At 36.3% G+C, this 71,238-nt stretch overlaps 6 protein-coding genes, 2 non-coding genes and 1 pseudogene across 8 annotated transcripts; 5 read left to right on the top strand and 4 right to left on the bottom strand.

Moving 5' to 3' along the window:
• Positions 1-895: 895 nt before the first annotated feature.
• LOC147786417 (subtilisin-like protease SBT5.4) lies at positions 896-3,394 on the top strand (annotated as a pseudogene).
• A 3,084-nt stretch (positions 3,395-6,478) lies between these two features.
• Positions 6,479-13,206, top strand: LOC111783060 (C2 and GRAM domain-containing protein At1g03370). Its single transcript, XM_023663936.2, has 9 exons — positions 6,479-7,295; positions 7,506-8,747; positions 8,824-9,006; positions 9,140-9,429; positions 9,527-9,643; positions 9,739-10,001; positions 11,701-11,872; positions 11,983-12,255; positions 12,340-13,206. The coding sequence occupies exons 1-9, from the start codon at positions 6,926-6,928 to the stop codon at positions 12,529-12,531; spliced, it is 3,102 nt and encodes a 1,033-aa protein (XP_023519704.2). The 5' UTR covers positions 6,479-6,925; the 3' UTR covers positions 12,532-13,206.
• A 4,044-nt stretch (positions 13,207-17,250) lies between these two features.
• On the top strand, positions 17,251-23,170 carry LOC111783125 (protein phosphatase 1 regulatory inhibitor subunit PPP1R8 homolog). The gene is made up of 3 exons (XM_023664012.2): positions 17,251-17,465; positions 17,986-18,587; positions 22,088-23,170. Exons 2-3 carry the CDS (start codon positions 18,112-18,114, stop codon positions 22,902-22,904), a joined length of 1,293 nt encoding a protein of 430 aa, XP_023519780.2. The 5' UTR covers positions 17,251-17,465; positions 17,986-18,111; the 3' UTR covers positions 22,905-23,170.
• Positions 23,171-25,391: 2,221 nt separating this feature from the next.
• TRNAA-AGC (transfer RNA alanine (anticodon AGC)) lies at positions 25,392-25,464 on the bottom strand. Its single transcript has one exon. It is a non-coding gene; the product is annotated as a tRNA-Ala (tRNA).
• A 1,639-nt stretch (positions 25,465-27,103) lies between these two features.
• Positions 27,104-27,176, bottom strand: TRNAA-AGC (transfer RNA alanine (anticodon AGC)). Its single transcript has one exon. It is a non-coding gene; the product is annotated as a tRNA-Ala (tRNA).
• Positions 27,177-28,285: 1,109 nt separating this feature from the next.
• On the top strand, positions 28,286-29,755 carry LOC111783639 (transcription termination factor MTERF15, mitochondrial-like). Its single transcript, XM_087120424.1, has one exon. It carries the CDS (start codon positions 28,430-28,432, stop codon positions 29,519-29,521), a length of 1,092 nt encoding a protein of 363 aa, XP_086976550.1. The 5' UTR covers positions 28,286-28,429; the 3' UTR covers positions 29,522-29,755.
• A 5,217-nt stretch (positions 29,756-34,972) lies between these two features.
• CLV3 (CLAVATA3) lies at positions 34,973-35,955 on the top strand. Its single transcript, XM_087120398.1, has 2 exons — positions 34,973-35,105; positions 35,562-35,955. Exons 1-2 carry the CDS (start codon positions 34,989-34,991, stop codon positions 35,709-35,711), a joined length of 267 nt encoding a protein of 88 aa, XP_086976524.1. The 5' UTR covers positions 34,973-34,988; the 3' UTR covers positions 35,712-35,955.
• Positions 35,956-43,131: 7,176 nt separating this feature from the next.
• Positions 43,132-46,460, bottom strand: LOC111783565 (subtilisin-like protease SBT5.4). Its single transcript, XM_087120761.1, has 9 exons — positions 46,407-46,460; positions 46,161-46,270; positions 45,976-46,073; positions 45,731-45,895; positions 45,348-45,459; positions 44,711-45,263; positions 44,220-44,560; positions 44,028-44,142; positions 43,132-43,955 (listed from the first exon to the last, which is right to left on the bottom strand). Exons 1-9 carry the CDS (start codon positions 46,458-46,460, stop codon positions 43,197-43,199), a joined length of 2,307 nt encoding a protein of 768 aa, XP_086976887.1. The 3' UTR covers positions 43,132-43,196.
• An 18,535-nt stretch (positions 46,461-64,995) lies between these two features.
• LOC111784121 (subtilisin-like protease SBT5.4) lies at positions 64,996-67,898 on the bottom strand. Its single transcript, XM_087120728.1, has 7 exons — positions 67,810-67,898; positions 67,563-67,727; positions 67,181-67,292; positions 66,544-67,096; positions 66,053-66,393; positions 65,861-65,975; positions 64,996-65,788 (listed from the first exon to the last, which is right to left on the bottom strand). Exons 2-7 carry the CDS (start codon positions 67,654-67,656, stop codon positions 65,030-65,032), a joined length of 1,974 nt encoding a protein of 657 aa, XP_086976854.1. The 5' UTR covers positions 67,657-67,727; positions 67,810-67,898; the 3' UTR covers positions 64,996-65,029.
• Between the last annotated feature and the right edge of the window lie 3,340 nt (positions 67,899-71,238).

Below are 71,238 nucleotides of genomic sequence, written 5' to 3'. Positions count from 1 at the left end.
ATTGGAAGAATTATAAAAAAAACTTGCAAATACTCCTAAAATGTTAAAATTTAGTAAATAAAGCAAAAATAATAATAGAAAACAAATCGTTAAATAAAACCTACAAAAACAATCCAATCAAAACTAAATCACAAATATTTGAGAGAGATTTGAAAATTCAGTCCTTTTTTTTTTTTCTATTTTTGAAAAAAATGAGTACTAGAATTTTCTTATAAATAGGAGTGGCAATTTTTTTTATAAATAGGAGCTGTGACAAATTTTTTTATAAATAGGAGCTGTGACAATTTTTTTTATAAATAGGAGCAGTGACAACTAAGTTTGTAAAAAAAGGTACTATCATTGTTCGGCTTAGGTTTCCAAGTATTATTCTTCAGTTCTGAGAAGGCAAAAGATGCAATTTTTCACTCATATAAGAACTCCAAGTATTATTCTTCAGTTCTGAGAAGGCAAAAGATGCAATTTTTCACTCATATAAGAACTCCAAGTATTATTCTTCAGTTCTGAGAAGGCAAAAGATGCAATTTTTCACTCATATAAGAACTCCAAGTATTATTCTTCAGTTCTGAGAAGGCAAAAGATGCAATTTTTCACTCATATAAGAACTCCAAGTATTATTCTTCAGTTCTGAGAAGGCAAAAGATGCAATTTTTCACTCATATAAGAACCATATAAATGAGTATTTTTCACTCATATAAGAACCATATAAATGAGTTTGCAGCAATTCTAGACGAGGAGGAGGCCACCAGGCCACCAAGCTTGCAAGTAAATACCAAACTATTTTTATTTTAATATATATATATTTAAATAATAATTAATAATAATTTATGGGACAGAGCACCCAGCTTTGTTGCCAAACAAAGCCAAAGAGTTACACACAACTCATTCATGGGAGTTCATGCATTTGGAGAAGAATGGTGTTATTCTCCCTTTTCCACTTTGGAGGAAGGCTAGATTTGGAAGAGATCGTAAAGGTTAGTTCGTTGGGATACTGACAATGTACCTAATTTAGATCATAAATAGATTTTATTCTGGTTGTTCGGCCATTTACCTAAGTTAGATCATAAAGATTAGTTAAGATTGTGAAATTTATTTGGATTATTTGGGTAAATTAAAAAGTTAGGTAAATTATTTTTTTTTTTTTTATTTTTTTTTTTTTTTTTTGTAAAAACAAAGGTGTATGGCCGGAGTCCAAGAGTTTTGGAGAACAGGGCATAGTTGGAGGTGTTCCATCGAGGTGGAAAGGAGGGTGCATGGATAAAACCCCAGATGGAGTCCCTTGTAGCCGGTACAATTGTTAATCATAATTTGATATTTTATTATTATTTTTAATTCAAATTAAAGGGTGATTAACTTCATTAATTTTGATTACGATTAATATAGGAAATTAATAGGAGCAAAATATTTGAATAAGGGGGTAATCGCTTACTTGAAATCCCAAAATTTAACGGATGAACTCCCATTGATCGTCAACTCCACACGCGACTACGTAGGTCATGGAACCCACACGCTATCGACGGCCGGCGGCAGCTATGTCTCTGGCGTCAGCGTATTTGGGTCCCAAGGCCCGCGTCGCTGCCTATAAGGTCTGCTGGCCGTTCAACAACAGTGGCAGCTGCTACGACATCGACGTTGTTGACGGATTTGATCAAGCCATCCACGACGGCGTCGATGTCCTTTCGCTTTCCATCGGCAGTCCACCAGCCGAATACTATGATGATACCATCGCCATTGCTTCCTTTCTTGCAATAAAGAAAGGAATCCCCGTGGTGTGCTCTGCTAGCAACTCCGATCCGAGCATGGCGAGTGCGACGGTCGGGGCTAGCACTTTGGACCGTGAATTTCAAGCCCCCATTGAGCTTGGAAACGGGCAACGGTTCTGGGTTTGTTTAAGAATATTTAGTAATGAATTATAATTTTACATATATATTATATTTGATTTTTATAAGCAAATATCCCTTCCATTATTGCTTAACCTTTGTATCATATTTGTCCTCGTTTGGTTGAACATAAAAATTGTTCCCGGTGATTAGGAGTTGAGCCTTTCGAGACCATTAGCAAGAAGAAAGCTATACCCATTGATAACTGGAGCTCAGGCGAAAGCAACGACCGCCTCTGCCGACGATGCCATGCTCTGCAAGCCGAAAACTTTGGATCATTCTAAAGTGAATGGGAAGATCTTGGTTTGCTTGACAGGGGGCTCTTCGAGAATTGACAAAGGAATGCAAGCCGTCCTCGCCGGTGCTGTCGGAATGATTCTCTGCAACGATAGGTTTAGTGGATTTAAAATCATCGCTGATCTCCATGTTCTTCCAGCTTCCCATATCAGTTACAACGACGGGCAAGATGTTTTCTCATACATCAATTCCAAGAAGTAAACAAATTACAATTTCTTTACTTCTTTATGAATCTTCGTTGGAATCTTTCTCTCATTGTTGTTGTTTTTGACAGAAATCCGATAGGATATTTGTTCCCACCGTCGTCCAAAGTTAATACCAAACCTTCTCCGACCATGGCGGCTTTCTCATCCAGAGGACCCAACATAGTTTCTCCGGAAATTATCAAGGTTTGGTTATGAATTACGACACCCATTTGAGATTATCAAGAACAGAGCTCATGAGTTTCTAATTTTTTGCAGCCGGACGTGACAGCGTCGGGAGTGGACATAATCACGGCATTCTCCGGCGCCGTGAGCCCAACAGGGGAGCCATTCGACAACAGAACAGTTCCATACATAACAATGTCTGGGACCTCCATGTCCTGTCCCCACGTCTCCGGCATTGTCGGCCTCCTCAAAACTCTCCACCCCGAATGGAGCCCCGCCGCCATCAAATCCGCCATAATGACCTCTGCCATAATTAGCGACAACACAATGAACCTCATCCTCGACGGCGGCTCCCCTATCTTCGCTCCAGCCACCCCCTTCATATATGGGTCAGGGCACATCCACCCCACTGGCGCCATCGACCCCGGCCTCGTCTACGACCTCTCCCCCAACGATTACTTAGAATTCCTCTGCGCCAGCGGCTACAAGGAGAAGAACATTCGAGTATTCGCCGATGAAAATTTCAAGTGCCCTGTTTCTTGTTCTATTTTAAACTTTAATTACCCTTCCATTGGGGTTCAGAACTTGACTGGATGTGTCACCCTTACTAGAAGGCTGAAGAATGTTATGAGGCCGGGGGTTTATAGAGTTAGAGTTCAACAGCCGGAAGGAGTTAAGGTTTCAGTGAAGCCAAGAGTTCTGAAGTTTTGGAAGATTGGAGAGGAGAAGAGGTTTGAATTGACAATGACCGGAGCTATGGCGGAGGGTCAAATTGGTTATGGTACGCTAATTTGGACCGATGGCAAGCACTTTGTTAGGAGTCCAATTGTGGTTTCTTCTGGCCTTTTTTGAACCCATTTTGTTAGGAGGGTTACTAGATATGAACTTAGTTCTTAGGAATTCTTTCTTTTTATTTGAAACATTTCCCGGTTTTCGTTTTTAGTTTAATGAATTATTTTAGTTTAACCAATTATTGAAACAAACAATTTCTTTTCATCTCTCTATTTCATCGAGACTCTGTTCGAGACAGTGCCCAGATTGTTACGCCTTTCGTGCAGGTCGAAACTTATCTTACAAGGAATTTTGCTACCTCGGATCGTTATAGTTTCACCAGGGTTTTGATCGCTGGCTCACTTGTTATCAGGTCACCAACTTCCTGGACCTTCCGACACTAGGTAGGTGTCAGTTTTCATAATGGTCTGCGGGTGATATTGTTTTAATTGAAGAGAGAGGTTCGAGAGGTTCACAACCATTTTTTTAAAAGAATGAGAGTGGCATGACAAGTAACACACTTGACAAGAGATAGATACGGGTGAGAGGGGCCGAGCTTGGACCAAGTTTCCATTTCCAAGTATGATTCTCCGCCTCAAGGTATCTTCTTCTTTCATCTCGAGAGCACAATTTTCAATCAAATGAAAAGGTTATTTATCCTAAAACTTGTAATAAGTTTGATAATAAACTCAATTTTAGGTTAGGTTGGATTGAGTTTCATTTATTCAATTTATTATTTTTTAATAGAAGGAAAATGTTAGTTTGTAAAACGTCAATTTATTTATTTTCAAATATTTATTACAATTTAAATATATATTTTGAAAAAGTTACTTCTAAATAATTTAAAATTATTTTAAAGAGAATAAATCATAATAAAATAATTATGAAATTAAATAAATCGTCTTAAGAAATATTGTCGGTATGACAGTTGGGAATTAGTTGGAAATTGGTCAAATTTTTCTCTTAGGAATACCATGGCTCTTTCAAATTAGTATCACCTTCTTTCCGTAATTGTAACAAATACCTTAAAATTTATTTCTTTGAGAACTCTTGTTGTTGTTCGAGCTCTCCAAGGTTGTGCAGTTACTTAGTGACTTCTTTCTTTGTCAACATTTTTGGCATGCGGTTTATTGTTGCTCCGACTTTTACTTGTGTAGAACACTTCTTTTTCACTCTTCGCGTGATACCTCTCATTTGCTTAGCTATGGCTTCTTGGCTGGTTGGCTGACAACTTCTTTTTCACTCTTCGGCGTGATACCTCTCATTTGCTTAGTTATAGCTTCTTGGCTGGCTAGCTGGGAAGTATTGAGTCATCGTGATGTCATGTTGTAAAATTGATAACAGCTCGTTCTCCAAAAGTTGTAGTTTCGTATGGTTCTTATTTGAGAACAACTTCATGAACATGTCTCATGCTTCTTTCGGTGTCTTGTCATCCCAAATGTGCTTTTTCTTCGGTTGTGGTTTTCAAGGCAAACATTGCTTCTGATGTGGAAAACCAAAAAAAGCTAAAATCACAAAGCATACTAAGAATTCGAAGAGTCAGACAACCTACACCAACCTTGCTCTGATACCATGCTAGGAATCACAAAGCTCTACAATCGTATGATATTATCCCATTTGAGCATAAATTCTCATTGCTTTGTTTTTTGTTTCCCCAGAGGCCTCATACCAATGAAGATAGTGTTTCTTACTTATAAACCCATGATCAACCCCTTAATTAGCCGATGTGAGACTCCTCTCCCAACAATCCTCAACATATTTGGCTCGAATATTCACCATTGTAAATAAGATGAAAATTCATGGTAAAAACATGAAACAAGTGGTGATTATTGAAAAAATCTTGAGATCAATGACCTCAAGATTTGACTGTTATATGTTCGATTGAAGAGTCTAGATGAATTGCAAAGCATCTTGCTGGTACATGAGCAAAGACGGAATGAACATGTAGATGATGAACAAGCATTAAAGGTGACATACGATAATAGAATCGGTGAAAGAGAATGTGATCAAGCTCATAAATTTTTTCAAGGAAGATGTAGAGGAAGAGGTAGACATCCATTCAACAAAGCTATAGTTGAGTGTTACAAGTATCATCAATTATGACATTTAAGATATGAGTATTCTCAATGGGAAAGGAAGTGCATTATGCTAAGCTTGAGGAGATAGAAGAAATGTTGTTGATGTCGTATGTGGAGCTCAATCAATCAATGTGTCCAACAAGGAATAGTTCTCCGATCTTGAATTTCGATCTTGCTTGTAGAGTGATTCGAACCTCAAACAAGTATTCTTGCCTTGAGATATTCGATCAATAAGGTAATCCGAATCTTACTCCCCTTGTAGTGATTTTCATATCATTTGATATCAGAGCTTTCCCTTGAGCTGATTTCCTTATCATTTTGGTATCTAACACTTTCCCTTGGGTTGGTTCCACATTGTTTGAATGATATGAAATCACTACAAGGGGAGTAAGATTCAGATTACCTTGTTGATCGAATATCTCAAGGCAAGAACACTTGTTTGAGATTCAAATCACCCCACAAGCAAGATCGATCATGTCTAGCTTGAATGATTCTTGTTGATCAAATATCTCAAGGCAAGAACATTTGTTTGAGATTCGAATCACTCCACAAGCAAGATTGATCATGTCGAGCTTGAATGATTCTACATGCAACCTAAACTACATAGAATTGTAAATAAACTTAGCCATTGACTAAAGAAAAGCACAAATGCTCATTTTACTATATTTTCCAAGTCTACTTACAAATAGAACATACATGTCTTTACATAGCTTCAAAATAGAACTCTCGACTTTACACGAGACATTTCAAGAGTTTGTAACATTCATACGCCACTAGCATTTTCTTTATATCTTCATTGAAGTATATTGTATGATTGATGTCTCTTGGTTCATATCAGGAGAGCTTATGCTTTAGGTGGACAATATCATACGATTGTGGAGGGTTAACTCTTTATTCGAGTTGGTACGATTGAACCCAATTTATAATTTTTTTTGGATGATCGAACTTTTTCGAAAACCGTAGAAAAGAACCCTAATTCACTCCAAATTGGGGTTGGATGGAAAAAGGTTGTTTGTATAAATGGTTGGTGGCGCAATCATAGAAAACTGAATCGGACAAGGAAAGTCAATGTTGGAGCCTAATCTACATGCTCCGTGAAAGGAAGAAAGAGAAAGGGGAACGGAAAGGAAGAAGGCGCAGCCGTATACGCGCAATTGGGATTGCAATTTGCAATTTGCAATTTGTAATTATATGATCACGATGGCTAAAAGTCTCGCTCACTTTAAACTTCATCCAACTTCCAAATCATTTCCCCTCTTTTTCTCTATCTTTTCCTCAACAATTTCTTGCTCCTCCGGATTTTCTGCTCTTCCAATCTTGTTTCAGTTTACGAATGCGTTTCTTCTAATTTCTTGCAGCGCTCGGATGAATACCAATTAGTTTATATTCTCATTGTTTTAACTGGGTCATCGCGGGTGTTGACGCCCCATTTCGATTTCATTTTCGTCTACCTTTTCGAACATTCACTTTCTTTCATTAATTGCCACGCTGATTCTCTGTTCCGTTTCCAATTTATCTCTAAGAGTAGAATTCTATGTGTTCTGGGTATAAGAATATGAAGCTTACTGTTCGTGTAATAGAGGCGCGGAATTTACCAGCGACGGATCTAAATGGATTTAGTGACCCCTACGTTCGGTTGCAGCTTGGTAGGCAGAAGTTTAGGACCAAGGTGGTTAAGAAGACGCTGAATCCAAGTTGGGGGGAAGAGTTTAGCTTCCGGGTGGATGATCTTGACGAGGAGCTATTGATTTCTGTCTTGGATGAAGATAGGTATTTCAATGATGATTTTGTTGGACAGGTTAAGATACCCATTTCGCGGGCTTTTAATTCTGATAATGGGTCGCTTGGTACTACTTGGCATTCTATTCAACCTAAAAATAAAAAGTTCAAGCAGAAGGATTGTGGTATGTTCTGTTCTCCATAGTTTTTCATGTATCTTCGTTACAAATTTATTTTTGAGAAGTTGATGATTATTTCATGATGTGTGATCCAATTTTTGGTTGTGTTGCTGAAATTGTGATGAAATTTTCCTTGAGCAATGTTCATTTTCTTGTTATGAAATATGGTTCCTGAAAAGGAGTTGAGGAAGTAAGTTTTTGTTGTAATCTTGGCAGGTGAAATCCTTCTTGCTATATGTTTTTCTCAAACCAAAGCATTTGTAGACTTCAATTCTAATGGTCATGTATCTTATCCAAAGACTTCCACTGATGAAATAATGGGTTCACCGTCGAGGTCTCATAGTGGCAAATCTAGCTCACCATCTCCAGTGAGGCAAAGAGAAAGTTCGTTGAAGGAACATAGATCTTTTCAACAGAAGACCTTTGCTGGTCGTCTTGCTCAAATATTTCATAAAAATTTAGATTCTGCTTCACTCATTTCGTCTCGAGCTACTGACCTATCAGAGATATCTGAAATCCCTGCTTCTGAAGTTTTGGAAGTCAATTCAGAAGAGCAATCCTCTATGGCCACATTTGAAGAAGCAATAAAAGTATTGGAGTCAAAAGATCAAGAAACTGAAACCCCATTGAATTTTCCAGGAATAATGGTTGATCAATTGTATGCCATTGCACCATCTGACCTCAATTCTCTACTCTTTTCATCAGATTCAAGCTTTCTATCTTCTTTGGCTGACCTTCAGGGAACTACAGAACTGCAACTTGGAAATTGGAAGTTTGAGAATGGTGGTGAAAGCTTAAAGAGAACAGTATCATATCTTAAGGCTCCAACAAAACTAATCAAATCTGTCAAAGCATTTGAGGAACAAACGTACTTAAAAGCTGATGGAAATGTTTATGCAGTTCTAGCTATTGTAAGCACTCCAGATGTAATGTATGGGAACACGTTCAAAGTAGAGATACTTTACTGCATAACGCCTGGTCCTGAGCTTCCATCAGAAGAAAAATCTTCACGACTGGTAGTTTCATGGCGAATGAATTTTCTGCAGAGCACTATGATGAAAGGAATGATTGAGAATGGAGCCAGGCAAGGTATAAAGGACAACTTTGATCAGTATGCTAGCTTGTTATCTCAGACTGTTCCTCCAGTTGATCAAAAGACTATTGGATCAAACAAGGAACAGGTTTTGGCGTCTTTACAGGCACCGCCACCACAGTCAACCTTTAAACTTGCTGTCCAATATTTTGCTAATTGTACTGTTGTGTTCACTACTTTTATGGCTTTGTACGTGCTTGTACATATTTGGCTGGCTGCACCTAGCACAATTCAGGGTCTTGAATTTGTAGGGCTCGACCTACCTGATTCAATAGGCGAATTTATTGTGTGTGGTGTCCTAGTTCTGCAGGGTGAACGTGTTTGGGGGATGATTTCACGCTTCATGCGAGCCAGACTTCGAAAAGGTAATTTCAGTATAACGCATGCAGCCGGTTTGTTACTACAAGCTCTATCTGATTGCGGTGCCTTTCTTTATAACAGGGAGTGATCATGGAGTCAAAGCACAGGGAGATGGATGGTTGCTTACTGTTGCTCTAATTGAAGGGTGTAGCTTAGCCGCAGTTGATTCAAGTGGATTATCTGACCCATATGTGGTTTTTACATGTAATGGAAAAACAAAAAACAGCTCAATCAAGTTCCAAAAATCTGATCCTCAATGGAATGGTATTTTTGTAATATGTTTGATACCTGTTAGTTATTAATCATGAAAATCTATTTTTGTTGTAGAAACTATTGTCTTAAATTTATACTTGATACAAACTAATGTTCTTACACAGACCTTGTTTTTTTCTTTCAGAAATTTTTGAATTTGATGCAATGGATGAACCTCCCTCCGTGTTGGGTGTTGAAGTTTATGATTTCGATGGGCCTTTTGATGAGGCTACATCTTTGGGATATGCTGAGATTAATTTCCTCAAGACTAGTATATCAGATTTGGCTGACATTTGGGTACCCCTTCAGGGGAAGTTGGCTCAAACATGCCAATCCAAATTGCACTTGAGAGTTTTCTTGGATAATACCAGAGGCAGCAATGTTAATATTGCTAAAGAGTATTTAAGTAAAATGGAAAAAGAGGTTGGGAAAAAGGTACATAGCCTAGCATTCTACCTTAGAATTTACGTTCTTGACTGGATATCTCTCTCTCCATTCAAATACTTACAACTTTAGTTGCATTGAATTGTAGCTCAATTTGCGTTCTCCTCAGTCGAATTCAGCCTTTCAGAAACTATTTGGGCTTCCAGCTGAAGAATTTCTTATTAATGACTTTACGTGTCATTTGAAACGTAAAATGCCAATTCAGGTGCTTTAGTTATTTCGTAGTTAATTGTTTATTTTCATCCAGCAATTAAAATTATATTTCATGAGTTTCATCTAATAATTAGTTGCTGTGTCCAGGGGCGCATCTTTCTGTCAGCTAGAGTCATAGGTTTCCATGCAAATATATTTGGGCACAAGACCAAATTCTTTTTCCTGTGGGAGGACATTGAGGATATTCAAGTTGTTGCTCCTACTCTTTCATCAATGGGCAGTCCAATTATTGTTATCACTCTCCGAGCGGGTAGAGGTATGGATGCAAGGAGCGGTGCAAAGACACTAGATGAGGAAGGCAGACTGAAGTTTCATTTCCATTCCTTTGTATCCTTTGGTGTAGCACAGAGGTAATTTCGTACACGCTTGCTAGTTCAGTACATTTGATTTTTTACTCATGTCGTGACCTTTTTGTCGACTCTTTTCTTTTGGTACGTGCACTTACTCATTTTCTTGTCTCAAATGGAATTCTTTGCTCTTTTCTTCTAGAAATATGTACTTGTATTCTTATCCAGAAAAAGATTTATTCCCTTACATTATGGATCTTGGATGTGTAGGACTGTGTGGGATGTTGTAGTAAGATTCTAAATACAAGAGAATGTTAGGATCACTTAATAGGTTGTTTAGTAGTGGTTCATTTGGTTGTTTAGTAGTTTAAGGATTGGTTGTTTTGCTTAGTTAGTAATAGGTAAGGAGTAGGGGCTTTGTAAATACACGAATGTTCTCTTGTAATTTGAACACTTTGATAATTGGATATTTACAAAGCCTTGAGTCCACCTAATGTTTATTTCTTTTCTCTCGTTGTGCTGCTAGAAAATGGTCCTTTGTTCTCCTGAAAATCGTTTCCATTGGAATACATGACTATTAGCATATGGAACATCACTTATTTATTTGATATCAATTGTTAGGCGTCACTCATTGTCTTCTCTTATGAGAGGTAGGCATCATACAGATTTAATATATCTCCAATCTGTAGTGGTGGTAAAACTGAATCCGATCAAATCGATATCCTCGAACTTCTTCATTCATTAATTCTTGAAGAGAGAGAGACAGTGGAACCATTTTTCTAGTTTTCTAGGGTTTCCTCCAATCAGCATTCCCAGATAGGTTAGGAGCCACTATCCATCAGTTTACTGGAGTTTGATCGTCTGATTTTCTATCTGCTTCTAGCTAATGTGGATCCAGTGATCACAGTTTTCTGCTAGTTAGTTTTCACCCTGAAGCCAGCTCAAGCATCTGAAGGAGGTTTCGAACTCGTGTGTGCATTAGAACATAAAATAGTCATCTACCAGATGTCACTGTTTCTTCCAATATGAAAACCTTGCAAACATTTAGCATCCGCCCACGCTCCAAATAGGCTCAAGAAATGAGCTAAACTAAAATGAAAATAGTGAGAGGTTATCACGTGCCTCAGCACCTGGATGTCTTTGGTCTAACTTCAGTTTGTCTTTTCAATTATTTTAAAGGCTAAACCTTGGTGTTACATATGCAGCTCTCCATCGGAGAACACTTCCCTAGATGGGAAATCCCATTACGTTAAGCTTTCACCTAATCACTTTTGACAACCACTGCTTCATTTTTCTCAGGTTTTAATCGACTATCTGGTAAACCATTAGAAATGAGCCTAGAATTTGTCTATCCTTTATGAGACAAACTGATTATAGCAAATGATGATTGAAATTAGCCTCTTTGATTTGCTCTAAAGTATTTCGCACCCTTGACAAGACTGATAGGGTCTTCCCAAAAGTGAACGGTGAGATCCCACATCGGTTGGGGAGGAGAACGAAACATTCTTTATAAGGGTGTGGAAACTTCTTCCTAGCAGATGCGTTTTAAAAACCTTGAGAGGTAGCCCGAAAGGAAAAACCTAGGATAATATCTGCTAGCGGTGTGCTTGGGCTGTTACATGAACATTCATATTGTTTACCACCCCAAATTGTAGGGAAGCAATCTTTGTGTTCATGCATTTAGAAACAATGTTCCAATAACTTGCATCTGATTTCTTTGATAAAAATTTTTAAAAAAAAGTAACTTCGAATTGATTTATAGGACAATCATGGCTCTGTGGAAGGCCAAATCTTTGAGTCCAGAGCAGAAAGTTCGAATAGTTGAAGAAGAATCTGAAGCTAAAGGCTGCTTACAATCTGAAGAGAGTGGATCATTTTTGGGTCTCACTGAAGTCAGTATGTCTGAGGTTCTCTCTTCCACACTTTCTGTTCCTGTAAGCCCTCTTTCACTCTCTCTTAATTTTGTGCACATGAACTTGATTTGCACATTCTATACTACCATGTTTATTTTATGTTGTAACAATATTTCTGCTGGTGCTTCCAGACCAGCGTTGCTATGGAGCTATTTAATGGGGCTGAGTTGGAGCGCAAAGTTATGGAAAAAGCTGGTTGCCTTAATTATTCATTTACTCCATGGGAATCAGAGAAGGAGAATGTCTATGAGAGGCAAATATATTATATTTTTGACAAACGTATCTCCCACTACAGAGTGGAAGTGACAAGTACACAGCAAAGATACTCACTCCCCAGTAAAAATGGTTGGCTCGTTGAAGAAGTCTTGACTCTTCATGGAGTTCCCCTTGGCGACTATTTCAATGTATGAATATTGAGTTATTATCTTGCCTGTCTATTTGAAAAACTTTGGAGCTCATTGATTTGTTCAATGCATCTTTCCTTGCAGGTTCACCTTAGATATCAAATTGAGGATTTACCTTCTAAGTTGAAGGGATGTAGCGTACTAGTATCGTTTGGAATGGCCTGGCAGAAAAGCACTAAGAATCAGAAAAGGATTACAAAAAACATCCAAAAAAATCTACAAGATCGTCTGAAAGCGACTTTTGAACTCGTTGAGAATGAATCTGCAGCAAAATAGTGTTTCGATCTAATGTTCGTGGAGATGATTTAAACGTGCGCAGGGGAGAGCTGGTGCTCTGATGCTGGGTGATATTCTGCTTCTCTTTTCAGCTAAACGTCTAGCTGATTCAAGCTTGATTGGCTAGCACGTATTGAAATCTTTACTTGCTTCATATGATATGATTGGTTGGAGGACTCTGAGGTGAATGCTTAAATTTGATGGAATGGAGCTTGCTTTGACCTTTGGAAACCTGGTGTTTTTTATCTCAGTAAGCTGGAAGTTGGTGCTACATTTGCATACAGTTGCTGCGTTGAAACTCAGAAGCCCCTTGGAGAGTTGTTATCAGTGCTTCCCCTCTCGATGAGGATGGCATAGGTAAAATACTTAGTCTCGACGTGGCCATGGTCACATTCTTTGTTCATTAGTTTATACCCTTAGGTTGTTTGTAATCATTCATTGATAGGCAGGATCTACTAGCAGGTGTTATTAGTGATGGCGAATCATCACGTAGAAGTCTCTTGGTTGTTTTACGGTGCATGAGACATAATGTTGATTCATTGTACATTGTAAACCAAGTAACGGTATGTTTTTAGTTCAATCTTTTTATTGATCTAAGACCGAGCCATTTCTAGGGATAAGGACTGGTGACTTTTTCGATTTTTGGAATATAAAGGTTTCAGGAGGTTAGTGTCACGGCTATGCTTGTCCAACGCCTTGTCGTATGTCGAATGTCATGTAGAAGTCTCTTGGTTGTTTTACGGTGCATGAGACATAAATGCTTAAATGTTGATTCGTTGTACATTGTAAATCACGTAACGATATGTTTTTAGTTCAATTTTTTTATTGATCTAAGGCCGAGACATTTTTAGGGATAAGGACTTGTGACTTTTCTTGTTTGTTTTAATTTTTGGAATATAAGGTTTCAATAGGTTAGTGTCAGGGCTGGCTTGTCCAACGCCTTGTCGTGTGTCGAATTTTATAGTTATGCTTGTCCAGGGCGCGTTGCTTGTGGCTGCGTGCTCACTCCAAACCTCTTTTACGTGCTTTTATATTAGATAGGTCTTTACTAGTTTTGTTACGTCAATCTAGGGGTGTATGACCGTTTGCCAAAATCATGTCTACATCTGTCAATGCTAAAATGTCTCACAATTTATTTCTTAAATCAATTTTCAAATGTTTTCTAAAATATTATCTTTTCTCATTTTCTAAAACATTTTTCTCAAGAATAGGACTAGAGACTAGAGGCTTGAGTCGCATCTCAAATTTAGGTCGGGCTGACTTATTTAATCCTAATAAAGAACACCACCCTGTGTCGAGGCTTGAGCCTGTGGTATGATCCTCTCTCTCCCCGAAGAATTATTCAACGGATTCAAACAATTAATTAACAAACCTTTCAAATTAGGGTTTACTCCAATGAGATCGTCTAACATAAGACACAAATTTAAAAAATATTTTATAAACAAAATAAAAAAATTGGTTTAACATAAAAGTATTTTAAATCTTTTTTAATCTTAAAATTAGTTTTGTCTATATTTAATAAATACTTTTAATTTTATATTAAATAGATTCTCCAACTTTTAAATTTTAAATCTTTGTTAATGGATTTTGACTTATTGGAGGCTCAATAGTAATAAATTTAAACTTTAAATTTAACCAAATCATCACTAAAAAACTTTTTTAAGTATTTTAATCAATTAATAAACTTTGATAATTTACCTTAGAGGTAAAACTTTATTTCTCCTTATATTAAAGAAATATATATAAAATATTCCATCAACCTGAAAATATTTCAAATTAGTTATTTCGACTAAATATTTATTAGCAAAAATTTTCGAACTCAACATTTCAACTCAGAGCATTACATGGTGTCTTGTAAAAGTATACAGTAAAATGTAACAAGTAACTAGTAAATTATTGATTCCGACATAAAACTATTCTTTTAAGTTACTTTTATTGTTGAAAATTAAGTGAATTCAAGTGTTATTATAACTGAATTACAAGTGAATTTAATTATCCAGAAGAGTAAATAGATGACTACTTCTATAATTATTTTGTAATTTTTGTTAACAATATTATAGAAGAAGAATATTCGTAACCCTTCAATTACTTTTATATACGAAACTAAAGTATTAAAGAGGATTTTCAGAGAAACAACTATGTATCTAAAGTGTCTAACTAAACAAACATATAGATTACTAATAACAACTCTTTAATAAACTGAAATAACACCAACAGTATGTAATTCTCCGGCCTCCCCTATAAGGTTTAACTGTTCATACCCACTTATTTATACAGAGGAATCAACATATTAGTCATACAAAATTAATAAAATAAGAAAGAAAGTACGAGATTAGAGAGCTATCGTAATTGTTGTTGTTTTTCAATGGAAGTTCCCCATTTGTCCCCACAGAAAGCTTTTTATTCGATAGTTGACTTGCAGATTTATATTAAATTTTTCGCATGTCATCCGGATAATGGATCACCTTTTTACGTTGAACCAAGATGGACTATTTCATGTTTACTAATTAGAATAAATGAAGCAGTTAATGATGAGTATGTATGCAAAATTATTGAGAAAAATGCTCGGCGTAACTCTTTTATTGAAGAGTTATCATTACATTTCCCTCCACTTCGCTCTTTATCATCATAATATCTTCTCCGATAGTGATGACATTTGTTATAGTACCTAATTTTGATACTTGATATAGGTTTTATCCTCGATCGAAGCAAACCTATAAGCACTATGTTTGTCCTCCCTTTTTGTGGGTCTTCGCAACCATCCATCGACCACCACGAGCACTGGTAGCTCGCCATTATCATCACTGTGCACTGCAACCACCCATCGATGGTTGTCGTCGCCGCCTGAAAGAGTGAACCATTAGTTTCGTTAGACTTGATACTTTTAGCCCAATCTTGATTCTGGATTTGACGTACCACTAATATTTATCTCTAACTTTCAATATAGTAACCAAGGTACCAAAGTCGAAAGTCGAAGCAGCAACTAACGACCTGTGTTTGGAAAGTAGGAATTGTGCTCACATATTCCATAAGAGAACGATGACCGATAAAGCCCAACAAATTTTGGAATTGTTATACCTTGTGTAATTTAGATTGATTTGTAGATGTGTTAATGTAGGTTTGGTCTAAGTCAGAGCTGAACTGATATTTCTAGTAGCCATTAAGGGATACATTTCAGGTAAGGAACTTTCCTATTGAAACTAAACGGTTTTGTTTTCTAAAATACGACTGTATGTGTATGTCATTCTATGGATTGTTATATGGATGTTGTTTGTTGTCATGCCTATTAACCATGAGAATAATTGTTTTGGGACAGCATATGTGAATGTTATGATTAAACTGTGTACATCAGGTAACTAACCACTATTGTTCACATGGATGATTGTTGAAAATTATTTTCATCGTAAGGGTTAGACGTTGTGTGTATCGGGTAACCAACCACTATTGGTCGTTGAGAAGTGTTTGCTGAAAACTATTTTAGGTGAGTAGATTACACACTGTATTACGAGTAATCAACCATCAAGGTCTCTTGATTTTAATCGATGAACTATATGATTGTTTGCATATCTGACCTCAATAGAAGAGAACCTCACGCACACGATTTTAAAATGATTTTTTAGCTAGAGCAAGGCTGTAACATGAGAGTGACGAGCATGAGAATCTATTATTTGAAGTTATTCAGTTAAATTGCATATTTTTAAATTATTTAGAAAGGCGTACCGAAGCATGATATTTTTGTAAATTATCTTTAGCATGTTTGTATGTATTTTAAATTATAAATTTTGTATTGACACTAAAATATATTAGAAACAATAACTTACGAAAAATGCTATCTTAGATCTTTTGTAGCGGTTTTCGTATGTCGTGACAACCTATGTTATAAAAAGTTTGAAAATTTTTATAGCGTTTTTGTGTAGCTATAATAAATGCTTTAATTATTTTAATACACGTTTGAAACACATTTTCTCAAGAGTATTTTTTTTTTAAATATAATTTACTCTTTGCTAAATTCATGCACATGAAATAATATTTCATAATACATTAAATACCAACCGACTTCTATTCATAATCTACTTATTCACGACAGAATATAGTATTCAATATAGTATTCAACTGAATCTATATAAGAATATTACACAATTACAGATCCACCATTTTCAAATCTATCTCTTCCCCACCCAATACAAAATAAATAGAACAAAAGCTCACGATCCACAGTACATCTACCAACCTTAAAGGTATTCAAATAACCATCGATATATTCTATATTCCACCCTTTTACGAATATCAATTTTTTTAAAAATGAAAAATTTGAAAGCTCAAGAATATTTTTTAAATCGGGGTATTTTTATTAAGTTTAAAGATATTATTCTAGCTTTTTAAAATTTAAAAATAGTTTTGAGATAAATTGTAAATTTCAAAAGTTTTTTTTTTTTTTTTTTTTTTGAAATTTAACCTAAATTAAAAAAAAAAAAAAAATCCTTAACAATTTTTATCACATACAATACAAATTTTATTTTTAAAAAAAGTTTTAAAGACATTTAATGAATTTTCGTGAAAATTGAGAGTATTTTTAAAACAAAATAATATTTTTAAACCTTATTTTTTTAATTTAAGAATATTAATGAAACAAATTAAATTTGAGGGTTAATAATTTCTGTAATTTACCCAAAATTGGAAACGAACTTATTTTGAAGGAAAACTTTGACAACAGAGAGAGAAGAGAGAGAGAGAGAGAGAGAGAGAGAGAAGGGAAAGAGCGATTTGGGTTTGGCATTAAGCATAAGCCGAAAGATAGGGCGATTGAAGGAAGAACGGCAGGCAACCGTCCGCCACTTGGACGGCCGGAGATATCAGGGACTCCGCTGCTCTCACTCTCCACAAATCTCCTCTTCTTACTTCACCCTTCTCTCAACCTAGATACCCTATCACAGGTGAATTTCTCCCTCTTTTGTCTCTTCTGTTCAATCGACGTATTTCAACTATCAATGAAATCGAATTCAATTCAAGGAGCTTCACTGTTTTCTTCATTTACTACCTTCTTTCTCCTTCAATTTTTCTTTCATGTCCTCACTTTACTCTTTGAAACTTCAGTTCTACTAACTTCTTCAACAACAATTTCTTTTCAATTTAATATCAGCATTCAGTTTCTACTCTCTGATCAATGTCTAAGTTCTTCATTTTTATTGCCCTAGTTGGACGAATTGTTGGAACTTTAATTTTCTCCCTTCTCCTTGTTTATGCTCCCTACCGCAAGATTTTGTGTTGTGCTCAGTTCCAATTTTGCATACACTATTAGATCTGTGACTGTTATTAACTTGTGAATTTTTCGATGCCATTTTTATTTTTTATTATTTTGTTTATTTCAGTCGCGTGTTGTCTGATACAGTTAGACTTTGAATGAAGTTAAAAAAAAAATTGAAAGAGTTGATGATTCGTGTTTTCTTCTTTCAGTGAAAATATGTGCTGTTAGGTCTGTGGATCATTTGAAGTTCGATGCTGATGTCACATTGTGCTTCAATTATAATAAACCTCAGCCTAAGAGCATTTATTTAATCTCTAAGTGATAGAGATTAGAAAATGTATGGAAGAAGTGGCCTCGATAGATTCAAGAAGGCTCAGACCTTGGAACCGTTCTCTGTAACTGTCAATTCTACTTCACATGACTCTGCTCAATCTTCTGGCAAAGAAGGCATTCAACCACTCGTTCAATATTCACAATCAAGATCTTCGCACTTTCAATCCATTGACCAACATCAATCCCATGATTCAAAAAAACTTACTGGACCTGAAGCAGGACCATTAGTGGGGCAGACTCAGCAATCAACTCAGGTTGGAGGAAGTCAGTCCACTTGGCAGCCTCCTGACTGGGCAATTGAACCACGTGTGGGCGTTTATTATCTTGAAGTCTTAAAGGATGGTGAGGTTATAGATCGAATTAATCTGGATAGGCGGCGACACATTTTTGGGAGACAATTTCATACTTGCGATTTTGTGCTTGATCACCAGTCTGTATCACGCCAACATGCTGCTGTTATTCCTCATAAGAACGGAAGGTTGGATGTTTGTTTTCTTGACAATAATATCATTTTATTTGTTTTATTTCCTAATTTTTAACCCATTACTAGTCCTTTGAATTTTATTGCAGGTTACAGGTTATTTATATATAAAGTTTTTTTCTCTAGAATTTGAATTAATTGTAAATATTCTTGATACATTGTGATATTCATGTTCTCATCATTGACACAATGACAAACCTACATTAGGGTAGTTATAATTTATAATTTGCGATTTTGTTGAGTGAAGATGATTAATAATTATAAATAGTGATTATAAATAGAGTGACTTTTCCCCTTTTCATTTTTTTTGGGGTGCGTTGGTGTAGCCTGTAAGGAGGTCACTCATAAGGTTGTAGAAGAATTGGTAAAAGAAATAATCATGTCAAAGAAATTCAAACTCTTGTAGTTTGATGATTGCCTCTAGAATCACATTGGAATATAGGCACGTTGGCTAAAAGATGGAAAACTGTTAAAGGAGTCAATGAACATCGGAGCAAGGGAGATTGGATATCTGGGAATAAACTTCAACTGGGATCTTATGGACTCACAAGAGCGAAGATGCTATTGGAGAAGGAACCACTTTTATTAAGAAAAAGAGTGAAATCCAAGGAGGAGTTCATAAAACAAAATGGAGGAAGGAATGGTCATAGTTGCAAGATTGGTAGTGTCTGTCACCAAGGTGTTTAGATTTTGGCGAGTAGGGAGAAGATGGAAATGCTCCCTTGTGTTTTCTGTGATCAAAGAAGTGAGCAAGATAACGTGGTTCCATTCCACCACATTAGCACAACCAATGTAGAAACTATATAACTCAGTTACTTGATGCTAGTTAAGGCTCTAACTTCACTTGAAATATAAGATTTAGGCGTGGTACGGGTGCATCCAATCCATAAATGAAAACATGTTACTACAATTCTTTCAAATATACTTTCTTCCATGTTTAGAATAAAACTAAGCTGTTTGCAGTGTGATCCACTTGGCTGATGAGTCTCTAGCGACTAAAATGTGATAAAACCAATGGGCTTACTGAGCAGATTTGGGATCATTAACAAACACACATCTTGTTGGGTTTCTTTTCTTTTACAAGATGAGGTATTCCTGGTGATGGTAGATGTGAATAATCTATTCTTTGTGCGATCAATGTTGGAGATGATAAGTTTGAAGAGCCCTTTGAATGCTAATCCATCCACCTCCATATAAGGGTACTAATTTGGATTCGTGGAATTGGAAAATTGGTGTAAGCCATAAGCTGCTGTGGACATTCTTTTTATGTACTATAAATCATGTGATTGTGATGGGTTGATGGTCGTAGGCAATATCAGCCAGTGAGTTTGAGTTGCCTTTTCCTACTGCATCATCGGTGAACTGTGGTTCTACTGTGGGCTCAATAGTTAGGAAAGTTGAACTTTTTGGAGGAGCGTGGAGAAATTGGTTGAAGGGTAGAATTGTGTGTTATGGTTGGATATTAAGTTATTATGTTTTAGGAAGGTCCTGTGCTTACCATACTATATGGAAATTTTCTGTCCCTACATATTTGTAGGGGGTCAAATTAATTGGCCATTGGTATTGATTTTAATCGGCAACCCTTTTGTAGCTAAATTTGTGGAGTTTGGGTCTGTTTGGGGAGGAATTTTTTGCTGGATTTTGTAAGTAGTTTCCGTCCATGGCCTTCATGCAAGCCTTTCAAGTGACATAACCCTTGTTACAACAATTTCACTTTTTTGAAGCAAGAATTACGTACAGAAGTCTGTGTGCTTTATTTTACTAGTTGTCGATTAAGTGGCTGTTAGTGTTACTTGATTCATCCCTGTCCTCTGTATTAATAGTTGGATTGTTTTAGTGGTATATGAATCATAATTATTAGGTACCTCTGAAGGCCCGGACTTGGAAAGCATCAATGAATTTTCTTGATTTTTTTTTGGCGATGTTGTTATCTTTTGATAATTTCAACACATGTAATTCAAAAGTGTTGAGACTTCCTGGGGTGATTGTTAAGTATAAATTTTTGTTGTCTAATTTCTTGTTTAATGAAAAAAGGGTTAATTTTTTTGTCAGTTCAAAGGTGATATTTAGAGCTTGAGAGGCTCATAATTGAACTGTATTGGTCTGAACATGAAAATGATGATAGGTGTCCATGACAATGTCAAAAGCATATATTTATTTTATAGGACCTATCATGTAGAGTCTGAAAAGGTAAAAATGTTTTTTCAATTAGGTACTTAGCGAGATGCAAGGTTTTGTTCTCTTTCCCCTATCCGTACCAGATCTGATGTTGCAGTCTGTGGCTTTTGTTATGGGGTTCCTCTCGAGTTATCAGAACTTTCTGCTTTGCTTTTGCTGCCTTTGAGGTACTTCCATGTTAAATGTGGAGGAGTGATTCTCGTTTGACCTCTTGTCCTCCACAAGGCCTCTTTTTTCCAGCTCTCTCCTGTTACATCTGAGGGTTTTCTCGCTTCCCCTATTGACTCCATTTTCCTCACTTTGGAAGGTTAAGATCAGAGAGATTTAAGTTCAGGTCTTACATGAGAACGTTAATACTTTAGAGTGCGTGGTGAAGACTAATGGTAACATGAAAGGCTGAAAAAGACTTGTCCGACAAAAACTATGGTTTTCTCAAGTGGATTTATTATTTAAAAATCTTAGATTTCTTCTTCTCTCAACTCTTCTCTCGTTCTTTCCCTTTTGCTTTTCTCTGCTTCTTATCTCTCCTCCCGTTCTCTCTTCTCTCACCTCTCAACTGAACTATCTTATTAGGGGTGGATAGAAGGGACTTTGACCATAACTTTTTGGAGTTGCTAGGTTGCTTTGTCGATTTGGTCTAAGTTCTTCAATGTCTTTGGAATGTCCATGGTGCAGAATAGTGATTGCAGGATTATGATCAAGGAGGTTTTGCTGAATTCCCTTTTTGGAAGAAGGGCAAAATCTTTAGGAAGACCTGTTCTTTTGCCATCATTATGGGGATTTGGCTTGAGAGGAATTATAAGATATTTGAGAGGAGGTGAGAGATTCGAGGGGGAGTTGTGGGAGGTTTTAGTTTTAATGCCACAGTTTAGTAGGCATCATTGGCTAAGTCCTTTTATAGTTATTAGTTAGATTTTATTCTTTTGGATTGACGTCCTTTATGTAGGTTGTTGGACTCCTTAGATTTTATTCTTTTGGATTGCCGTCCCTTTTTGTAGTTTGTTGAGCTCCTTTTGTTGGGCTGTCTTTTTTGTATTCTCTTGTATATCTTTTATTTTTCTTTCTGTTTCTTATGAAAAATCAGTTTTTTTTTCATGGATTACACAAACATTACCTCTAGAATAGACTAACCAGTTAAATGTTTTGAGAATTGCCAGTACATAATAGGGATGGTTTTCTTGACCTGCTTAGAAAACGACTTAGCAGCCATCTGATTTTATTTCCTTCTTAATTATTAATTTTTGCACTACTGAATTTTCAACATCAAAAGATACTTTTTGATGGCCATATGAATTAAACAGTATTAGTTGATTTTGCAGCATATATGTAATTGATTTGGGATCTGCTCATGGAACTTTTGTGGCTAATGAGCGATTGACTAAAGACTCTCCGGTCGAGCTAGAAGCAGGACAGTCTTTGCGGTTTGCTGCATCAACAAGAACTTATATCTTGAGAAAGAATAATGCAGCACTTTTTGCTCGTCCCCCATTGCCCACCGAGTTTGATTTACCACCACCTCCTGATCCATCTGATGAGGAGGCTGTTGTTTCTTATAATACACTACTAAATCGCCTAGGTCTTACCAAATCTGGCCTGCCTTCATCATCTGAAGACAACAACAACCCAGCAAGTGCAAAAGATGCACAGCATGGAAGACCTACCAAAAAGCTTAGGAAGATGAGAGTGGCTTTCAGGGATCAACTTGGAGGGGAGCTGGTTGAAGTTGTGGGGTTTTCAGATGGTGCAGATGTAGGGACGGAACCTGGTCCAATAGGTGTTAAAGAAGGAAGTCTAGTTGGGAAATACGAGTCTCTGGTGCAGACTACCATAATACCAAAAGGCAAGGAGCAGTCTTCTTTGAGGGGAGATAATATTTGTCCAAAAGGCGTGACTGGTAAATTACAAGAAATCTTGAATAGGGTAAAAAATCCATCAAAAAGCGGAATTTATGATGACCTTTACGGAGAATCATTTTCAGGAAATGTGGGTTCATCCTGGGCATATTCTTCTTCTGGTACTGCTAATAAACCGTCTTCCCCTCCTAAAGTTTCGATTGGTAAAGCTTCCACTGAGAACCACGAAGAAAATAACAGGACCAATATTAACGACAGTGATGATGACTTGTTTGGTAACTGATCACAATGTGCAGAATGATCGTGGAAGTTTGTGTAGTTTTTCGTTGTGACAAAATGGTTGGAGTTCAAAGGCTGCAGCAATTCTCTGGATATGAATTTTTTCTTCTTCAAATGTAACCGGAGACTTCGATGTAGTCCATCAGGAATTTTCTTTTGTAGTTGCACGCTCTACTAAGGGGCACATGTAAACCTGATTATAATATTTAAGATTCTCTCTTCGGAAGTCTATACTGCTTAGAAATGGAGGAAATGAGAAGAATTGCGTAATTTTCATTGCAATTGTGAGACAGGCACATCCTCAAATCAAACGGGTGCTGGTCGTCTGTAAGGTTAGTGGTTGTTGCTTTTCTGGTGAAGGGTACACACTTCATGATTAAAGTTTCATTTTGGCTAAGAACACCATGTTCTTTTCGCATGTCATTTACTGTTTTGTACTGTTCTGTTTCGTAGAAAGGGTTTCTGATTGAAAAGGATTTTTGTCAGTGTTATTCCTATTATATTATTCCTCATATGGAAACGCTCTCTTCAAAGGATATCTGCAGGTACTAATAGGTAGATTTGCAGGCTACAAAGGATATCTATCTAGAGCTCAAGAGTAGCTTGTTCGAGCCTTTTTGGGCTGAAAAGTTGTCTTTTCATGATTCCATCAAAGATGCTTCCTGGAGTCAAATTATGGCAACAGGTAAAATTTAATTCTCCATGTCTTGGGGCTTTAAGAGGTTATATGAATGGGATAGAAGTTTATAGTCATAGATGTTAGTTATAGAGCCACTCCTATCAAGCAATTGTCTGGTAAGAATTCCTTAGTTATAGAAGTTTAGAAAAACAGTGGCATCCCACTGAAAGACAGAATTGGTTTTGGATGCGTTTTGGTGTGTTTGTAGTATTCCATCATAATCAGAGTCAAGTTTGACTGTTACCATTTTGGTATATGTTTAATTCTATTCCATCATGCCTACCTTCCTAATGTCCTCTCCATTCCTCTTTGTACCAAAAAGCTCAAGACTTCCGTCTCGGTTGGTTTTTTATTTGATTCATGAATCTCGTCGTATATTACAACCTATTCGATATGTAATTCGATATTATATTTCTTATAGTTTTTATTTTTTTTTAAATTGTGCTTGTTTTCTTGAAGTTGAAGTAGAAGTCAATGTCTAGAAAGAAAGCATATGGATTGGAATGACAGTAGTAGTATTGTGGCTGTAGAGATTAGGACAGAGAGCAGTGATAAGAAAATGTCATTAAAATTGATATGGGAAGATGGTGATGATGATGACTGATTTTGATTGGAGTATGATGGAATGTTGATAGGATTGAAGGGATGGGTGTGTGGGTCCACTTTCTTCCACCAAAAAAATTCATTAACTTTTGGATCTGTTGGATCCAAATAAACAAAAAAAATTGATAAATTTGACAAATTTGACCAAAAATCAATCAAATAGCAGATTCTATGACCTCTCTAGCAACGACATCTGCTCAGGGGCGTCTTATTTTTACTTGAAAAAGTACTACGTGGGTTTAGTATTTAAAAATACTCGATAAGTAGCTCCATTGTTGAAGTCGGGAAATGCAAACATCAGCATTTATAGTGGAACCTATCTTTTCATAAAAACATTTCATGGCCTTGAATTCTACTTTCCAGTTTAGGTGAAAACTGGATGTACACGGCCCTCACGCATGCACATGGACCCACTAGACAGACATATACGTACTCGTTGGGCTTACCCTTCAGCTAGCGCATGCTCATGTTGCCAAAAACTGAAGGAGCCAACATAATATAATGGTGAAACATAGATATCATAATGTATGAGTCTATACTCATCGTAATGAGTAAGTATCTTGACATACACGAGGCATAAAGTCTCATAATATCAATTCATTTTATTTTATGTATGATGCAAGTCATACCTCCCATCTTTTCATGATGTAACATCCTATGAGACATGCATACATAACATTTGTCTTATCTTTCATAATTAATATACATCCCGTTCCTGCCCCTAACCTATTTTCTTTTCTCGAATTAGTATGAGTGCAATATATATATATATACACTTACGTACAAATGTTATATAAGGAAGGGGCTAACAAACACAAAAACAAGAGAATATAGATAAGAAAACTGTGTGTAAGATACCAAGAATCCTTCGAGAATCACTACATACTTAGTATTTAAATGGTTCTCACAAAACATATACTACTAATTTAATTTTAAAATAATAATAATAATAATAATAAAAGGTTTGAAAATCAAATGACTAATATTAATATTGTATTATAATGATATCATAATTTTATATAAATAAATAAATAATTGTGTATTAAAATATATGATATTTTATTTATATATAAAGAAAAGATTTCCTCGCCTTCGTATTTGGGCTTAAATGGGCTCTCCACCGAAGGCCCAAGATAACGGCGTTGCATCAGTCCAGCAGAATGTGGGCAACTGGGCCCCGGAAAGATTTAGAAAAAGGAGAATTTAATTTGGAGATGCGGGGTATCGATCCCCGTACCTCTCGCATGCTAAGCGAGCGCTCTACCATCTGAGCTACATCCCCTTGATATGAAGGAAATTAAAATAATACTTATAATATAAATTATAATTTATTTATATATATATAAAGTTTTTAATTTCATAAAATTGACAAGAAATAAGTTTTTTTTTTAATATATAGGAAGAAATTAACATATATATATATATACAGTTTTTTTTAAAAAAAAAAAAAATTGACAAGAAAAATATGAAATAGGAAGAAATTAAGAAAAACATTGGAGAAAATATGGAGAAGATATCACTGTTCACATGAGCCGTTTTTGGATCGTTTTCAAAACTATTCTCATCAAATTTTCTCTAGTTCCTTGATCATAGAAATCAAAGTCTCAAACGAACTCGGAGTATATTTTATATATCTTTAATCACTCAATATTTCTTCCCTTATTTTTAAGAGTTGGTTGGGAGTATATTTTATCTTATTTGTAGGAGATAGTTGGTAGCTCGTATCCTATCGAAACGTTGTGAACATTAATGAATATCGTACTTTCGGTCTCGCTTATGGATCTCATTTTTAATAACTTGTGATTTTATCCTTTCATGCTTGATGAGTGTGTATAGGAAGATATGTCTAAGTTGACCTCTAGAAAGCATAATAGGTAGTTGAAAACCTATGAATGCCCATGTCTGAACGTTGGAACCTATTAGGAAAATCATGAAGTTTCTAATAGTATGACTTGACCCATACTTATTAGGTCCACCCTAGAGAACGAGATTTGATTAGGCTACTCAGTTCTCATACACATATCACCTAAAGATTTGTGTGAACCAAAGTAATGAGTATTTGACTGGTTAAGCACACTTAGAACATCAAGTAACCCCGATAGGTGAATTATACCCTAAAATAGGGATGATGAAGTTCAAATGAGTGGAGAAAGATAGTTTCCCGTCACATAAATAGAATCGGAGACGGAGATTTTAATTCACATCCCATTTGTGTCTTTTTTTTTTTGAATTAATATGGATGCATATATGTATTCTTATGTGAGTAATAGTATATTAAAATTTGAATTTTTGGAAATCATATTTAACAATATATTATATTTTGTTTCTAAAATATTATGGAATTTGTGTTATGTTTTACATTTTTTTAATAGAAATTATATTAAAAAATAAAAAATTATTTATTAATTTTTTAAAATTAATATATTTCTAAAAATATATATATAAAAAGATGGAAAAAAAGTTTAATAAATTATTTTTGTTTATGGTATGTTTTATTATTTATGTTTAATAAATTATTTCTAAAAATTATTTATGGTATGTTTTATTATTTATGTTTAATATTGTTTCTCTTTCTCAATTAGATGTATTTTGTGTTGAATTATAATTAATTCATCCAAATTAATAATAATAAACTATAATTAAATTGTAATAATTATTTTATACATAAATATTTTTTACTTCTTCTTATTGATTTTTTTTTTCTATTACTTTCAAGAATATTATATTTGTACAACTATTATTCAAATATATGATATTTTATTTATATTTTATTAAAAAAAAAAAAAAGATTTCCTCATCGGTCTCTGTCTTTGAGCTTTAATGGGCTCCAACCAAAGGCCCAAGAAGAACGCCGTTGCATCAGCCCAGCAAAATATGGGCAACTGGGCCGCCGTAAAGATTTAGAAAAAGAGAAAATAATTTGGAGATGCGGGGTATCGATCCCCGTACCTCTCGCATGCTAAGCGAGCGCTCTACCATCTGAGCTACATCCCCTTAATGTGTATCCTGCGTCAAGTTTACTTATATTATCTTAAGTTTTTAATTTAATTTCTTCGTGAAAAGTGTTCAATAGACCTTTTGTCCACGAAGGCTATTTCTTTGGATTTCAAAAAAATATAAGACGGGTTGTGCCCTAGAATGACCCCCTACGTGACTGTGCAGCTTTCGAAGGTTCCTCAAAGCGGACAATATTTGCTAGTAATGAACTTGAGTTGTTACAAATGATATTAGAGCTAGTCACCTGATGGTGTGCTAGAGAGGTGGATTGTGAGATCTCACATCAGTTGGAGAGGAGAATGAAATATTCCTTATAAATGTGTGAAAACTTTTCCCTAGTAGACGCGTTTTAAAACCGTGAGGTTGACGGTAATACGTAACGGGCCAAAACTTGGACAATATTTACTAACGGTGGATTTGAGTTGTAAAGACTTATGCAAACGAGATTTGATTAGGGCACCCAGTTCTCATACACATATCACATAAAGACTTGTGCGAACCAAAGTGTTGAGTGTTTGATTGGTTAAGCACATTTAGAACATCAAGTAACTCCATTAGTTAAATTATGCCTCTAGACAAAGTTCAAATGAACTATTAGCCATATAGGGCCTAATGAATCATACCCAAGAATGGAAAGGTTGAGGTATCTATGAGTAAGAAAGAGCTAGATGATAGTGCCATGGAATTAGTTATCTCTAGGACCACAAGTACTAGCGGAGACCCGTTAAGAGCCTATAAGTACGTTGCTTACTGAGTATTGTAGATTATTAGGTAGGTTCTGGTCTTTGGCGTGAACGGACAAGAGTCGTACAATGCTACGGGGATCTTTAGATCATGTCTTTCCCATTATTCGATATGCAACGTTCCAAGGAATTTTTTTGTAATTTTTTTACATCTTACATAGCTTGCTCATTTGAAATGTCCCGCTCAAATTAGTATCAGGCATAGTCTCTTCCTACCTCTATGGAAGGCATAAAAACCAACATGCATCCCGAAGTCTTATCGTAGAGTATTTCAGTAATTTCTATAACATACCTATAATGAATTCTCGTCCAAAATTTCTAGGGTTTATCTTTTTAAGCATAGATATTCTTTCGGGAGCCATTCTCTCATAATCCCCTTCCCGCCGCTCGCTGCCACTCCTCCGCTTCCCATTTTCATTATTCGTTACTCTTGCGAGGCATTCGTGTTTCTCCGATTCGTCTTCTCAAGAGGAAGCAGGTTTTGTTTCCCCTCGCGTTTTCACAGTCATGTTGTTGCTTCGTCGGATCATTCTAGTCAGGCAGACATCATCATTCTTTGCTCACGGATTTTCTGAAAGTCCGTTGAAATCTCTCAGATACTCATCGACTTCTTCTGAGATCGCATCATCTCCAAAATCTGCATCGCCGGATTTTAATTCTGTCAAGCCAGAGAACGATGAGAAGCCTGTAATCGTGCTCTTTGAGAATCATGGATTCTCAAAAACACAGGTCTCTGAGCTTGTCAAGAAATTCCCTCAAGTTCTTTCAGCGAACCCGGAAAAGACGCTATTGCCAAAATTGTTGTTCTTTGAATCGAAAGGCCTTTCTTCCCCCGAGATTGCCAAATTAGTGTGTGGTTTTCCTTCGATTTTAACGCGAAGTTTAGACAGAAAAATCATTCCAGCTTTTGATTACATTCAAGTGCTACTTCAAACTAAGGAGAAGGCTATCGCATCCATAAAACGGTCTTTAGGTATTCTCACTTGGGATCTCCAAACTATTCGTCCCAATGTTGAAACTCTGATACAAATTGGAGTTCCTGATTCCAACATTGCAACCATTCTTCAGTACCAACCACGAGTGTTCTTGGTAAACACCGTCCGATTCAAGGAGATTGTGGAGGAAGTTAAGGAAATGGGATTCAACCCTCTGCGATTGAAGTTTGTTCTTGCTGTTTTTGCTATGCGAGCAATGAGCAAATGTACATGGAGAAAAAAAGTTGAAGTTTACAAGAAATGGGGATGGCCTGAAGAAGAGATTCTCGTCGCTTTTCGAAGGCATCCATGGTGCATGATGGCTTCCGAGGACAAGATCAATGGCATAATGGATTTCTTTGTGAACAAGATTGGATGTGAACCTTTATACGTTGCAAAGCGACCTGCTGTGATTACACTTAGTTTAAAGAAGAGGATTGTGCCAAGAGGCGTTGTTTATCAAGTTTTGCTGTCAAAGGGTTTGATTAAGAAAGATGTGAATCTTCCTCTGGTGTTTGAGTCTACTGAAAGCCGATTCTTAGGCAAATTCATCGACCCTCATAAGGAGCTGATTCCTGGATTGTTGAAGTTGTATAAAGAGAAATTGGAGGATGCTAAGAGATAGCAGGTTCAATCTCCTTCTCTAAATGTTGATATTAACCTGTTTTGCTTGTTCATATGTCTATTCATATCTAAAATTGATATATGTTCAAGAGCTTGTGCTGAATTGGCTGCTATTTAGATTGTTAACTAAATGATGGTTTGAGCTGAATTGACTATAGCACGTTGTAAGTGGAGTTAGAGGATTCAAATATGTCTAAACTAGTTTTGGCTATACTCCAGTTGATTGTTGACTGTACTTTCGCTAATTTTGAATTATAATTCTACGTTGTGTTTCTAGTTTATATCAATAACACAACCTTAAAAAAGGTCATTGCTATGTCACCTATTCTATTTATGTGAGATATCGTATAAGTTGGAGAGGGGAACGAACTATTTCTTACAAGGGTGTGGAAACATTTCCCTAGTATACGTGTATTAAAATTGTGAGGTTGATGGCGATACACAACGGGCTAGAGCGGACAATATCTGCTAGCGGTGGGCTTGGACGGTTACAAATGGTATTAAAGCCAAACATCGGGCGGTGGAAACCTCTTCTTAGTATATGTATATTAAAATTGTGAGCTTGAGAGCGATATGTAGCAAGCTAAAGCGGAAAATATTTGCTAGCAGTGGGCTTGAGCGGTTACAAATGGAAGACGTTGGGCCCCAAAGGGGGGTGGATTGTGAGATCTCATGTTGGTTGGAGAGTGGAACAGGCTAGAGCGGACAATATCTTCTAACGGTGGGCTTGTACGGTTACAAATGGTATCAAAGCTAGATATCGGGCGGTGGAAACCTCTCCCTAGTATACATATATTAAAATCCTGAGGCTAACAACAATACGTATGCGAACGAGGACGTTGGGCCCTAAGAGGGTGGATTGTGAGATCCACGTTGGTTGGAGAGTGGAATAAAGCATTTATTACAAGGGTGTGGAAACCTCTCTCTAGTAGACACAGACACGTTATAAAACTGTGAGGCTGAAACAGACAAAAAAACAAACAATATATGTTAGGGACTAAAACAGACAAAAAAAACAAACAATATATGTTAGGGACTAAAACAGACAAAAAAACAAACAATATATGTTAGGGACTAAAACAGACAAAAAAAAAAAAAAAACAAACAATATATGTTATGGTAGGGACTAAAACAGACAAAAAAAACAAACAGTCGGGACTAAAACAGATCATATAGGCTAAAACATACAAAAAAAAAAAAAAAAAAAAAAAAAAAAAAAAATATATATATATATGTTAGGGACTAAAACATAGGTTACCTACGTACTTGTTGTATGACTTGTTAGTTCCATCATGTCAAATTAGGTTATATTATATTATATTATATTATACACAGTTGATTTAAAATTATTTTCATTTATATTTAATACATAAAAAAATTCAAATTTGTAAATCATTTAAGAATCTATGTGAATTCTTATATATGTCACATAGTTTATCAAGGTCTTGCTTCTCACATTATGAACGAATTGGGCCGGCCCATATTGTTGTCCAATTTCAAATCTCCCCCAATCCAAGCCCGTTTTATGATATATATTAAAACAAAAGGAGTGGGGCCCACTGCAGGCCTATGAGATGGCATGTTAAGTGGTTCATACATGGTCCCGGTTGGGTTGTTTTATAATATATATTAAAACAAAGGGAGTGGGCAATGCCAGGACTACGGGTGTACATGGTTCGAGTTAGGTTGTTTTATAATATATATTAAAACAAAAGGAGTGGGGCTTATTGCAGGCCATGAGATAGCACGATAGCACGTTAAGTGCTTCATGAAATGCTAGGACTAGGGATGTACATGGTCCGGGTTGGGTTGGGTTGAGAGATTTTTTTGACCCAACCAAAAAATTCGAGTTAGTTGGATTGGTAACCCAACCCAACCCTCTATTTTCAGGTTGGGTTGTCAATTTTTTGTAAGTTTAATTAATCCACACTTCATAATTATTCGGATACAATATTAAATAAAATATATTAAAAGTTTACAAACAAACACAAATCAATCTATAATTATTCAAGTTCACAAACAAACACAAATTAACATATAATTATTCACAAAAATAAAAACAAAAAACAAAAAAGAGAAATAACAAGGAGCGAAAATTCTAACATATTAATATTATTCAACATTGTCATAAAATTAAAGACAACTAAATACCGATATTTTTTTAGAATTGGTTAAAGTAACAAAAATATAACGATAGATCATGAAATTAAATAAATAATAAAAATGATTAGTTTAAAGGTATGGTATATACCAAAAATAAAAAATATATAAATAATTTTAATTAAAATATGCTCTTAGATAGTCCTAAATTATTAGAAAAAGAAAAATATATATAAATTAGAATATAATAATATTGCACCAAATAGATAATAAATACATTAACATTTAAAATATATATATATATATATAAATTAGGATATAATAATATTGCAACAAATAGATAATAAATATATTAAAATTTAAAATATGCTTTCGTATAAATCATATTAAAAACTTATCTTAAACTAAATCATAATTAATAAACCTATCCTCATGTATATATAAATAATTATTTGTATGATAGAACAAAATAATATAAAAAAAAATTAAACAAAAAAGAAATATGTATATATATAAAAAATGATAAAAAGAAATAAAAAAAGAAATAAAAAAAAGAAATAAAAGAAAATAATGAAAAGAAACATATAATAGACTAAAGTCGAAGATAGGCTGCGTCTAATTAGACTAGCCAAAGTACCACTCTGGTAAACTCATTATTTTTGTATGATTCTTAATATATTTTATATATGGATCGGGTCGCTCGAGTCAACCCGAGGGTTTGTCCCACGAATCCGAAACCGAACCAAACCCGACCCTCCCGAAATGCTACCAACCCAACCCTTATAGTTTGGGTTGGGTTGGTCTGGGTAATCGAATTGTCGGGTTGAATGTACACCCCTACGCTCTACCATATGAACTACATCCCCTAATGTGAAGATGATTAAATCCATTTGAATAAATCAAGAGAGAGATGAAGAAAGAAGAAATAAAAACTAAGAGACCAAGTTCCTTGAGTTTTTGTTCAAATTAGAGCTCAATCTGCGACCGCCGGACGAAAACAAATTAAAGTAAATAGTAAATAAAATGAAATAGGAAAATATGATAAAATTTAAATCAAATGCAAACAATACAACAATTTAAAATGAAATTCAAATACAAGTCATTCAAGATTATTAGAAATGGAGAGCAAATTTGGGATACATTTACTAACAAAATATAAAAGACCGAAAATACGAAACAGACTGTGCCCTGGGACGATCCCCTCTATGATCGCACAGCTCTCGAATGTTTTCCACCTTGAACGACCTTTCATCTCAAATTAATTAATGTTTTGATGATAACAAACATACTTTTAATTACTAATAATTTCAGTATTTTGAAGTGTTCAAAAGCTTGGAATGACGATTCCAATGAATTTTGAATCACTCAAATCAAAATTAAACCGAAAAAGTGCAAGGCACATGTATGGTCCTTTGCCCCTCTCAAGGTCGGTTTTGCAGTACAATGAGCCTATTCAGGAGACCAATGTCTGTTTCCACACGCAATAGTGGCACCTGGTCGCCTCGATGTACTACACTATCAACTCAAGGGTACTCTATTATGATTCCTCATGTCTTCTTTAGTCTTAGAGCATTAGGATCTAAATTCTTGATATCCGCTCACGATCCTAAGGTACTCATTCTATTGGAGACGTCTTGATCTAGGGCAATGTGTAGTCAATCTGACTCTAACAGCAAATAAATGCGGTTTATAAGGAGAATAAACAATCAATCAACTAGAGTCAATACTATATCATACATTCATACTAGTAAAATGGAATAGATGACATCCATCAATCACCTAGAGCACCGATCATAATATCTCATACTCCATTCTTATATAGCAGAATGCATTAAGATTAACATGCATAAAAAAAAGAGAAGCTCATGCGTATTCTAACTACCTTAGACAAGATGTGTATGTATACAAGCATGTTCTATTGGTCCGTACAATATTACTTAAGAAAAGTTTAATATTAGTTAAATGAGAAGCTCACCACACGGCTTGCACACCTAAAGGCCTGAATACGCTAAGGAATTAGTGAATTAAACATAGTAAAATGGGATTCATACTGGTTATGAGCATGACTTAAGTAGGAAATTGCTAAAGAATTTATGAACTGAACCTAGTAGAATGGAATTTGACCGATTTAGCAATGTATTCATGTTTTATGAGCTTTCGCTATTTTGATTGGGTCTCTTTGCTTGATTTATTGGAACTTTGGCATTTATGATTTTATCCTTTCATGCTTGATGTGTGTGCTTAGGAAGATATGGCTTAGTTGACCCCTAGAAAGCATAATAAGTGGTGGAAACCATACGAATGCGTATGTATGAACATTGGAACCTATTAGAGAGACCATAACGACTTGATTCATACCTGTTACATCCATCATAGAGACCGATATTGGATTACCGCACCCAGTTCTTTTACGCATATCGCATAAAGACTTATGCAGACTAAAGTGAAATATTTGATTGGCTAAACGCACTTAAAACCTCGAATAAAGACAACAAGATTCAAATGAATTATGAGCTAGATGGGGCCTAATGAATCATACCCTAGACGGGGAAGGTTGAGGTATGTAGTGATTTTGGAATGAACATATAGGAGTTAGTGCAATTGCAAGGGCGATCTTTAGACTGCATCTTTTACGTTATTATGTATGCATTGGTCTAGGGGCATTTTGGTAATTTTTTGTATCTTACATAGCTTGCTCGTCTGAATTGCCCAACTCGAATTATAGTCAAGCATAATCAATTTCTAGCTTTGCGGTAGGCATAAAAACCCCGCACGCATCTCAGAATCTTAGGGTATTTCCATAATTTCTATAACATACATGCCTTACATTCTCATCTATAGTTGCGGTTTGAAATACTAAACATTCATAGTTTACCCACCTTTAAGTAAGAAATGCTTGCATGCACAATACGTACTAGCTATCTATACACATATTACTTAAAAAAATTAGACTAGTTACATGGATGACGTGTGCCTTCCTCAGCTAGCTTTTTCGCATGCGGAGTGGAATTCTTATTTTTACGAGGGAGATGAATAGAATTAAAAAAAAATTTAAATAAATAAATAAGCATAAATTTGGGGTTATTAATTAAAATGTACTAATATTTTGTAAAAAGATAGTAATAAATATGGTGGATCTTAATGGAAGATAGACATAAGACAGTGACAGAAAAATGAAGAGGTCGGGGGAGCGATGATGATGATGATGATGCATATCGGCGTTTGATGGTCACCATCGTGCTTTTGTCATATTGAGTCACTAATCATAATTTCGCCACAAATGGCTGCTTGAGCAATCATTGACTCTTCTCTTCCCTCCCTTCTATAAATTTACCCTTCCTTTTCTTCTTCCTCCCACACCTTCTTTAATGGCTCCCTCTAACCTCATCTTCTCCCTTCTCCTTCTCACTTTCTTCCTTTCCCACAGTTTCTCTTGCTGCGTTCCCGATACCCCGCCTCTCCTCCGTGCGCTGCAGACCCGGAAGGTAAGGTTTTGACAAAATTCTATGTACTACTTCCTATTGATTGTATCATATTGTCCACTTTAAGTATAAGCTCTTATGGCCTCTACTTGAGGTCAAGGTCTCTTAATGCAACGTCCCATCTTATCTTATCATCTCGATCCCCATTGATATGATCCATATGTAGTAACATCTAACACGCGGGCGGGGTGCAATACCGGCACACCCGGGCCACCCGGTACTGTCCTTGAAAAACTCATTTCAAAGGAAGTTGTTCGAGACATTAGTCTCGACACACTTGCCCACACTGTGACACACGTATGTGCCACAGGTTAGCTGGAGGTGTCCTAGTTTTGCTTTGAGCTTCCTCTAAAGTTCTCGTAACAATGAAGATAGTATTCTTTCATTATAAACCCACGATCATTTTCTAAATTAGCTACTTTCATCCGACAAATTTGACTAATTTTTTTTACGTTACAGATGCTTCGAGAAATGGTTAAGGAATTGGAAGTTGACGGCGGAGAGAGACGGCGGCCGTCGGTGGAGTGGGATCAGTTGCGGAGGGTGCCGTCCGGACCTGACCCTTTGCATCATAATGGTGGAAGCCCGAAGAAGCCTCGAACTCCTTGAGTATTGAAACGATGTCGTATTCGGCTTCAGGCTAATGATAAGTTTGGTCTCCAAGTTCGTCTTTTGAAACTACGCTAGGGTTTTGGCTGAACCTAACAACCAATCTTAACCGTTGAGATCTTTTGTTGGGTTTATCAATGGCTATTAATTTTTTGGGTTTTTTTTTTTTTCTCTTGTTCATATATGTTAATGAAAATTGTAGGCTTTGATCTTGGTTAAGAATGTTGTTTAATTTTCTTATGTTTTTTTTTTGTTTCCATTTTTTATTTGACAATTAATCAACTTATATTTTATATATTAGTTAATTTTGACACGTTTTTATATGAAATATGAACGATCTACTTGTTAATTAATGGTCATAAACTATACTATTTGTGTAGAATAAGTATGAATTCATTTAGAAAATGGTTTAGAACTTTGTTTACAAAATAATAATCAAAATCATGTACATATCGAAACACAAAGGAGTCTTAATTATAATTCAGATCTATCTAAACTCTTATAACTCGTGTACACATTCGTCTCAGTCATGTAGCTTAGAGTTGCACGTGAGTTAATATAATAATACTCATTCATGGGTCTTATCTCATTTTCAAAAATCATATTGTTCTTAGAGCGTCTATCTTACGAATATGTTAGCCATGTGATTAATTTAAACATTATTAGCTTTTTAAATGATTTATCGAATGAACTGATATTTTATACGTGGGGACCCTCATGCATGTCTTGTAGGGACCTTACCAGTATTAAAACATTTAATGTAGGGTAACTGATATGAACCACGACTAAGGAATTTCCATATCTCAAGGTCCAATTATAAAGACGAGAGCCAATAAACTATAACAAACTGTGTACACTTATATTCCAGCCTAGTGCTAGCAGATATCGTTCTTTTTTTTTTTTTTAGCAGATATCATCCCTGAAACTCATCTCTCCATTGCAAATTTCCCCTCAAAGTTTTTAAGATGCGATTGCTAAGGAGAGATTTCCACACTCTTATAAGAAAATGTTTCGTTCTCCCCCCAACTGACGTGGGATCTCACATGTAGGGTTAGTGCGTGGAAAGTGATACTATTCACATATGGAATTCGGCATATCTTAACTAAACTATTTGCATGGGCTCGCCGTGTACTTGTATGGTTTAGAGAAGCTTACTTGTTTTATAGTTTAGGTGCTTTATCCGTTTTTGGTTTTATTACTTGTTGTTTTGTCTGGTTCAATAATACTGCTTATCTGAGTGAGCTTTACAGGGCGACTGGACTCGAAGCTTCTCAAGCTCAAGCATTTACGTTTCCAGTTAAAGACCAACGTCTTGAGCTAACGTTGGATCTGCTCAATGACTTATTGATTTAGGTAAATATCTAATGCGTTCTAAAGTACAACATATTCAACGTGTGTAAACAGAGTAGATAAAACTATATATATATATATATATATATATATATATATATATATATATATATATATATATATATAATAATAATTTTTTTGTATTAAATTTGTAATAAAGATGAAATATTTTTAAAATTAGTTATTTGAATAAATTAAACACAAAATTTAATTAAAAAAAAAAAAAAAAGACAATTAAAAAAATGAAATTTTTTGTTTTAGCGTAAAGACGGTGCTCGACCGGTGGCGAAGGGTGAGGAGGTTGGGACGTACATCCCCAGGCGCTGCCCGCTGTCATCCTTATCCAGGGAGCAGCCCCGCCGAGTAGAAAGAGTATCTTTGGTGGGTGTGACAGGCAGAGGCACAACGCAGCAGTGGGCGAGGGGGGCGGGGGTGGAGTGGCAGAAAGTCAGCCAGTTAGAGCGCAGCAGTGGGCGGGGCGGGCGGGAGTGGAAGTATTTGGCATATTCTGTTGTAAGAGGGATGGTGTACGATTTTGGGATTGAATTCCGTTATGAATTTGGCAATGATGAACAAAATCTGAGTTGCTAATAACTCTTAGATTCTGTCTTTTTTTTAATGTTTTGCAGTGGTCTGAATTAAGATTTAAAACGACTGTCGTTTCGGTGTCAGAAGAAGAAATAATAATTAAAATTTGAAAAAGGAAGATCCGGGGTGGACTGTTCATAATAACAGAAACGTGAGTCTAAGGAGCTTGAAAAATGGATAGCTAGGAGGATGTGAATAGGTGAGGCCATGGAGAGATGAGTTTCAGTGATGATGATGATGATGATGGAGAATTATTGATGGATTTGGTTCTATTTCATGTTCATGCAGTGGATATTGGATGAGGTTGCACCCTCCTAATTTCCTTTTTTTTTTTAATGACATCATGCACTATATTTGGCCACTCTCCCATATCAATTAGTTTCAACTCAAAATAATATTATATTTCCTTACCTTTTAATTTCTTTTTTTTTTAATTTTTAAAAAATGTTAAAATATATGGTTTCCATTAGTTTGGGATGGAAATAGTTAATATTTTATATCTTACATACGTTCATTATCAGCAAAACTTTCGTTTGGAGTTCAACAAGGATTCATGCTTAATATATGCCTTGGCACATTTTTTCTTTTATTAGTGTGTGTGAAAAGGCAATAACAATGGCTTTGATAGCATATAGCCTTGGTGATATGAACCACGACCAAGGAGCTACAACAAACCTTGTACACTTATATTCAAACTATGGTGAGATCATCATATGTTGTGCAAAGTTGAGCTTCAAGAAAGAGATGCATTAAATGTACTTTAAGTTTAATGAACTCAACTAAAATTTCTAGAACTAGTCTGGATGACAAAGAAGCACATTTCATTCATTAAACTATTTAATTATAATTTAAATATTTATTTGTTTTTAATACCGGAGTTAAGGTTATATTGTAATCTCCCCTAGGTTACCGTATTCCACAGTTAACCAGCTATTTTAATAGGGAGGTTATTGGTATTTGTCATCTACTATCAAATTTAATTTGGAAGTTTTGTGTTAGATAGGTTAAGGTTGTAAATGCTATATAAAGCCTCCTCTTCTTTGATTATGGATATCACATTTTTGAATTAAAAAGGAATAGAATTTCTATTTTTTTTTAGCTTTGTTGAGAGCTAAGATCTTCTTTGCAAATTCTTGTGTTTAAAACTTGCATGCTAGAGTATTCAAATGGTAGTGATCAAACCTCTTGTGGAGTGATTCGAATCACGAGTTTAGAAACGAATTTTCTTTACTCTTGATCTTGATTATCAAGGTAATCCGTTTCATACTTTTCCTTGGGTTGATTCTATATCATTTGATATCAGAGCTTTAGGCTCAAGATCGGACATATGTTTCCTTGCGTTTATCTCTTTGATTCTCATCTATATATATATATATATATATTTTTCTTCGGTTTACCTAGTGTGTTCACATTCTATCTAAAAATTATATAGCAAAAAAAAAAAAAAAAAAAAAAAAAAAAAAAAAAAAAAAAAACGGAAAACATTATTTCGTGCTTTAGTTTATGTTGACATATTTTAAAAAGTGTTAGATCTCGATCTTATCAACACTTTGTTCTTCTTTAAGATATTCTAAATTAATTTTCTTGTTGATAAATTGATTAGATTTTGCCATAAGTTATAGAAGAAAAAACAAAAAAGAAAGCTTATTGATGTTAAATGTATTCTTTTATTCTCTTGATTATTATATTTAACTCTCATATGTTACTACGTCTAAATTAGTCCTTAATCATTTTCTTTCTTTAATTCGTTTCTTTGTCGTTATTCAGATTGCTCCTTTAATACCATTGTTTATGTGTTGAGTGTGCTGTTCTATTCACTTTGAATTGCACCTAGCTCTATAACATAGCTTGTCTCACATCCCAATTTCTTTTTTTGGAGTGTGATTTGTATGTGTTCAACTTTGAGGGTGAGTTTGTAAGGGAGTGATACATTGATTCGAGTGTTGAGTGCTAAACATGAGTGAACTACATTTACGAGTGAACACACGTGAGGGAGCGCTTGTAAGGTCCTTTTTTTTTTCTTTTAACTTTCTTTTGTAACATGGAATATCCAGACGACAATCCTAACATTACTGATGCACGATTGAGAGAAGCACAACAACGAACCATGGAAAGACTAATTCGAGGAATAAAAGAGTTGACAGATCGAATAGGAAGATTGGAGACTACCTGTGCCCTCAACCAATCAATATGAGGGCGACAATTCTGATCAACACGAGGATAATCCACATGCGGTTGGTCGTGGTTTGATGCGAGGGAGAGACCATGGAAGAAGGTATCATAATTTGCAACAACGTGTTCCTTATGATGATAGAATTAATCGTAACGTGGGGAGCATCAAATTAAAACTTCCCAAGATTTATGGCAAAATTGATCCAGAGGAGTATCTTCAATGGGAGAAAACGGTGGAGTCGGTGTTCAACTGTCATAATTTTAGTGATGAAAAGAAGGTACTGTTATGCATTGCTCAATTCAAACAATATGCTCAAATTTGGTGGGATAAATTGATGTCAAGTAGGAGAAGAAACCTTGAAGCACCAATTGATTCATGGTACGAGTTCAAAGAGTCCATGAGGAAGTGTTTTGTTCCACAATATTTTCAACGGGACATGGCGCAAAAGCTTCAAGCATTGAAACAAGGACGCAAATCTATGGAGGATTATTACAAGGAGATGGATACATTGATGGATTGACTTGATCTCGATGAGGACATGGAGGATCTCATGGCGCGGTTTCTTAATGGGTTAAACACAGAGACTGATTTACTGCCTTATTCTGATATCGAGGAGTTGTTGCACATTGCAATTAAGATGGAGAGGCAAATCCAACAAAGGTCTCAAGGTATTCTTCTAGAACTTTTCCCAATTCTACTTCTACAGGAAAAAGGATAGTAAGAATATATTGATTATAAGTATAGAAATCAAGAGATTAATGAGAAGCCTCAAGCTAAATTTGAGAAAGGTGAGAGTTCTCGAATAGGGAAAGAAAAAGTAGAAAAGTCTAATGTTCGAAATAGGGATTTAAAGTGTTGGAGATGTCAAGGGGTAGGAAACTATAGTAGAGATTACCCAAATGCAAGAATTATGACCATCAAGGAGGGAGAAATTGTTACGGATGAAGAGGCACATGACGACATAAATGAGGAAACTAATGAGAGTGAGGAGTTTAGTGAAGAGGACCCTACACATATATCTTTGGTTACTCGACGAGCTCTAAACACCCACATTAAGGAGGACGGCCTAGACCAACGAGAGAACTTATTTCAAACTCAGTGTCTTGTTCAATCTGTTCCTTGTAGTGTTGTCATTGATAGCGGTAGTTGCACCAATGTTGTGAGTTCCATTCTGGTCAAAATAATTAATTTAAAGACACAACCACATCCAAGACCCTACAAGCTTCAATGGTTGAATAATTGTGGGGAAGTACGGGTAACTCAACAAGCTCTTGTTTCTTTTCTTATTGGAAAATATGTTGATGATGTTTTATGTGATGTTGTATGCATGCATGTTGGAGATTTACTACTGGGGAGGCCTTGGCAATTTGATCGTTGGGTAATGTATGATGGGTATGTAAATCGATACTCTTTTACTCACAATGGTAGAAAAACTACTCTTGTTCCATTGTCTCCAAAAGATGTATTTATTGATCATTGCAAACTTGGAAAGAAAAGGCAAGAGGCTGATGCAAAAGCAGAGATTAAAAAAGAATCAAGTGATAAAAAGAGCTTGAGTGAAAAGCAAGAGAGTAGCACTTAGCCGAGAGAAAAGCCAAATCAGTAAGCTTGTATGTTAGATCAAGTGAGGCTAGGAATGTTTTTCTCTCTAACCCAACTATTCTTGTACTTATGTGCAAGGGGTCTTGTTACTTTACTAACATGCTTAACCCTTCTTTGCCTAGTGATTTTGTTGTGCTTTTGCAAGAGTTTGAAGATTTATTTTCCGAGGAGATGCCTAGTAGTTTGCCACCACTTAGAGGGATTGAACACAAGATTGACTTCATTCCTGGTGCGCCCATTCCAAACCGACCACCATATAGGACTAATCCAAAGAAGGCTGAAGAGATACAAAGGCAAGTAAGTGAACTCCTTGCTAAAGGGTATGTATGTGAAAGTTTGAGTACTTGTTCTGTTCCAGTTATTCTTGTACCTAAGAAAGATGGTTCTTGGCGTATGTGTGTTGATTGTAGGGTTATAAACAAGATAACTAGAAAATATAGGCATCAAATTCCTAGATTAGATGATATGCTTGATGAATTGCATGGATGTAGTCTTTTTACTAAGATTGATTTAAAATCGGGTTATCATCAAATTCGCATGCATATTGGGGATGAGTGGAAAACAGCTTTTAAAACCAAGTATGATCTTTATGAATGGTTGGTTATGCCTTTTGGATTAACTAATGCACCTAGTACATTCATGAGACTAATGAACCATGTCTTACGAGAATACTTAGGTAAGTTTGTGGTTGTTTGTTTTGATAACATCCTTGTTTACTCTAAATCTTTAGATGATCATATTACCCATGTACGCAATGTTGTGACTACTTTAAGAAACAAATGTTTGTATGTAAATTTAAAGAAATGTAGCTTTTGCATGGAAAAAGTTAACTATCTTTGGTTTGTAGTTTCATCTAATAGTGTTCAGGTTATGAGGAGAAAGTGAAGGCTATAAAAGATTGGCCTACACCTAAAAGTGTAAGTGAGGTAAGAAGTTTTCATGGTCTTGCAAGTTTTCATGGCCTACACCTTTAAATGTTTATTTATTTTATTTATCGTTCGAAACACGTAAGTCCATAGCTGTGTTTTTAGCTGAAGGTTATGTTTTATGACAGTTTAAATTAAGTATTTCCACATTTAATGTTTATGATATGCATACAATAGCGACCTCAAATTAAGTATATTTTGAATAAATGAACAACTCAAATCAACCCAACCCAAAATTGAGTTTATCATTTAACTTATTTGGGTTTAAAAAATTACAAGTTTTAAGATAAATAACCTAGTTGATTGAAAATTGTGCTGAGATGAGAGAAGAAAAAGACACCTTGAGGCGGAGAATCATACTTGGAAATGGAAACTTGGTCCAAGCTCGGCTCCTCTCACACTATATTTTGAATTAGGGAGTTGGTGACCCAATGTAAGAAGGTCAAGGAAGTTGGTGACCTGATAACAAGTGAGCTAGTGATCGAAACCCTGGTGAAATTATAACGATCCGAAGTAGCAAAATTTCTTGTCAGGTAAGTTTCCTGCACGAAAGGCATAAAAATCTGGGCACTGTTTCGAAGAGAGTCTAGGTAAAATAGAGAGATGAAAAGAAATTGTTTGTTTCAATAATTTGTTAAACTAACACAATTCATTAAACTAAAAACGAAGACCGGAAAATGTTTAAAATAAAAAGAAAGAATTCCTAAGAACTAGTTCATATCACGAAAAAGAAAAAAAAAAACTATATGATTTTAGTAACCGATATCAAAACTTGAAATCTAGTAATCCCTCCTAACAAAATGGATCAAAACTTGAAATCTAGTAACCCCTCCTAACAAAATGGGTTCAGAAAAAGCCAGAAGAAACCACAATTGGACTCTTAACAAAGTGTTTGCCGTCGGTCCAAATTAGCGTACCATAACCAATTTGACCCTCCGCCACAGCTCCGATCATCGTCAATTCAAACCTCTTCTCCTCCCCAATCTTCCGAAACTTCAGAACTCTTGGCTTCACTAAAACCTTAACTCCTTCCGGCCGTCGAACTCTGACTCTATAAACTCCCGGCCTGCCAACATTCTTCAGCCTTCTAGTAAGGGTGACACATCCAGTCAAGTTCTGAACCCCAATGGAAGGGTAATTAAAGTTTAAAATAGAACCAGAAACAGGGCACTTGAAATTTTCCTCGGCGAATACTCGCATATTCTTCTCCGTGTAGCCGCTGGCGCAGAGGAATTCTAAGTAATCGTTGGGGGAGAGGTCGTAGACGAGGCCGGGGTCGATGGCGCCAGTGGGGTGGATGTGCCCTGACCCATATATGAAGGGGGTGGCTGGAGCGAAGAAAGGGGAGCCGCCGTCGAGGATGAGGTTCATTGTGTTGTCGCTAATTGTGGCAGAGGTCATTATGGCGGATTTGATGGCGGCAGGGCTCCATTCGGGGTGGAGAGCTTTGAGGAGGCCGACAATGCCGGAGACATGGGGACAGGACATGGAAGTCCCTGACATTGTTATGTATGGAACTGTTCTGTTGTCGAATGGCTCCCCTGTTGGGCTCACGGCGCCGGAGAATGCCGCGATTATGTCCACTCCTGGCGCTGTCACGTCCGGCTGCAAAGAATTAGAAACTCATGAGCTCTGTTCTTGATAATCTCAAATGGGTGTCGTAATTCATAACCAAACCTTGATAATTTCCGGAGAAACTATGTTGGGTCCTCTGGATGAGAAAGCCGCCATGTTCGGAGAAAGTTTGGTATTAACTTTGGACGACGGTGGGAACAAATATCCCATCGGATTTCTGTCAAAAACAACAACAATCAGAGAAACATTCCAACAAAGATTCATAAAGAAGTAAAGAAATTGTAATTTGTTTACTTCCTGGAATTAATGTACGAGGAAACAGCTTGACCGTCGTTGTAACTGATATGGGAAGCTGGAAGAACATGGAGATCAGCGATGATTTTAAATCCACTAAACCTATCGTTGCAGAGAATCATTCCGACAGCACCGGCGAGGACGGCTTGCATTCCTTTGTCAATTCTCGAAGAGCCCCCTGTCAAGCAAACCAAGATCTTCCCATTCACTTTAGAATGATCCAAAGTTTTCGGCTTGCAGAGCATGGCATCGTCGGCAGAGGCGGTCGTTGCTTTCGCCTGAGCTCCGGTTATCAATGGGTATAGCTTTCTTCTTGCTAATGGTCTCGAAAGGCTCAACCCCTAATCAGCAGGAACAATTTTTATGTTCAACCAAACGAGGACAAATATGATACATAGGTTAAGCAGTAATGGAAGGGATATTTGCTTATAAAAATCAAATATAATATATATGTGAAATTATAATTCATGACTAAATATTCTTAAACAAACCCAGAAGCGTTGCCCGTTTCCAAGCTCAATGGGGGCTTGAAATTCACGGTCCAAAGTGCTAGCCCCGACCGTCAAAATCCACGGAGCAATATTAGTAGCAGTCGCCATGCTCGGGCCGGAGTTGCCGGCAGAGCACACCACGGGGATTCCTTTCTTCAGTGCATGAAAGGAAGCAATGGCGATGGTATCATCATAGTATTCTTCTGGTGGACTGCCGATGGAAAGCGAAAGGACATCGACGCCGTCGTAGATGGCTTGATCAAATCCGTCAAAAATGTCGGCGTCGTAGCAGCCGCCACTGTTGAGGAACGGCCAGCAGACCTTATAGGCAGCGACGCGGGCCTTGGGAGAGCCGCCCTTGGCAGTTCCGATACCGGACCCAAATACGCTGACGCCGGAGACATAGCTGCCGCCGGCCGTCGATAGCGTGTGGGTTCCATGACCTACGTAGTCGCGCGTGGAGTTCACGATCAATGGGAGTTCATCCGTTAAATTGTGGGATTTCAAGTACGCGATTACCCCCTGATTGAAATACTTTGCTCCGATTAATTTCCTGGGTTAATCATAATTAATGCAGTTAATCACCCTCGGAATTAAAAATAATAATAAAATATCAAAATATGATTAACAATGGTACTTGTTACAAGGCACTGCATCAGGGGTTTTATCCGTGCAGCCTCCTTTCCACCTCGAAGGCACACCTCCAGCTATGCCCTGTTCTCCAAAACTCTTGGACTCCGGCCATACACCTTTTTTGTTAGCAAAAAAAAAAAAAAAAAAAACATTAAATTTACCTAAATTTTTAATTTACCCAAATAACCAAAATAAAATCCACGATCTTAACTAATCATTAGATCTAATTTAGGTAAATGGTACCAGAATAAAATCCACAAGATAATATATATTTAATCAAATTCAACCTTTATGATCTAAATTAGATATTTCATGTTAATCTGATCGAGTTATATGAATAAGTAAAAGATAATATATATGAATAAGTAAAAGATAATATATATATACCCGTGTCGAGATTGGCAATAATAACATCTTTTCCAAATCTAGCCTTCCTCCAAGGAGAAAAAGGGAAAATAAAACCATTCTTCTCCAAATGCATGAACTCCCATGAATGAGTTGTGTGTAACTCTTTGGCTTTGTTTGGCAACACTGTTGCGACTTCTGGGTGCTCTGTCCCATAAATTATTATTAATTATTATTTAAATATATATATATATATATATATTAAAATTAAAATAGTTTGGTATTACTTGCAAGGTTGGTTGCCTCCTCCTCATCTAGAATGGCTGCAAACCCATTTATATGGTTCTTATACGAGTAAAAAATGGCATCTTTTGCCTTCTCAGAACTGAAATTTTTCAATTTTTATTAATTCAAAATAATATAATATTAACTATATTTTCAAATAAAAATAAAAAAAAATCGAACTTCAAACCTCCCCAAGAAGGATCCAAGCAATTTGTGATGGGAATCAACCACTCTTTGAACATCTATTGCCGATACCTCTAACCCATGTGAGTGAGATCCTAATAATACAATATAGGACTGAAATCCAAAAAAATAAAATTAGAGTTCGTATAATAATACTTTGTAAACATAAGAAGAACACACTGTCGAATAAAAAAAAAACTATATCAAGCAAATGACATTACTAGTTTTAGTATCAAGCAAATGGCATTACTAGTTTTAATATCAAGCAAATGGCATTACTAGTTTTAGTATCAAGCAATGACATTACTAGTTTTAGTATCAAGCATTACTAGTTTTACTATGAAACAAATGGCATTACCTTTTTTACTGCAATGGCAGGTGATATTAACGGAAGAAACCAGAATAAAATAAGGATGAAATTAGTAAGATTCATCTTTCCAAATTAGTAAGATTCATCTTTCCACCTCTTCCACTCCAACTTAATTATCCTCTGCTATGTAATTATCTGCTATCTAATTGTCACTTTCACTCCAACTTAATTATCCCTATGCTATGTTAAAAAAAATTGTCATTACTCCTATTTATAAAGAATTTAAAGAATTTTTTTTGTTAAATACTGAGAAAAATTAGGGATATGATTGAAACTTATTTTCTAATTTTAAATATTAAATAGATATGAGATCTATTTGTACTCATTTTTCAAAAATAGGAAAAAAAAAAAATTGACTGAATTTTAAATCTCATTTTAAATATTAGTTTTGAATTTTTTTTCAATTATTATTTTTTGCTTATTTAATACGTTTTAACTTTTAGGAGTATTTTCACGGTTTTTTTTTTATAATTATTTTAATTTGATCAATTACCGGTAATTTATTTCAAAAATATTAAAATAAATGTTAGTGGACAAATAAGTTAAATGCTCAATTTTGAAAAAATTTATTTGCAAATTAAATAATAAGTTAAATGCTTGGTTTTGAAAATATTTTATTTGTAAATTAAATGAGTACTTATTTTAAATATTTAAATGAAAATTAGAAGAAAATAAATATAATTTCTAAAAATCGAAAATAAAATTGTAATGCTGACTCTATCCCAGATTACAAACCATAACCCTATATTGTTTATTTTGAACATGAGCTCTGGTCACTCTATTTTAGTTTTTCCAGTAGATGAAGATAAGTGTTATTTATCTATAAACCCATGATCCTCATGTGAACTGCGATTACTCTTTCATAAATTTTCAAGTTCGTTAAAAGAAATTCGATAATCTAACAAAAAAAACGTGATCAATCCAATTCACATTGTACAATTTGGATTAGATTAAGAACTTATTTAATTTGTATTGAATTAAATAAATAAAAATTTTATAAATACGGTTGGTTTATGAGTTCTTATAAAAAAAAAAGACGTATCTGCTCACATACAATTATATATTGTTGAGTTGTAAATCTTAAACAAATGTTTGAAACAAATAAATTAACCTTTTACCCATTAAAATTTTACTTTTATTAAAAACAATAAATTGAATAAACTACTAGAACAGCTCAAACCAACCGAGCCTCATAATTGAGTTTATTATTTCACTTATTTAGATAAAAAAAAATTACAACGTGAATAATTGGGTTGAGTTTAAAAATTATTCTAACCTGATGCACAAAATATATGTACTACAATTAATAATCTATTAACAACATAATTAATGGATGACATGACCATTTGAATAGATGTTCATACAAATCTCATTTATGGTTATAGACACATTTCCCGTAAATTATAGATACTCTCCATTTATTGTTATGTTAGCATATTTTCAAATAAAATGGAGTGTAATTATAATATAATAAAATGAATATATTATTCTCGTGCTAGGAATTTTAGAATAAATAACTTTTTCGGTTGATTGAAATGTTGAAGCTAAGCATAGAAGTTTGAATTAGTTACTACGGAAGAGAAGGAGGAGGTGAATTCAATTTCATCCACAAAAATCCCAACCAACTCCGGGAATCCTCCCTATAAAAGGACCTCCCTCCCCATCATTCAAATCACTCCTCTCAATCTCACTTCAGTTTTCTGTTGTCACCAACAACTGGTATCAGAGCAATCTTGCAGCAGCAAAAAAAATGGCAGCAGAAAAACAAGTTGAGAGCTACGTTCAGCCCGCCATCCCAAGGTTCGATGGTCACTATGATCATTGGGCGATGTTGATGGAAAACTTTCTCAGATCAAAGGAGTTCTTTGATATGGTGGAGACGGGTTATGAAGAACGAAATGAAGATGAGATACTCTCAGCTGGTCAATAGCAACTGTTGGCAGCATCGAAGTTGAAGGACCTGAAGGTCAAGAACTATTTATTTCAGTCCATTGATAGGACTATCTTGGAAACAATGCTTCAAAAGAAGACATCCAAGGAAATTTGGGATTCTATGAGGAGGAAGTATCAAGGCTCAACGAGAGTAGAGCGTGCTCAACTTCAAGCAGTTAGAAGAGACTTTGAAATTCTCCAAATGTAAAAGGGAGAAACGGTGAATGATTATATTGGCAATGTTATAAGTCTTGCAAGTAAAATGAGGATGCATGGTGGTTCAATCACGGATGTTGCGGTCGTAGAAAAGATTTTGCGACCACTAACTCCAAAGTTCGATTACATTGTATGTTCTATCGAAGAAGCAAACAATGTCGAATAGATGCAAATAGATGAACTCCAAAGCTCCCTATTAGTACATGAGCAGAGACTCAATCGTACAAGTGTAATAGAGGAGATGACAGCCTTAAAGATATCCACACCAAGTGAAACTTCAAGCTCTAGAGGTAGAGGGCAAAGAAGAGGTAGAGGTCGTGGGAGAGGCAGTCGAGAAAGAAGTGGAGATGTTGGCAGGTCAGCAGACCTAGTCAGAAACGATTATGACAACAAAGGCAAGAGACACTTTGACAAGTCTAAGGTGGAATGTTACAGATGTGAACGCCTTGGACATTACAAAAATGAATGCTATACTAGGCTCCAAAAGGAAAAAAGAGATCAATCCAATTTTGTGGAGAGAAGAGAAGAAGAAACATTGTTAATGTCATTCCATGCTATGAAGGTTGCAGATCAAGGTGTATGGGTCGTAGACTTTGGATGCAGCAACCATATGACAGGTTGTAAGGAATTCTTCTCAACTCTGGATGAAAATTTTCATACTACGGTTTCTCTTGGCAACAATTCAACTCTCCAAGTGATGGGAAAAGGAACCGTAGATATCAAGACTAGAAATGGCTTTGTAGAGTCTATTTCTAATGTATTCTACATTCCTGATCTGAAGGCCAACTTACTTAGTATCGGTCAGTTACAAGAAAAGGAGTATGTGATCACATTTCAAAATGATGAATGTGAGATTTGTGACTCCAAAAGAGGATCGATTGCTAAGATGACGACCAATCGCCTATATCCGTTGACGTTAAATATCGTTGCCAAAAGTTTGATGGTGAAGAAAGAAGATACCACCTGGCTTCAGCATTTTAGGTATGGTCATCTACACTTCAAAGGATTAAAGACGTTGTCCTCAAAGAAGATGGTAACTGGGTTGCCAGATATTACTCCACCAACGAAAATTTGTGAGAGCTGTGTAGTAGCAAAACATGAAAGAAACTCTTTTCCATCTGGAAAATCAAGAAGAGCTCAAGCAATTTTGGAGTTGATTCATTCAGACATATGTGGTCCCATCTCTCCGGCATCAAATGGTAACAAGAAATATTTCATGACCCTCATCGATGATTTTAGTCGAAAAACATGGACTTATTTCTTGCACGCCAAATCAGAAGCCTTTGATTGCTTCAAATTTTTTTTTTTGCTACTATGAAGACGAAAACTGGAAGAAGAGTCAAGGCTTTAAGAACTGATAGAGGTGGAGAGTTCTGCTCGAACGAGTTTATTAAATTTTGTGAAGAGAATGGGCATACGGAGGCAGTTAACAATAGCATATACACCACAACAAAATGGTGTGGCCGAAAGGAAAAACAGGACCATTCTCAACATGGTTCGAAGTTTACTAAATAAAGGAGAAGTCCCGAAGGAATTCTGGCCAGAAGCTGTTGTGTGGTCCGTTCACATTCTCAACCGGAGCCCTACTTTTTCTGTTAGAGATATGACTCCACAAGAAGCATGGAGCGGAAGAAAACCTGCAGTAGACCACTTTAGAATCTTTGGGTGCATAGCATATGCACACGTTCCTGATGAGAAAAGGAAGAAACTTGAGAACAAGAGTTTGAAGTGTGTGTTCCTTGGAGTAAGCGAGACCTCTAAGGCATACAGGCTCTATGATCCTTTGACAAAGAAGGTGGTGGTAAGTCGTGATGTAGTCTTTGACGAAAAGAAGACTTGGACATGGGAAGAAAAGATCATTGTGAATCAGCAGATTCTTGTAGATCTTGAAGAAGAACAAACTGAAAGCCCCTATTCAGCCTCACTATGAGCATGGAGAGAGCTCATCACAAGCTCAACAAGAAGAACCAGTAGAAGAAGATCATATTCATAATCAAAGACATCAAAGAACAAGAAAGAGACCAAACTGGATGATTGATTATGAGATGGACTATGAATCAAGTAATAGTGGTTATTTTGCATTCTTTATGGATAGTGATCCAACTGTCTATGAAGGAGCAGTAAAGAAGAAGAAATGGAAGGAAGCTATGGACAGTGAAATCAAATCCATAGAGAAGAACAAGACTTGGGAGCTCATTGATCTTCCTAGAGGGTAGAAAACAATCGGAGTAAAATGGGTTTTCAAAACCAAGTTGAATGAAAATGGTGAGGTGGATAAGTACAAGGCGCGACTTGTTGCAAAAGAATACAAGCAAAAGTATGGAATTGATTATAAGGAGGTATTTGCACCAGTGGCACGTCAAGACACTGTCAGGTTCATAATTTCTATTGCAGCACAAAAATCTTGGCCTATTTATCAACTTGATGTGAAATCGGCCTTCTTACACGGAGAGCTTCAAGAAGAAGTATATGTGGAGCAACCAGAAGGTTTTGTTCAAAATGGCAAAGAGGAACAAGTATACAAGTTGAAGAAAGCTTTGTACGGTTTGAAGCAAGCTCCGAGGGCATGGTACAGTCGCATTGATTCTCATTTTGAAAAGATGGGATTCACTAAATGCCCGTATGAACATACGTTGTATGTGAAAACTGAAAAGGGAGGTAACATTATCATTATTTGCTTATACGTTGATGATTTAATATTTACTGGCAATAATGAAGAAATGTTTGAATTTTTTAAGAAGAGCATGATGAAGGAATTTGAAATGACAGATCTTGGCTTGATGAGATATTTTCTTGGAGTAGAAGTTACTCAAACTCCCGCAGGTAACTTTATCTGTCAGAAGAAGTATGCTCAAGAATTACTTGAAAGATTTAAATTGGATGAGCGCACATTTGGAACTCCATCAGAATTGGGTTTAAAGTTGCACAAGGATATTGACGGGCGAGAGGTTGATAATAGGTACTTCAAACAAATTGTGGGAAGTTTGATGTACCTAACTTCAACAAGACCAGATATCATGTATGCAGTTAGTATGATAAGTCGTTACATGGAGCATCCAACGGAAAAAACATCTCAATGCAGCAAGAAGGATACTTCGTTATGTGAGAGGAACCTTCGGTTTGGGGGTATTCTACAAGAAAGGAGATGATCCGAAGATGGTTGGCTATACAGATGGCGACTATGCAGGTGATATAGATGATCGTAAAAGTACTCCAGGAAGTATTTTCATGATGAGTTCAGGAGCTATTTGCCGGTCTTCAAAGAAGCAACCTATTGTAACACTCTCAACTACAGAAGCAGAATTTGTGGCAGCAGCAGCATGCTCGTGCCAAGCAATTTGGTTAAGAAAAATGCTTGAAATTCTTAATCAGAAGCAACCAGGTACGACGGTTATATGTTGTGATAATATGTCAACTATTAAGTTGTCTAAAAATTCTGTGTTGCATGGAAGGAGCAAGCACATCGATGTTCGATTTCATTTCTTGTGTGATTTGTGTAAAGAAGGCATTATTGAACTCAACTTTGCCGAAGTGATGAACAAATCGCAAACCTATTCACAAAGCCCTTGAAACAACCATTGTTCGAGAAGGTTAGAAGAAAGATGGGGATGTGCAGAATCCAAAGATGTATATCAAAAAGATGAAGTGAAGTCCTAAACTGATTTCCACATAATTCAGTTTAAGGGAGGGTGTTGAAGGTAATCATAGAAGTTTGAATTAGTTACTACGGAAGAGAAGGAGGAGGTGAATTGAATTTCATCCACAAAAATCCCAACCAACTTCGGGAATCCCCTATAAAAGAACCTCCCTCCCCATCATTCAAATCACTCCTCCTCTCAATCTCACTCCAGTTTTCTGTTGTCACCAACATGAAAATTGTGCTACTGAGATAAAAGTGTAACAGCCCACAAATAAGAATCATAAATAAACAAATAAAAAAAATTAGTTAAAAAAATATAATAAATCAATAAATAAATAAATAAATAAAACAAACAACTCTCACTCATTCTCTCCACCGACCTCTCATCCCTTTCCCACCTCAACCCACTCCTTAAGTTAAAAAAATCACAGTTTGTAAAAAGAAAAGAAAGAATGAAAAATAACATTGCCAAATTTAATTTGAGAAAAAAAATGAGAATGACCTCTTACCCAGAGATTAACGTGATTTAAGTGAAGATAAGTCTGATAAGGTATAAACTGACATTATTATGATATGAGATATTGTGATGCAATATGTTATGCTATGATATGTATATGATGAAATGTTATGTCTCCTAAATTGTGTGTATATGATGAAATGTTATGTCTCCTAAATTGTGTGTATATTGCATGATATAAATGACATGAAATCACAATAAATGACATGAAATATAACCCCGTTAGAATTATGTATGATATGAGAACTGAAGAATGAGAAACGATATGATATGAATGATGAACGATATGTGAAATGTAACGCCCCTAAGATTTTTCTATTCAATCTAAGGTCGTTACTATATTTTAAATGAGAAATTTATCTTAATGCTTCTACATTTAATGCTGAATTTACTTTAAATGGACTCTTATTATAAATGCAACATCAATCTGTCATTTATTAACTCATGAACAACTAATACAAGGGAAAGAAAGGAAAAAAAAAAAAAAAAAACAACTCCGAACTAAATGTTCTATACTAACCTATGATTTATTAATGTAATTACAATTCAACCTATACTAGCCTATACTAATTATGCCAACGGGAATTAAACCTATACTAACCTATTCTACGAATACAAATGAAATTCAACCTATACTAACCTATACTATAAATAGAAAACAACTATCCTATGCATGTGCCACGATCTCGGGATGTGCGATGCTGTCGTCGGTCTCACATGGGTGCCTTGCCTTTATCTGAAAATGTAATAGCACGAGGCTTGAGTATTTCTAGAATACTCAGTAAGTGACCCCCTATCAAGGTTATGCAACAAGAACATGCAAAATGCTATGACGGGACCTATTAGTCTATTTTTCTTCCTACGACACTTATTCTAATTGGGCAGCTTGGATATGTACCATATACTCTATACAGCCCATAAGTGTGAGTATGGGATCACCAATTAGTTCGCACACGGCTGGGCCCCTTTAATTGTCTGGCGAGCCTTCTCTGGTAGCTCAACTTTTGCTGGACAACCATTAGAATTCGTAACCGTCACGACAGCATTATTTAAAACATAACGATACTTCGCCTGCCTAATGGATGTACGCGTCCGTGCCCTCGTGATGGAATAGGGGTATCCCCCTAGTGCATGAGCACACATAATGCATGAGGTCCCAACATTTTTCCATTTTCAACATTATTAAATATAACTCCACTATCATTTTTCATGCATGTCATATCGTTTCTCATTTTTCAATCTACATATCATTCATAATCCTAATGGGGTTACATTTCATGTTATTTATCGTGATTACATGTCATACATTTCATGTTGTTTACATTCAAAATTATAGTACCGTTCATACGAGAATCATCCAGAAATATCATAAACGTCATAAGCACAACACATCACATCATACTAAAGAGCATACATTCACATTTCCAAGTTTACGTATTCAAGCATAACAGTCTAGCATACAATTTAATGACACGTGCGAATCCACGGGCACGTGACAACATACAACATACAACGCGTAACTTACGAAGGGTGAGCCACTTACTTCGTATATGTTCTACGCTTCAGTTGTTGGTTGGTTCCTATTGGTTCTTTCGATACCTTCGTTAGTATTTCACAAACAGAATTAATTTTCAACTTGAATTTGTGAAATACGACCTTAAAATGATCTATTTTACCTTAAATGGGGTCGAAATCAAGTTTGGGAGGGTCAAAACAATGTCGAACAGGTCGAAAAAAGGATTCCCGAGCAGAATAAGCCGCTTGAGCCGAGGGGAGTTTTGCGCCAGTTGCTGCCACGTGGCACTACTAGAAGCATCCTTGTGTGGTAGCCGAAGTCGGGCCAAGGCGCTGGTTTACGGGTTGCAGTCGCGGGTCTAGGCTGACCGCGAGTGGTGGACCGGACCTGGGTTGAAAGGAAACGGTTACAGGTGGGTTGGGCTGTCAGCGTCGGGTATTGGATTGGGCTTGCGGGTCTCGGGTCGGTTGGTTTTTTGGTCTCAGGTCACAGCTGATGGGTTAGGCCGTAATTGGGCTTTCTGGTTTGGGCTGAGGCATCTGTGCCGTGGGGGTGTCATCGGCCGAGGTTTGGACTGAAGTGGGTTGGACTCAGTTTGGGTCGCGAGGTCCAAACCTCGGGTCGAACTTCGTCTTCTTCGTCCGGTTATTCAAATTTTTTTGGCGATCCCTCTCTCCCCACGGTAACGCCATTTTCGATGTCCATTTTCCTCGTTTTCCTTTCGTTCCTGAGTCCCCTCTTCCCCCTAAACCCGTTTATGTGTTATTTTGGCTCGACAAGGTCTGAGACTCCTAGATCTGAGAGACTTCGAAAACCCGATATTCTGTCTTCCTTTCTCGATGGTGTACGACGTGTAAGCAATGTCGAAATCTATCCCTGGTGTGTAAAGGTCTCTGGAATTGTTTTCGTGGGGTAGATCAAAGGTTTCAAAGTCGATTTCATATGGTTTGGCTTCGCCGGAGCGTCATCGGTTTCTTCCTCAAACTCTACGTTTTTTGTTTTCTTCCTTGCATGTGGTTTGACTGAGGATCGGGGTCTGTTGTTGTGGTGACCCCCGAAGTTATGAGGTTCTGGTCTCTACACCTTCAGGAGTCATATTGATGACTCGTGAAAGGGTGAAACTGGATAAGGTAGAAGTATCTGGCCAACCATTAGACGTGTTGTTAATGGTGCTAGATATGTATGATTACGATATTATTTTGGGCATGGTTGGCTATCTGCTCATCATGTCAGTGTCAACTATTATAAGAAGGAGATAGTTTTTCACCCCCCCAATCAGAAAGAGCTTCTGGTTTCAGGGTACGAAGCCGGGAAGTGTTCCCAAGAATAACTACTTTAAAGGCTAGGAAGTTGATTAGTCACGGTGCTGTGGCATTCCTGGCTAGTGTGGTTAGAAGTGAGATGAGTTGATACAGATGTATCAGCTGTACTTGTGGTGAATGAGTTCCTGGATGTCTTCCCTGATGCCTGGCCTTCCACGAGAGCGGGAAGTCAACTTTGGCATTGAACTTGAACCAGGGACGACACCTATCTCTAAAGCTCCTTATAGGATGGCCCCCGCGGAATTGAAAGAGTTGAAATGGCAACTGTAGAAGTTGTTGAACCAGGGATTCATACGACCTAGTGTGTCACCGTGGGGAGCTCCGGTGTTGTTTGTGAAGAAGAAGGACGGTACACTCCATCTCTACATTGATTATAGGGAGCTGAATAAGGTGACCATTAAAAATAAGTATCCCTTGCTGCGAGTTGACGACTTGTTTGACCAGCTTCAAGGGGTAGCAGTATTTTCGATGATTGATCTTAGTTTTGGTTATCACCAGATAAGAGTCAAGGAAGAGGACATACCGAAGACGGCTTTTTTGTACCGTTATGGGCACCATGAGTTTGTTGTAATGTCTTTTGGCTTGACTAATGCCCTTGCAGTATTTATGGAGCTGATGAGTCGGGTATTCCAGGATTTTCTGGAATCTTTTGTCATTGTGTTCATTGATGATATATTGGTTTATTCCAAGACAAATGATGAACATGCAGAACAAAGATAATATGCCAAATTCTCAAAATATGAGTTTTGGCTTTAGAAAGTAGTATTCCTTGGTCATGTGGTATCCAAGGATGGTATAGCCGTTGATCCAGCAAAGGTGGAGGCAGTTATAGGTTGGGCTCGACCAATTACAGTTACTGAGGTGAGAAGTTTCCTGGGTTTAGCAAGATACTACAGGCAATTTTTTAAGGACTTCGCAAAGATTGTAGCGCCACTGACTCAGTTAACTCGTAAAGGAAAGAAATTTGAGTGGAGTCGAGCTTGTGAAAGAAGTTTTCAGGAACTCAAGGAAAGACTAGCGTCAGCCCCAGTACTTACTGTACTCGACGATACTGGGAATCTAGTAACTTATAGTGATGCCTCTAAGAATTGGTTGAGTTGCGTACTTATGCAGAATGGGAGAGTTAGTTGCTGTGGTGTTTGCTCTGAAAATATGGAGACATTATCTGTATGGTGTGAAGATACAAATATATACCGATCATAAGAGTCTCAAATATTTGTTCACCCAAAAAGAGCTTAACATGAGGCAGCGTCGATGGTTGGAGTTAGTGAAAGATTATGATATGGAGATTCTACATCTCCCTGATAAAGCTAATGTGGTAGCTGATGCCTTGAGTCGTAAGACAGCTCACTCATCTGCAATGTTGACGACACAACCCAACATTCAGATGGAGATTGAACAAGCTCAGATAGTTGTGTTGGTCAGGGAAGCGACAGCTTAGCTAGCTCTTATGATTATCTGCCCGACGTTGCAGCAACAAATTACTCAGGGTAAGTAGAGGTGCCCTTATTTTGCAAAAGTCGTGAAGCAACTTGAGACTGAACGAGTCAAGGATTTCTTGATGACAGGCGATGGATGTTTGAAGTGACAGAATCGAACTTGTGTTCCAAACGATGTGGAGATCAAGAGGAAGATCTTATCTGAGGCACATGAGTCTCCCTATACCGTACATCCAGGTGCCAAAAAGATGTATCAGGATTTGAAAACATACTTGGAAATGGCCTGGGATGAAGAAAGATGTTGCTGAATATGTGAGTAGGTGTTTAACTTGTCAACAAGTTAAGGCACCTAGACAAAAACCTGCTGGATTATTGCAACCTCTAAATGTGCCCAGTGGAAGTAGGAAGAGGTGACCATGGATTTCATTACAGAACTACCTAGAACCCAGTCAAGGTTTACAGTGATATGGGTTGTTGTGGATAGATTAACTAAGACATCTCATTTTATACCAGGGAACGTTTCGTATTCAGTTGACAAGTTGGCACAATTGTATTTAAAGGAGATTGTAAGGTTGCATGGTGTACCAGTTTCTGTTGTGTCAGATAGGGATGCACGGTTTACCTCTCGATTCTGGAAGAGTCTTCAAGAAGCCCTTAGTACATAACTGAAGTTTAGTACAACTTTCCATCCTCAGACAGATGGACAAACAGAGAGATTAAATCAATTTCTCGAGGATATGTTGTGTGCATGTGTACTTGATTTTGCTAGCAGTTGAGACACCTACCTATATTTGGTGGAATTTGCCTATAACAATAGTTATCAGGCAACCATTCAGATGGCTTCTTTTGAGGCACTTTATGGACGACGGTGTCGAACTCCAATTTATTGGGAGGAAGTAGGTAGTAAACAGCTGTTAGGACAAGATTTGCTACGGACGACCAATGAGGCGATACAGAAGATTAGGAAGAGAATTCTAACCGCTCAAAGTTGTCAGAAAAGTTATGCTAATGTTAGGAGGAAGGACCTAGAGTTCGAGGTGGGGGACCATGTGTTCTTGAAGGTTGTACCAGTTCGTGGTGTTTTGCAATTTGGTAAGACGGGAAAGCTTAGCCCGCGTTTTATTGGACCTTTCAAGATCCTCGAAAGAATTGGCCCAGTAGCCTACAAGTTTGTTGAATACTATACATAACGTTTTTTACGTTTCGATATTGAGGAAGTATGTTGCAGATCCTATGCATATTCTTTGTTATGAAGACTTGGAGTTAAAGGAGGACTTAAGCTATGAAGAACGACCTATTAAAATTTTGGCGTGGGAAGTGAGATCCTTGCGTAGCAGAGATATTCCCTTTGTTCAAAATTTATGGAAGAATCACCAAGCTAGTGAAGCTACTTGGGAATGAGAAGAGGTGTTTAAACGAGAATATCCGCACTTGTTTGTAGAGTTAGAAACTTTCGAGGACGAAAGTTTGTAAAAGGAGGGTAGAATTGTAATAATCTAAAAATAATAATAATAATATGTATATTTGTACTGTGATTGGATGATTTGTGAGTTAGTGGTGGAAGCAAGATGGGGAGTAGGTTTGGATTTAAAAATGAAGAACACGAGAGAAGGGGAACACCAAAAATAGAGTAGAAATATTGGGGATTTCGGATTTGGAGTGGTTTAGCTTGATTACACTCAGTTACTACTCAGGAATCAGAAGAGGGAGGTTGTTGCCGAGAAGTTCTTTAAGGACAAAGGGCAATTTTGAGCTGAATCGAACGTTTATACGAAGGTAACGCAAAACCCATATTACCGAACATTTAAAACTTGATATCTTGGTGTATGTTGAGTAATAGGTAATGAAATAGGACTTGTTAGAATCGTAATAAAGAGATCTATAAAGTTATAGAAGAAGTTGGGACGAAATACGAGTTGTAGGGTTGGAGTATGGCCTCGGGACTTAATGGGAATGAATGTAAAAGTGGGAAAATTGCAGGAAATTGCAAGGAAGAAGAAAGGGCGTGTGAATTCTGTTGATAGAGAGAGTGGGAGCGCGTGCGTCATTGTTTTGGCTCCCGGTTGGTCCCATTCGACTCCTTCTGACCTGTCCTATCAAGATTGGTCTATACTTATCTTGAAAATTGTGAAATATAGGTCTAATAGGAAGGAATTGGGTTGAAATACCCTATTAAACGTACCTCCAAGGGAAAACAGGATTCGAAACCAAGTAAGTAGCATATCGTTCTTTAAACTAGCTCTTAACTTGTTTTACAACTTGTGAGTATGTTGTTTACATGATTAAGAGCTTAATATGTTAATATGAGCTGTGATGATATTTAATGTCTATTGTATATTGTGACTGTTTGCTTGTGATGTAAGCATGTTATTAATGATTACCGGAATGTTTTGTGTCAAACATTATAAATGTATCAAAACATGCATTGGACGTGAGTATGTTATGCATGTTAATGGAAAGGTTATGACTCTAGGATATGCTTATTGGTTGTTGAGCCATGACTTATATATATGAGTATTGTAGTTTACTAATTCCTGCGGAGTTCCTGACCAACGCGCAGAGTGCTAAGTCAGAGAGAATGAGAGTAGTCCTGACCTTTGGTATATGAGATGAACAGGCCGCCAGAGAAATTAGTAGACGGGCCGTATTTGACCGAGAGCGAGTCTTGCATATGAGTCCGAAAATTTTAGATAAGCATATAGAGAGAGAGTCAGTAACCTAAGCTGGAGGTAGCTGAGATACCGCATTAATGAACAGGTGACTCTGGTAAGAGAAACTAGGAGTCAATGGCGAATAAAACTTAAAAACAGGGAAAGATTAGTTATAACTCGTGAAAGATAAGTTAGCTACTTACTAGGTAATTTAATTACTATAAAAATTATTATAACTTTTTTTTCCAGATTTAGAAGATGCAGGCCAACCGAGGACGAGACCAACGGGCTAGGGACCACTGGGAATCCATGTATCGGTCTGTTTATGTAGTTTGCTTTTCGTTGTTTAAAAGTTATGTTGGTTGTTTAATGTTTTAAATAGTACTTGTTTTAAATGTTTTATTAGATGTTTATAGAAATGTTTTGGAAATGTTTCTAAATTTATGGTTGGTTGTCGGAGTTTGTTATTGGTGTGGATGGTAACTCCTGTAAGTCGCGTTGTCGATGAGCGGGTGGTTTCAAATAGGGTTGCTCATAGCACTACTAAATGCACACCTTTTGAAGTTGTTTATGGCTTTAATTCTTTAACCTCCATTGACTTGTTACCTATGCCGTCAAAATAGTTTGTGAATTTTGATGCAAATGCCAAGGTTGAGTTTGTTCATAACCTGCACAACCAAGTAAAAGAACAAATTGAGAAGCAAAATTCTAAGGTTGCCACCCAAATTAATAAAGGACGCAAGATTGTCATCTTCAAGCCAGGAGATTGGGTTTAGGTGCATTTATGAAAAGAAAGATTTCCTACTCAAAGAAAATCTAAGCTTTTACCACGAGGAGATAGACCATTTTAAGTTCTTGAGCATATCAACGACAATGCTTATAAAATTGATATCAGGTAAGTATGGTAATAGTGCAACTTTTAATGTTGTTGATTTGAGTCCTTTTGATGTAGGTGATGGCTGGGATTCAAGGACGAATCCTTCTCAAGAAGGGGAGAATGATATGAACCACGACCAAGGAATTTCCATACCTCAAGGTCCAATTACAAGGACGAGAGCCAAGAAGCTAGAACAAACCTTGTACACTTGTATTCAAGCTATGGTGAGCTCATCTTCTAGAAGACGTTGGAAACCTCCATTATATGTTGTGCAAAGTTGTGTTTCAAGAAAGAGATGCATTAAATGCACTTTAAGTTGCATTTAATGAACTCTAAATTTATGGAACTAGTCCAAAGATGACTAATAAGCACATTTCATTCATTGCACTATTTAATTATAATTTAAATATTTATTTGTTTTTTCATATAGAAGTTAAGTTTAAGGTTGTGTCTAGGTTAAGGTTGTAAACACTACTTTCTTTTCTTTTATTAGAGACATCACATTTTGGGATTAAGAAAGAATATAATTTCTATTTTTTTTAGCTTTGTTGAGAGCTAAGATATTCTTTGCAAATTCTTGTGTTTAGAACTTGCATGCTAGAGTCATTCAAGTGGTATCGATCAAACCTCTTGTGGAGTGATTCAAATCACAAGTTTAGAAACAAGTTTTCTTTACTCTTGATCTAGATCATCAAGGTAATCCGTTTCATACTTTCCTTGATTTGATTCCATATCATGAAATGTTATGTCTCCTAAATTATGTGTATATTGCATGATATGAATGACATGAAATCACGATAAATGGCATGAAATATAACCCCGTTAGAATTATGTATGATATGAGAACTGAAGAATGAGAAACGATATGAAATGAATGATGAACGATACGTGAAATGATATGAAAAACGATATGATATGTACAGAACACTAGCGGGGTTGTATTAAATGATAATAAAAACAGAAAAAGGTTGGGACCTCATGCATTATGTGTGCTCATGCATTGGGGGATACCCCTATTTCATCACGAGGGTATGGATGCGTACATCCATTAGGCAGGCGAAGTATCGTTATGTTTTACATAATGCTGCCGTGACGATTACTAATTCTAATGGGTATCCAGCAAAAGTTAAGCTACCAGAGAAGGCTCGTCCGATAAGAAAAGGGGCCCAACGGTGTGCAAATTGTCTGGTGAGCCCATACTCGCACATATGGGATGTGTGTAGAGTATATGATACACATTCAAGCTTCCCATTAGAATAGTGCCGTAGGAAAAATAGACTGATATGATAGGTCCCGTCATTGCATTCACATGTTCTTAAAATACTCAAGTCACGTGCTACTTTTATTTCAGGTTGAGGCAAGGCATTCACGACAGCATCGCAACTCGAGACTATGGCACATGCATAAGGTGGTTGTATTTATTTTCTTAGACTTAGACTAGGATAGGATGTTTTTAATTTAAACGTTTATTTATTTTATTTATCGTTCGAAACACGTAAGTCTGTAGCTATGTTTTTAGCTGAAGGTTATGTTTTATGACAATTTAAATTAAGTATTTCTGCATTCAATGTTTATGATATGCATACAGCAGCGATCTTAAATTAAGTAGAAAATTTTGAGTCGAAGCTTGGCCCCTCTCACACTATATTTTGAATTAGGGACTTTTTTTTTTTTTTTTTTTTTTTTCACCATCTATCTCTGGGTCAAACTGACCTCTCTTCGATCATAATACGAATAAGCTCAAAAGGGTTATCATGGTGGTAAGAAAAATCACCACCTTAAGACCATGTATGGAGGCTGACGCCTGCCAGTGCTGGAAAATCAGAGGAGCAGGCGATCAGCCCTAGTGAATGGTGGCCATAATTATAACGGTCCTAAGGTAGTGAAATTCCTTGTCGGGTAAACTCCAACCAACACGAAAGATGTAAAGATCTGGACACTGTGCTAGTCCTAGAGAGAGGCTTGTCGAAATAGACATATGAAAAGAAATTGTTTGTTTAAACAACGGGTTAAACTAAAACAGTTGATTAAACTAAAAAGGAAAAAGGGGGAAACGTTTCAAATAAAAAGAAAAAATTCCTAAGAACTAGTTTATATGTAAAGATCTTGACACTATCCTAGTCCTAGAGAGAAGCAATGTTTGTCTTGAAAACCACAACCGAACAAAAGAGATGTTGAGCACATTTGGGATGACAAGACGTTGAAAGAAGCATGAGACATATTCATGATATTGTTCTCAAAGAAGAACAATATGAAACTACAACTTTTGGAGAACGAGCTGTTATCAATTTCACAACGTGACATGACGTTGACTCAATACTTCCACAAGATCAAGTCGATCTGCTTGGAGATAACTGAACAAGAATTTCATGCTCAACTATGACTTGTAGAGTTTGAAAATTTGCCAGCCAACCAGCCAAGAAGCCATAATAAAGCAAATGAGGGGTATCACGCCAAAGAGTGAAAAAGAAGTTGCTAGCAAGCCAGCCAAGAAGCCATTACTAAGCAAATGAGAGGTATCTCGCCGAAGAGTGAAAAAGAAGTTGCCAGCCAGCCAGCCAAGAACCTATAGCTAAGCAAATGAGAGGTATCACCCTGAAGAGTGAAAACGAAGTATTTTACACAAGTAAAAGTCGGAGTAACAATAAGACACATGGATACATAAATGTTGACAAAGAAAGAAGTCACTAAAAAACTGCCCAACCTTGGAGAGCAAATGTTGTCAAAGAAAGAAGTCACTAACGAACTGCACAACCTTGGAGAAGAAGAACAACAAGAGTTCTCAAATAAATAAATTTTAAGATCTTTGCTACAATTGCGGGAAGAAGGTGGTACTAATTTGAAAGAACTCTGGTATTCCTTCCTAAAAGGAGAATTTGAGCTGTGCTAATTTGTTCCCTTCATACTATCCCAAATTTGTTTGACAGCTTCTATATTGGAATAATCTCCACTAAAAACCAATAATTTCAAGAGTCTATATTCGAAGTTTCTAATAAACACCAATTTCCAACTAATTTTCAATTGTCGTACAATATTCCTTTGAGGCTTCATAGTGTCCCAAATTTGCTTGGGAGCGTCTATGTTGGAATAATCTCCACCAAAGGCTATCATACAATACTCATTTGAGCGAAGAAGAATTTTCCATAAGCATATTAACGAACTGTCTCCACCAAAGATCAATTTTTCATAAGCATAAAGAAATTGCTATGTGGCTCTAATACCAAATTAGTAACCAAAAACCTCCACAATGATATGATATTGGCCGTTGAACATAAACTTTCATGACTTTGCTTGCTTTTGGTTTTCACAAAATGTCTCGTAACAATGGAGATAATGTTCCTTACATATAAACCCATGATACATTTTTGCTCCCGATACAATTCTATATACTTATATTTATTTTATTTTTATTTAATTTCATCATTGTTTTATTATGATTTATTTTCCAACAACTCTTTAAAATAATTTTGAATCATTTGGAAGTAACTTTTTCAAAATAAATTGACGTTTTACAGAATAACATTTTACTTCTATTAAAAAAACAATAAATTGAATAAATGAACCACTCAAATCAACCCAACCCAAAATTGAGTTTATTATTTAACTTATTTGGGTTTAAAAAATTACAAGTTTTAGGATAAATAACCTAGTTGATTGAAAATTGTGCTGAGATGAGAGAAGAAAAAGACACCTTGAGGCGGAGAATCATACTTGGAAATGGAAACTTGGTCCAAGCTCGGCCCCTCTCACACTATATTTTGAATTAGGGGTTTGCCTCTTTTTTCCTATCACGTGTATCTATCTCTTGTCAAGTGTGCTACCTGCCATGCCACTCATGCTTTTAAAAAAATACCAATGAGATTAAAAGGGCCTTAACATGGTGGTGGTAGTAGAAAAAACATCACCCATAGACAATTATGAAAACTGACGCCTACCCAATGTAAGAAGGTCAAGGAAGTTGGTGACCTGATAACAAGTGAGCTAGCGATCGAAACCCTGGTGAAATTATAACGATCCGAAGTAGGAAAATTTCTTGTCAGGTAAGTTTCCTGCACGAAAGGCATAAAAATCTGGGCACTGTTTCGAAGAGAGTCTAGGTAAAATAGAGAGATGAAAAGAAATTGTTTGTTTCAATAATTTGTTAAACTAACACAATTCATTAAACTAAAAACGAAGACCGGAAAATGTTTAAAATAAAAAGAAAGAATTCCTAAGAACTAGTTCATATCAGGAAAAGAAAAAAAAAAAACTATATGATTTTAGTAACCGATATCAAAACTTGAAATCTAGTAATCCCTCCTAACAAAATGGATCAAAACTTGAAATCTAGTAACCCCTCTTAACAAAATGGATCAAAACTTGAAATCTAGTAACCCCTCCTAACAAAATGGGTTCAAAAAAAGCCAGAAGAAACCACAATTGGACTCTTAACAAAGTGTTTGCCGTCGGTCCAAATTAGCGTACCATAACCAATTTGACCCTCCGCCACAGCTCCGATCATCGTCAATTCAAACCTCTTCTCCTCCCCAATCTTCCGAAACTTCAGAACTCTTGGCTTCACTAAAACCTTAACTCCTTCCGGCCGTCGAACTCTGACTCTATAAACTCCCGGCCTGCCAACATTCTTCAGCCTTCTAGTAAGGGTGACACATCCAGTCAAGTTCTGAACCCCAATGGAAGGGTAATTAAAGTTTAAAATAGAACCAGAAACAGGGCACTTGAAATTTTCCTTGGCGAATACTCGCATATTCTTCTCCGTGTAGCCGCTGGCGCAGAGGAATTCTAAGTAATCGTTGGGGGAGAGGTCGTAGACGAGGCCGGGGTCGATGGCGCCAGTGGGGTGGATGTGCCCTGACCCATATATGAAGGGGGTGGCTGGAGCGAAGAAAGGGGAGCCGCCGTCGAGGATGAGGTTCATTGTGTTGTCGCTAATTGTGGCAGAGGTCATTATGGCGGATTTGATGGCGGCGGGGCTCCATTCGGGGTGGAGAGCTTTGAGGAGGCCGACAATGCCGGAGACATGGGGACAGGACATGGAAGTCCCTGACATTGTTATGTATGGAACTGTTCTGTTGTCGAATGGCTCCCCTGTTGGGCTCACGGCGCCGGAGAATGCCGCGATTATGTCCACTCCCGGCGCTGTCACGTCCGGCTGCAAAGAATTAGAAACTCATGAGCTCTGTTCTTGATAATCTCAAATGGGTGTCGTAATTCATAACCAAACCTTGATAATTTCCGGAGAAACTATGTTGGGTCCTCTGGATGAGAAAGCCGCCATGGTCGGAGAAGGTTTGGTATTAACTTTGGACGACGGTGGGAACAAATATCCCATCGGATTTCTGTCAAAAACAACAACAATCAGAGAAACATTCCAACAAAGATTCATAAAGAAGTAAAGAAATTGTAATTTGTTTACTTCCTGGAATTAATGTACGAGGAAACAGCTTGACCGTCGTTGTAACTGATATGGGAAGCTGGAAGAACATGGAGATCAGCGATGATTTTAAATCCACTAAACCTATCGTTGCAGAGAATCATTCCGACAGCACCGGCGAGGACGGCTTGCATTCCTTTGTCAATTCTCGAAGAGCCCCCTGTCAAGCAAACCAAGATCTTCCCATTCACTTTAGAATGATCCAAAGTTTTCGGCTTGCAGAGCATGGCATCGTCGGCAGAGGCGGTCGTTGCTTTCGCCTGAGCTCCGGTTATCAATGGGTATAGCTTTCTTCTTGCTAATGGTCTCGAAAGGCTCAACCCCTAATCAGCAGGAACAATTTTTATGTTCAACCAAACGAGGACAAATATGATACATAGGTTAAGCAGTAATGGAAGGGATATTTGCTTATAAAAATCAAATATAATATATATGTGAAATTATAATTCATGACTAAATATTCTTAAACAAACCCAGAAGCGTTGCCCGTTTCCAAGCTCAATGGGGGCTTGAAATTCACGGTCCAAAGTGCTAGCCCCGACCGTCAAAATCCACGGAGCAATATTAGTAGCAGTCGCCATGCTCGGGCCGGAGTTGCCGGCAGAGCACACCACGGGGATTCCTTTCTTCAGTGCATGAAAGGAAGCAATGGCGATGGTATCATCATAGTATTCTTCTGGTGGACTGCCGATGGAAAGCGAAAGGACATCGACGCCGTCGTAGATGGCTTGATCAAATCCGTCAAAAATGTCGGCGTCGTAGCAGCCGCCACTGTTGAGGAACGGCCAGCAGACCTTATAGGCAGCGACGCGGGCCTTGGGAGAGCCGCCCTTGGCAGTTCCGATACCGGACCCAAATACGCTGACGCCGGAGACATAGCTGCCGCCGGCCGTCGATAGCGTGTGGGTTCCATGACCTACGTAGTCGCGCGTGGAGTTGACGATCAATGGGAGTTCATCCGTTAAATTGTGGGATTTCAAGTACGCGATTACCCCCTGATTGAAATACTTTGCTCCGATTAATTTCCTGGGTTAATCATAATTAATGCAGTTAATCACCCTCGGAATTAAAAATAATAATAAAATATCAAAATATGATTAACAATGGTACTTGTTACAAGGCACTGCATCAGGGGTTTTATCCGTGCAGCCTCCTTTCCACCTCGAAGGCACACCTCCAGCTATGCCCTGTTCTCCAAAACTCTTGGACTCCGGCCATACACCTTTTTTGTTAGCAAAAAAAAAAAAAAAAAAACATTAAATTTACCTAAATTTTTAATTTACCCAAATAACCAAAATAAAATCCACGATCTTAACTAATCATTAGATCTAATTTAGGTAAATGGTACCAGAATAAAATCCACAAGATAATATATATTTAATCAAATTCAACCTTTATGATCTAAATTAGATATTTCATGTTAATCTGATCGAGTTATATGAATAAGTAAAAGATAATATATATGAATAAGTAAAAGATAATATATATATACCCGTGTCGAGATTGGCAATAATAACATCTTTTCCAAATCTAGCCTTCCTCCAAGGAGAAAAAGGGAAAATAAAACCATTCTTCTCCAAATGCATGAACTCCCATGAATGAGTTGTGTGTAACTCTTTGGCTTTGTTTGGCAACACTGTTGCGACTTCTGGGTGCTCTGTCCCATAAATTATTATTAATTATTATTTAAATATATATATATATATATATATATTAAAATTAAAATAGTTTGGTATTACTTGCAAGGTTGGTTGCCTCCTCCTCATCTAGAATGGCTGCAAACCCATTTATATGGTTCTTATACGAGTAAAAAATGGCATCTTTTGCCTTCTCAGAACTGAAATTTTTCAATTTTTATTAATTCAAAATAATATAATATTAACTATATTTTCAAATAAAAATAAAAAAAAATCGAACTTCAAACCTCCCCAAGAAGGATCCAAGCAATTTGTGATGGGAATCAACCACTCTTTGAACATCTATTGCCGATACTTCTAACCCATGTGAGTGAGATCCTAATAATACAATATAGGACTGAAATCCAAAAAAATAAAATTAGAGTTCGTATAATAATACTTTGTAAACATAAGAAGAACACACTGTCGAATAAAAAAAAAACTATATCAAGCAAATGACATTACTAGTTTTAGTATCAAGCAAATGGCATTACTAGTTTTAATATCAAGCAAATGGCATTACTAGTTTTAGTATCAAGCAATGACATTACTAGTTTTAGTATCAAGCATTACTAGTTTTACTATGAAACAAATGGCATTACCTTTTTTACTGCAATGGCAGGTGATATTAACGGAAGAAACCAGAATAAAATAAGGATGAAATTAGTAAGATTCATCTTTCCAAATTAGTAAGATTCATCTTTCCACCTCTTCCACTCCAACTTAATTATCCTCTGCTATGTAATTATCTGCTATCTAATTGTCACTTTCACTCCAACTTAATTATCCCTATGCTATGTTAAAAAAAATTGTCATTACTCCTATTTATAAAGAATTTAAAGAATTTTTTTTGTTAAATACTGAGAAAAATTAGGGATATGATTGAAACTTATTTTCTAATTTTAAATATTAAATAGATATGAGATCTATTTGTACTCATTTTTCAAAAATAGGAAAAAAAAAAATTGACTGAATTTTAAATCTCATTTTAAATATTAGTTTTGAATTTTTTTTCAATTATTATTTTTTGCTTATTTAATACGTTTTAACTTTTAGGAGTATTTTCACGGTTTTTTTTTTATAATTATTTTAATTTGATCAATTACCGGTAATTTATTTCAAAAATATTAAAATAAATGTTAGTGGACAAATAAGTTAAATGCTCAATTTTGAAAAAATTTATTTGCAAATTAAATAATAAGTTAAATGCTTGGTTTTGAAAATATTTTATTTGTAAATTAAATGAGTACTTATTTTAAATATTTAAATGAAAATTAGAAGAAAATAAATATAATTTCTAAAAATCGAAAATAAAATTGTAATGCTGACTCTATCCCAGATTACAAACCATAACCCTATATTGTTTATTTTGAACATGAGCTCTGGTCACTCTATTTTAGTTTTTCCAGTAGATGAAGATAAGTGTTATTTATCTATAAACCCATGATCCTCATGTGAACTGCGATTACTCTTTCATAAATTTTCAAGTTCGTTAAAAGAAATTCGATAATCTAACAAAAAAAACGTGATCAATCCAATTCACATTGTACAATTTGGATTAGATTAAGAACTTATTTAATTTGTATTGAATTAAATAAATAAAAATTTTATAAATACGGTTGGTTTATGAGTTCTTATAAAAAAAAAAGACGTATCTGCTCACATACAATTATATATTGTTGAGTTGTAAATCTTAAACAAATGTTTGAAACAAATAAATTAACCTTTTACCCATTAAAATTTTACTTTTATTAAAAACAATAAATTGAATAAACTACTAGAACAGCTCAAACCAACCGAGCCTCATAATTGAGTTTATTATTTCACTTATTTAGATAAAAAAAAATTACAACGTGAATAATTGGGTTGAGTTTAAAAATTATTCTAACCTGATGCACAAAATATATGTACTACAATTAATAATCTATTAACAACATAATTAATGGATGACATGACCATTTGAATAGATGTTCATACAAATCTCATTTATGGTTATAGACACATTTCCCGTAAATTATAGATACTCTCCATTTATTGTTATGTTAGCATATTTTCAAATAAAATGGAGTGTAATTATAATATAATAAAATGAATATATTATTCTCGTGCTAGGAATTTTAGAATAAATAACTTTTTCGGTTGATTGAAATGTTGAAGCTAAGCATAGAAGTTTGAATTAGTTACTACGGAAGAGAAGGAGGAGGTGAATTCAATTTCATCCACAAAAATCCCAACCAACTCCGAGAATCCTCCCTATAAAAGGACCTCCCTCCCCATCATTCAAATCACTCCTCTCAATCTCACTTCAGTTTTCTGTTGTCACCAACAACTGGTATCAGAGCAATCTTGCAGCAGCAAAAAAAATGGCAGCAGAAAAACAAGTTGAGAGCTACTTCAGCCCGCCATCCCAAGGTTCGATGGTCACTATGATCATTGGGCGATGTTGATGGAAAACTTTCTCAGATCAAAGGAGTTCTTTGATATGGTGGAGACGGGTTATGAAGAACCAAATGAAGATGAGATACTCTCAGCTGGTCAATAGCAACTGTTGGCAGCATCCAAGTTGAAGGACCTGAAGGTCAAGAACTATTTATTTCAGTCCATTGATAGGACTATCTTGGAAACAATGCTTCAAAAGAAGACATCCAAGGAAATTTGGGATTCTATGAGGAGGAAGTATCAAGGCTCAACGAGAGTAGAGCGTGCTCAACTTCAAGCAGTTAGAAGAGACTTTGAAATTCTCCAAATGTAAAAGGGAGAAACGGTGAATGATTATATTGGCAATGTTATAAGTCTTGCAAGTAAAATGAGGATGCATGGTGGTTCAATCACGGATGTTGCGGTCGTAGAAAAGATTTTGCGACCACTAACTCCAAAGTTCGATTACATTGTATGTTCTATCGAAGAAGCAAACAATGTCGAATAGATGCAAATAGATGAACTCCAAAGCTCCCTATTAGTACATGAGCAGAGACTCAATCGTACAAGTGTAATAGAGGAGATGACAGCCTTAAAGATATCCACACCAAGTGAAACTTCAAGCTCTAGAGGTAGAGGGCAAAGAAGAGGTAGAGGTCGTGGGAGAGGCAGTCGAGAAAGAAGTGGAGATGTTGGCAGGTCAGCAGACCTAGTCAGAAACGATTATGACAACAAAGGCAAGAGACACTTTGACAAGTCTAAGGTGGAATGTTACAGATGTGAACGCCTTGGACATTACAAAAATGAATGCTATACTAGGCTCCAAAAGGAAAAAAGAGATCAATCCAATTTTGTGGAGAGAAGAGAAGAAGAAACATTGTTAATGTCATTCCATGCTATGAAGGTTGCAGATCAAGGTGTATGGGTCGTAGACTTTGGATGCAGCAACCATATGACAGGTTGTAAGGAATTCTTCTCAACTCTGGATGAAAATTTTCATACTACGGTTTCTCTTGGCAACAATTCAACTCTCCAAGTGATGGGAAAAGGAACCGTAGATATCAAGACTAGAAA

Source organism: Cucurbita pepo, chromosome 20, assembly GCF_057944985.1.
Source record: "Cucurbita pepo subsp. pepo isolate OVF chromosome 20, ASM5794498v1, whole genome shotgun sequence".
In the NCBI taxonomy this organism is placed as follows: domain Eukaryota; kingdom Viridiplantae; phylum Streptophyta; class Magnoliopsida; order Cucurbitales; family Cucurbitaceae; genus Cucurbita; species Cucurbita pepo.
Note: the sequence above shows the minus strand (reverse complement) of the source record. Positions and strands in the feature narration are given on the sequence as shown.

Excerpts from the sequence above, each read along its gene's own strand:
- LOC111783639 (XM_087120424.1), top strand. The coding sequence starts at position 28,430 with ATGTTGTTGCTTCGTCGGATCATTCTAGTCAGGCAGACATCATCATTC.
- LOC111783125 (XM_023664012.2), top strand. The coding sequence starts at position 18,112 with ATGTATGGAAGAAGTGGCCTCGATAGATTCAAGAAGGCTCAGACCTTG. Across the intron at positions 18,588-22,087 it reads ATTCCTCATAAGAACGGAAG|CATATATGTAATTGATTTGG; the intron begins GTTGGATGTTTG and ends TTGATTTTGCAG.
- LOC111783565 (XM_087120761.1), bottom strand. The coding sequence starts at position 46,460 with ATGTCATTGCTTGATACTAAAACTAGTAATGCCATTTGCTTGATATTA. Across the intron at positions 46,074-46,160 it reads CTTGGATCCTTCTTGGGGAG|TTCTGAGAAGGCAAAAGATG; the intron begins GTTTGAAGTTCG and ends GAAAAATTTCAG. Across the intron at positions 44,143-44,219 it reads TCGTACATTAATTCCAGGAA|AAATCCGATGGGATATTTGT; the intron begins GTAAACAAATTA and ends TGTTTTTGACAG.
- CLV3 (XM_087120398.1), top strand. The coding sequence starts at position 34,989 with ATGGCTCCCTCTAACCTCATCTTCTCCCTTCTCCTTCTCACTTTCTTC. Across the intron at positions 35,106-35,561 it reads GTGCGCTGCAGACCCGGAAG|ATGCTTCGAGAAATGGTTAA; the intron begins GTAAGGTTTTGA and ends TTTACGTTACAG.
- LOC111784121 (XM_087120728.1), bottom strand. The coding sequence starts at position 67,656 with ATGCATTTGGAGAAGAATGGTTTTATTTTCCCTTTTTCTCCTTGGAGG. Across the intron at positions 67,293-67,562 it reads TATTGCCAATCTCGACACGG|GTGTATGGCCGGAGTCCAAG; the intron begins GTATATATATAT and ends CTAACAAAAAAG. Across the intron at positions 66,394-66,543 it reads GAAACGGGCAACGCTTCTGG|GGGTTGAGCCTTTCGAGACC; the intron begins GTTTGTTTAAGA and ends CCTGCTGATTAG.
- LOC111783060 (XM_023663936.2), top strand. The coding sequence starts at position 6,926 with ATGTGTTCTGGGTATAAGAATATGAAGCTTACTGTTCGTGTAATAGAG. Across the intron at positions 11,873-11,982 it reads CTTCCACACTTTCTGTTCCT|ACCAGCGTTGCTATGGAGCT; the intron begins GTAAGCCCTCTT and ends TGGTGCTTCCAG. Across the intron at positions 12,256-12,339 it reads CCCTTGGCGACTATTTCAAT|GTTCACCTTAGATATCAAAT; the intron begins GTATGAATATTG and ends CTTTCCTTGCAG.